This window comes from Microcaecilia unicolor, chromosome 3, assembly GCF_901765095.1.
Source record: "Microcaecilia unicolor chromosome 3, aMicUni1.1, whole genome shotgun sequence".
NCBI classification, from domain to species: Eukaryota; Metazoa; Chordata; class Amphibia; order Gymnophiona; family Siphonopidae; genus Microcaecilia; species Microcaecilia unicolor.
Genome location: NC_044033.1, coordinates 214,211,346 through 214,283,434, shown reverse-complemented (window position 1 = coordinate 214,283,434; position 72,089 = coordinate 214,211,346). Strand labels below are relative to the sequence as shown.

At 45.8% G+C, this 72,089-nt stretch overlaps 1 protein-coding gene across 1 annotated transcript; it reads left to right on the top strand.

The window, feature by feature from the left end:
* Window positions 1–38,845: 38,845 nt before the first annotated feature.
* Window positions 38,846–64,306, top strand: LOC115466287 (protein Bouncer-like). Its single transcript, XM_030197450.1, has 3 exons — window positions 38,846–39,138; window positions 56,217–56,351; window positions 63,993–64,306. The coding sequence occupies exons 1-3, from the start codon at window positions 39,087–39,089 to the stop codon at window positions 64,187–64,189; spliced, it is 384 nt and encodes a 127-aa protein (XP_030053310.1). The 5' UTR covers window positions 38,846–39,086; the 3' UTR covers window positions 64,190–64,306.
* The last annotated feature ends 7,783 nt before the right edge of the window (window positions 64,307–72,089 follow it).

Here is a 72,089-nt window from a genome sequence, read left to right as displayed (position 1 = left end):
GGTTTTATTTATATGACGGCCCACTGAAATATATTTCTTTTGATAGTAAGCGAGATGTCTGTTATTTTATATAGCCATCTCTTTGGGACGTTACCTTTATAAACTGCATTTTTGTGAGCCCTCACATTTGAAAATGTTTCTTGTTTGGTGAAGTATTTAAAGGGATAGATCTTTCTCTGTTTACACTGGAGTAGCCAAAATGTTGCTCTTCTGGATTGTTTTCCCTTATAATTCAAGCTCCTGGATGTTCTTTTCCTGGATCTTCTATGGTGAAACAAATGAGTGCTATACAAGAAATGATTGATTCTTTTTTATATTTTGTTTCAATTTATGTATATTCTATTCTTAATTTCTTATATTCAGTTTTTCTTACTGTTATTCATTATTAAATAAAAGAAAAGAAAAAAGTATTATAAAAAAGTGATTCAAACACAGCACAGTTCATGGAATTCTTTCAAAGTGTGTTCGTGTGTGTGTGTGTGTGTGTGTGTGTGTGTATCTGTCTCTAATAAAGTCTCTGTGTGTCTCTTTGACCTGGAAGGCAGATGATGGGATGGTTTGAATGAAATGGTTCCTAAACATTCCATTGGTTTGGAAAGAATAACATGAAACCAAGTGCAAAAATATAGCTAACCATTAGCTGTCACAGTCAAGGCTGGGGCTTTTCAGCTTGGAGAAGAGACGGCTGAGGGGAGACATGATAGAGGTATATAAAATAATGAGTGGAGTGGAACAGGTGGATGTGAAGCGTCTGTTCACGCTTTCCAAGAATACTAGGACTAGGGGGCATGCGATGAAACTACAGTGTAGTAAATTTAAAACAAATAGGAGAAAATATTTCTTCACCCAACGCATAATTAAACTCTGGAATTCGTTGCCGGAGAACGTAGTGAAGGCGGTTAGCTTGGCAGAGTTTAAAAAGGGGTTGGATGGTTTCCTAAAGGACAAGTCCATAGACCGCTACTAAATGGACTTGGGAAAAATCCACAATTTCAGGAATAACTTGTATAAAATGTTTGTATGTTTGGGTAGCTTGCCAGGTGCCCTTGACCTGGATTGGCCGCTGTCGGGGATGGGATGCTGGGCTCCATGGACCTTTGGTCTTTTCAAAGTATGTCATTACTTATGTAAACTTATGTAAACTGATTTCAAAGGATGCATTTTACATTTAAATCACAAGGTGCCTCTGTCACAAGGCAATAAGTAGAGGAATGTTTCTTCGCAACTAAGAGGCGGTACACATAGCAACCAGCAACTTCCTCCCCACCCCAAAATCTGACAAATGAAAGAGAATAATGAAACTGGGACTAACATGATTAGAAAATTAAAATGCTCATACTACAAAGTTAAAAAGAATAAATATTTCTCCCCACCCTATTCCCAGGACAAACAGTGGCTTTCCTATGCCTATCTCAATAGCAGTGTACTGCTGGTATTTGGTGCGGGCACCCTGATAACTATCTGGGAAAGTTAATTAAGCCATTTTGCTCCATCTTGGCTCTGCTCTTTGATCACTGTGGCACTACCAGGAGAGTCACTTTCTCAATTAGGGATCAAAGTTAAATATAACCTGGTGTCGGTTATTAATAGACTGATACTAATTACACCAGAATATCCTATATTCAATCAAACCATACACTGGTTCATTTTTTGTTTTTAAATTTGCAGTGCTCAGTCGTGCTGAAGTGCCTTTTAAACCATAAAATATGGGGTAAGACCACCTCAGCTGCCAAACATCACAGCACAAGTCCTTCCTTCCTATCCTTGTTTTTAAATATAACAGATCTTGTGCTGCCCCAGTAAGATACACTTTGTCTATTAACAGTCCATAACCAATGTTTAAGATGAAGAAATCTTCACTTATCTTTACTGAGTAGATGCCTGGGCCGAGTTTACTCCATGTCTCCCAGTGAACAGTGTTCTGTGTTTAAAATCTTCTTTTCTTCTCGCTATTCCCTCGCTATTTTAAACAGAGCCATCAACAGAAATAGAAAACGGGGGGAGTGGGGAGGTGGGTTTGGGGGGGAAAAATGCTTAAAAATGCTAAAAAATCATCCCGCACGTTCCTTAATCTTCACTTCCCCAACTGTAAAGGTCTAAGAGGCAGATGCAGCAACCAAACGTAAAAAAATCTAAATCGTTAAAGTCCCTAACGATTTTAAAATAACGAAAAATGCACCAAAAAAAAAAGTCACACATGCTGAGATCGGTATTGAAACGTACAATGTATCAAAGTATCACAATACACATCGTTAATCGGCCCCAAAATCATGCGCAGAGCAGCCAAGCGTTATGTTAGCTGCTCTGCGCATGCCACAAACAGTCAAAACACAGTCAAATCACAAGCACATGGCTCCCAAATCAAAACAAAAATAAAAAAAAAGGGTCGGGAGGGGGCAAAGGCGCTGGTCAGGAGCGTCCTGTATGGCCGTCCTTGCCCCCCCCCCCACCCGTGGTCACCGTTCCCCCCCGCCCCACTTCCCCCTGCATTCTAAATTAAGCAAGAAGAAAAGCAAACGTACCTTTAGCAGCCCCGGCCCCCCTCCCTTCCTCACTACTCTGTCTCCCCTCAGCTCCGCCTCCCGACATCCTCCGCCCTGTGCCCCGTCCCCTCTTGGGGTCGTCACCGCCATTCCCCTCCTCCATCAGGCCCCCCTCCCTCTTACCGGGCCCGTGCAGCGCCTCTCTCCTCTGTCTGAAGGCGCTGCACGGGCAAGAAGAAAGCTGATGCCTGCCTTCGCCCAGCTTCTGTCGCGCGTCTCTCTCCTCCTGGGCCCGCCCCTGTCTGACGTCGGTAACCTACGTAGGGAGCTGAGGGGAGACAGAGTAGTGAGGAAGGGAGGGGGGCCGGGGCTGCTAGAATTTTGCTTTTTCGGGGGGGGGGGAGCGGCGGAAAGTGGGGAGCAGCGGGGGGGGGGGGGGGGCAAGGCCGTCCATACAGGACGCTCCTGATGAGCGCCCTTGCCCCCTCCCGATCCTTTTTTAATTTTTTTTATTTGATGTGTTTTCTGACGTCCTTTGGACCAATCACAGCGCTTTTAGCTCTGCTAATGCGCTGGGATTGGCTCAAAGTTTGTTTATTTTTTCACTTAATGATTTTTCCTGGCACAGAGCTGTCCTAACGAGAGGTCCAGACCTCTCGTTAGATTTCCTGCCTTTTTCCTGCGTAAAGGCAATCGGAAAAGGTTAGTGCATGTCGTTTCAATGGGGTTTTCACACTAATTGCTCATCTCCATTCCGTTTTCGTTAGCTGCTGGCTTCCTCGGTAAAAGCCCTTTGATGCATGCAACGGATCAAATTTTCCTCGTTGGAGGGTCATTAAAGGCTCATTTAGCTTTAGTGCATCTGCCTCTAAAATACAAACTAATGCATGCGTCAACCTTTTCATACCTGAGCACACAATTCTGGAATGCGCTGCTGTGCAACTTAAAAACGATTTATGAACTAACTAACTTCCACAAACTACTGAAGACTCATCTCTTTAACAAGGTATACCACAAAGATCAACAAATGTGAACTAGTCCACATAAATCCAGAATTGTATTATAATATCTGCCTGTTATACTACTTGTTATCTTGTTGGGCAGACTGGATGGACCATGCAGGTCTTTTTCTGCCGTCATCTACTATGTTACTATGTATGTATGTATCATGCTTTATCATTATATTGTTACCCAAGATCCTTCTGTAAAACTAAAAGTTCATTTTCTTATATAATTCCACTATTCATGATGTATTGTAAGCCACATTGAGCCTGCAAAGAGGTGGGAAAATGTGGGATACAAATGCAATAAATAAATAAATAAAAAGTTCTGTGTTTATATAAATGAAAAATAGGAAGGAAAAGCCTCAGACTTCTGACGTGTGCCTTTTTACTTTTCTACCCGTTCATGTGTCCCTCACAGGCATAAAAACCTTCCAACCTCTCTACTTTCACTCAAACTTTATTTTTAATTAACATGTTCAAAAAACTTTAATTTAAATTGTACTTAGCTTCTCAGCTCAGTTTCATGGTATCCCCGACTGCTGCATCAGGGAGTTAAGATCATTTTCAAATTCAAATTGTGCTCTTGAAGTTCTTCTCTCCAAACTGAGCCATTCTGGTTGGTTAAAGAGTGCTAAATAACAGGGGGAGGGGTGTATTTTATTTATTTATTTATTTATTTAAAACATTTATTACCTGCACCATAAGACTTTTCTGCCATGCTAATTAGTTCTCTCACATAACTCCATTGCTTCAAAAACATCATCGGGTGCCAGTTGAGTTCAGGATTAAGTTCAAGATTTTGCTCCTCATATTTAAAGCTTACAGTATTGAAGTGCTTGTTTATCTCATAAGTACATAAGTGTTGCCTTACTGGGACAGACCGAAGGTCCATCAAGCCCAGTATCCTGTTTCCAACAGTGGCCAATCCAGGTCACAAATACCTGGCAAGATCCCAAAAAAGTACAATGCATTTTATGTTGCTTATCCTAGAAATAAGAAGTGGATTTTCCCAAGTCCATTTTAATAATGGCTTATGGACTTTTCTTTTAGGAAGTTATCCAAACCTTTTGTTTAAACCCTGCTAAGCTAACTGTTTTTACCACATTCTCTGACAATGAATTCCAGAGTTTAATTACACGTTGAGTAAAGAAATATTTTCTCCGATTCGTTTTAAATGTACTACTTTGTAGCTTCATTGCTTGCCCCCTAGTCCTATATTTTTTGGAAAGAGTATTGTATACTATATACACCATTTTGAACATTACCTTCTTTTAACAACCATAGACTGATTTTACCCAGTCCCATGGCCCATTATAAAACCATTCCTCACTGCACCTTCTTTTTCATCGCTTCAGCGCTTTGGAATTCGTTCCCTTTGATAATATGGAGCAATCTATCAAAAATTTCAAAACTGCCATCAAAGCCTGACTTTTTAACCAGGCCTATTCGACCTGATTGGGGTGAGGGGGAGTCCTAGGGGTTGCAGCCTACTAGGCCCTGTGTAGAATATTTATTCTCTGATTGCTATTTGTTTTTATTAATGAATCCTTTCCTTTCATGAATTGTAGTTAAGAACATAAGAGTAGCCATATTGGGTCAGACCAATGGTCCATCTAGCCCAGTATCCTGTTTTCCAAACAGTGGCCAAGCCAGGTCACAAGTACCTGGCAGAAACCCAAATCGTTGCAACATTCCATGTAGAACCCCAAAGAATAGCAAGATTCTGGAATCCTAAAGAGTGACAAGATTCCATGTAGAATCCCAAAGAATAGCAAGATTCTGGAATCCTGAAGAGTGACAAGATTCCATACAGAATCTCAAGGAGTAGCAAGATTCTGGAACCTCAAAGAGTATCAACATTCCATACTACAAATCCCAGGGCAAGCAGTTGCTTCCCCATGTCTGTCTCAATAGCAGACTACGGACTTTTCCTCCAGGAAGTTGTCCAAACCTTTTTTAAACCCAGATATGCTAACCGCTGTTACCACATCCTCTGGCATATTTCTTTGTGTGATTTAGATTGTAAACCGCTTTGTCCTGCTCTGTCGGTTAAAGGCGGTATAGCAAGCTGAAAATAAATAAATCTAGGTGGGGTACAATAACAATGCAGATAGAATTAAATAAAAACACACATTAGCATCAATTTAGTGCAAAATACAATACCAAGTTCCACCATCATGCAATCATATACTTACAGAAAAACAGTGATAAGTCCAGACCATTAGCCTAAGTTAACTGACTGCTCGCAAGTCTGGACCAGTCCACTGTCTTGTTTTGTTTTACCAGTATGAGGTGTCTTGCTAGTCTAGGTCTTGTTGTAATATTTGCAGTACTGTTTGAGTGTGTTATGATACGGCAACTTTGTTTGTTAGATTATGTGTGTATTTTTGGCAGAGTATTGTATTACTTCATACTGTTCTTGGTATAGAAAGGAAGTTGTGTTGCTGTTCCTGAAATGACACCATAATTGTATTTTGTTTATTTATTTTGGTATGTTGACTAGTTAAGGGGAAACTTCCTAGTTGTGCTTTGGGGGAATTGCTGTGGATGGAAGATGGCTTGCAGAGCTTGAAATAGGTGGTTTATATTCAGGTTTACCCCATTGCATGCAGTTTTCTTAACAAATGCAATGGGAAAATCAGAACTAGAAATCCCTGCATGCAATGCGGTAAACCCAGGGGCGTAGCCAGACTTCAGCGGGCGGGGGATCCAGAGCCTGAGGTGAGGGGGCACATTTTAGCCCCCCGGTGCCGCCGACCCCCACCACTTTTGACCCCCCCCCCCCCCCGGTGCTGCCATCCTTCCTCCGCCACCGCCAGGTACCTTTGCTGGCGGGGGTCCCCAACCCCCACCAGCCAAAGTCCCCTTCAGCACCGGTCTCCGAATCCAGCATGTTCGCTGATCTGGATTCTGTTTCTCTGAGCCCTGACGTCGTCAGGACTCACAGAAACAGAATCCAGATCAGCAATGCACCGGAGACCGGTGCTAAAGAGGAATTTGGCGGCAGCGGGAGTCGAATGTGGTGGGGGAGGGTCAGCGGAGGTGAAAGCAGGGGGCCAGCTCTAAATCTGCGGGGACCCATGCCCCCACGGCCCTACCTAGCTACGCCCCTGGGTAAACCTGATGGTATTAAGGATGTACTATGAAAATAATAGCCTTCCCCTCCCCCCCATCTTAGAAGGGAATATCAAGAGTTAAACATTAAAAATGTGAAACTGAGATTATTTTAAGATAGAGCAGGACAGATGCATTTAACCTAGTTACAGATTGCTGACACTTGTTGAATTAACAGTTTTGTTCAGATTCTGGGAAGTCACTATGTTTGAGCATGCAGATGTAATTTGTAAAAATGTATGACATTTCCGCATTTCTATAAATCTTAAACTTTACTGGAACCACTAGCAGTTTTGGAAAGTACCCTGAACTTGCAGATGTAAGCAGAATATAATCTAGCCAATGATTTTTGAAAGTTTGTGTCCCATGATTTGTGATGTAACCAGTTAATTTATGACTTAATGCATTCTTAATAAAAGAGCAGAGGACCTGAGGAATTGTGAGACAGTTCTGGGTGGCCTTAATGCTATTATGTGAGATCCTCAGTTCTCTCTTCCAAAGGCCTTTGATTTGTATATATTTATCTTGTGTGTGTGTGTGTGTGTGTGTGTGTTTGTCCTCTCCGGAGACAAGAATAAAGAACTGGTCGGTCCCCTACTTGGTGGGGGAGGGCATTGAAAGATCAGCTTAGGCCCTAAACGCTTTCAAACCCAGGACAGGATCCACTGACCAACCCTAACTGGCCACTTCGCTTTCTTCCAGCAGCTTAGCTAGAACCAAATTATGGGTCGGGGAGCAATGGTTAACTTGGGGGGCACTTGGCACCCTATTTTCTCTGCCTTTCTTTTCCTCTACCCTTAACCCACCCTCCTACAAAATTATAAATTAAAAGTACCTTAGCCGCGCCAGCTGAAGAAATCCAAAGCTGCCCCCATCCGTAAAGGGCCTGAGGCAAAAGTGTAGGGCCCCAGGCCGGGCAAGGCCCACTCATGGATACACCTCTGGTTCATATCCATATTCAAAAAGTAATTAAATGACTACTGAGAAGTGCTGGACATGCACATCAGTGGCTAACTGTCCAGAGATGCCATTGACAGAAACAGAGAAAAAATGAAGGCAGATGAAGACAATCCGGCCAATATTCAGCCCTCTGGAAGCAGGCCGGCTAAGTGCCGTGATCAGTGCTGAGCCCAGATATTCGGCATTTTTTGGCCTGATTAAACTTTACCAGTCAAGTTACTATTCAGTGCTGGCCAGTTAAGTTTATAGCGGTCAAATATAGGCGGTTCGATTTGGCTGCTAAGCTTAGCTGGTGAAACGCTGAATTTTCGCGGCTAGCTGGTTATATCACGCAGTATAGCTGGTTAGCCACTATGCGCTAAGCGTTAATATTCAGCAGAGATAACCGGCTATCCTGAGCTGAATATTATCGCTTACCCAGCTAACTGTTATGTCACTGGCCAGGAGCCATTCGTGGCCAGTTAAACAGTGCTAAATATTGGCTGGAATATGGCCTATCCATGTTGTCTACTATCCCTTCCTCTCCCTTAAAGATCCTAAGTACTTGTCTTGAGCTTTCTTGAATTCAGATAGTCTTCGTCTCCACCACTTCTACCGGGAAGCCATTCCGTTCATTCACCACCCTTTCCATGAAAAGGTATTTCTGTAGGTAACTCCTTAGTCTGTCCCCTTTCACCTTCATCTCATGCCCCCTCATTCCAGAGCTTCCTTTCAGTTGAAAGAGACTCGCCCCCTATTCATTTATGGCAGCTGGAATATGGCCTATGTCATTGACTATTTATTTGTTTGTTTGTTTGTTTGTTGCATTTGTATCCCACATTTTCCCACCTATTTGCAGGCTCAATGTGGCTTACAATATTACATCATGTCAAGCGTCATTCAAGAGTAGAAACACAATTAATTACATATCGAACAAGTGAAACATAGTGGATATAATCAATTCAGTAAACAAGAAAACAATCAGAATATCAAGTGACTAGCGGTATGTTAGAAATCCTATTATTGATTATTATGGTACGTCTTGTTGAAAAGGTAAGCCTTTAATGATTTTTGAAAGTTGATTAGGTCGTGAATAGTCTTCAGGTCAAGTGGCAATGCATTCCACATCTGTGTGCCAATGTAGGAAAAGCTAGACGCATGTACTAGTTTGTATTTTAGACCTTTACAACTTGGGAAGTGAAGTCCCAGGAATGTGCGTGCTGATCTTTTAGCGTTTCTGGGTGGGAGATCAATAAGGTCTGACATGTAGGTGTCACGGTTGTGTCCAGGTTCCTGGCTTGCAGTCACCTCGGGCCCCGGGAGTTAGACCCGGGGAATGCTGCGAATTGATGGTTTAGCGTTTCCCATGCTCCAGAAGATATGCTGGTCCGGTCCGGATCTTCCAGCCCTCCAGGTTGTTTTGGGAGTTTTTTGGAACTAAGCAGTATCCGTACCTGGTGAACACCCTTGTGGGCTGCCTTTATTAACCACCTGGAAAGGTTCCTAGTTGCCTTGCAACAGAGGTCCTCAGAGGAGTTTCCTTTGGTGGAAGTCGTTTGCAGTGCTACTGAGTTTTTCCTGTTTTAGGTTTTGACCCTGCTTGTTTGCTGACTTTTCTACTGACTGCTGCCTGCCAAGACCCAGCTTGTCTTCTGACTTACTCTTCTGTCTGCTGCCTGCCCTGCTCCAGCCGGGTTCCTGGTTCCTTTAGCCTGCTGGTCCCTGCAGCTCTGCCTTCCTGCCCTGTCCGGTAAGTCCTGCCGACCGCCCGCACTCTGGGGCTCAACCCTTGAGGAACAGTGGTTAAGTGCAGGTGAAGTTTGGGCTATTTCCGGTCCAGTTGGTGTCAGCCTGAGCTGCCTCGGCGGCAGCCTTTGTCTGAGAATTCCAGCCGAGGGTACCGGGAAGTCTGTTCTGCCTGTCCTGTGTTTGGGTGATTCTCCTGCCGCTGCCGCTCCTCGGCAGTGGTCCAAGGGCTCACTAACCTAGAAGTACCGCTAGAGGTGTGACAGTAGGCTGGAGCATTTCCATGAATAACCTTATGAATCAGAGCGCACACTTTGAACACAGTAAGTTCTTTAACTGGAAGCCAATGCAGCGTCTCTCTTAGGGGCTTAGCACTTTCGTATTTTGCCTTTCCAAATATTAGTCTAGCTGCGGTGTTCTGAGCTGTCTGAAGTTCTTGATGATATGCTCTTTACAACCAGCATAAAGCGCATTGCAGTAGTCTAGATGACTTATCACCATCGATTGGACCAAGTTGCGGAAAATACCTCTTGGTGACCATCAATTCATCCGTCAGTTCCGATATTGCAATTTATTCGTTCGGAGTAAACTTTTCCATCCCACCAAAATCTGGTTCATCATCCACATACTATGTTTCTCATTTCTCGACAGACTTAGGACTCCCGCTGTTTCGCAACTTCATCAGGAGAAAGAACAAAAAGAAAAATTGTCCTTCTTATCAATGTAAATTGCAATATCGGAACTGACGGATGAATTGATGGTCACGCTTGACTAAAGAAGACGTTAGAATTGTGGCATGATACCACCGGGTCAAGCTAAGTACCCTTTAATTCCACGGTCTGATTATTTGTAATATTTGACGTTTTGACTTCTTATCGTATTGAACCAGCTTTAGAGTTTCAGTGGTTCTTTTTAGACTTTGTTTATACACTTGATTAAAAAATTTAAAATTAATTAACCCTATTGACCTTTTACTGCAGACTTTTTTCTCAGTGAAACTATAATTTTGAGAGTCTTTCTCTGTAGTGTTTTGGCCGGTGGTGGAGCCAATGATGAAGCCATTACAGTTGGTGTCCTAATTTTAAAAAAAGGTACCCTGGGCTAATGAGACTAATTGATAAAAATTAGATGTCATTAATGCTTCAAGTGTATAACAATGATCTAATAATTGGAGCAAATATCCCAATTTCAGATTTCTGAATTTGATTTGCTCTTTGCAGTTAAAAGTTTTAGATACATCAAAAACGATTAACAAACATCCACTGATCCAACTGATCAAAAACAAGATTGGAGCTGAGTCACCACAACAGGGACAGACTCTTTCTGAGGCAGAATGTCGTCTGCATAAATCAGGCATTGCCAATCCTCGCAACTGTAACACAAGTTTATAGCATTGGGGGGGAGGGGATAATGTGTAATATTTTTAAAAAGTATGATTTATAAATATGCATTTTCACAGGATTGCTTTCAGGATGGGGGGGAAGGGCAGTAAACTGCTAAGTCTTATTAGTGAGTTATTTAAATAGCAAAATCCTAGGGGAAAGGGGCTCATGGGTCTCCCTGGATCTTTTCCATAGTTGGCAACACCTCTCTCAGTGGCCAGAGACCCAGTACGGTTACCCCATGGTCAGCCCTTCCCTGCCACCCTAGTCATCCCTGATGAGTTCCCAGAGAACTGAACTCTCCGTTCTCAGGGATGAACACCCCACCCTGCAGCCACAGGGAACACTGACTCATTCTTTGTTTTCTTGTCAAGCTTCCGGTTTCTGTGGGTTTGAGGTTTTTTTTACAAGGGAGGAGGAAAAAGGTGAGATGTACAGCGTGCTGGATCAGGAAACGAATTGTTGCGCTGGAACTGAGCCAAGGGGACAAATGGTCAAGATCAGAAATAGATAACATCTCTCTACCTGCCTATGTATCTGCTGTATTTAATTTTTTTATTAGGGTTTATTTACCGCCTTTTTGAAGGAATTCACTCAAGGCACGTATGACATTGCATGGATCCTATTTTACACTGCAAATATCATTAGAAATGCTCATTGGTGCCTGTGAGAATATAATCTGCTATCCTATTCAACAGCCCAGATGCCATATGAAATATGCTATAACTAGTAAAAAAGGCCCATTTCTGACACAAATGAAACGGGCGCTAGCAAGGTTTTCCTCGGAGTGTGTATGTTTGAGAGAGTGTGTGTGAGAGTGACTCTGTGAGAAAGAGAGAGTGAATGTGCAAGTCTGTGTGTGTGACAGAGAGAGAGTGAGACTGGGTGCGAGTGTGTCTGTGAGAGAGAGAGAGTGTGTGTGTGAGAATGAGAGTGTGTGCCAGGGTCCCCCCCTCCGTCCCAGTTCCAGGGTCGCCCCCTCTCTTCGAGTGCCAGGGTTGTCCCCTCCCTCCCTCCCTCCGAGTGTCAGGGTCGTCCCCTCCCTCCGAATTTCAGGGTCTCTCCCTCCCTCCGAGTTTCAGAGGCGGGCCTGTTGGGTACTCGGCTACCGGGCTGTAACCTAGGACGCCCCCAGGGGACAGGTTGAGTGTGGCCGGTCCTGTGCTATAGGTAGTGTGGCTCCACTGTTCCCGGGGAGCGTTGTAGGGAGAGAGCCAGGCTGGGGATGCCGAGGTGGGGGCAGCAGTGTCCATGCTCAGGCTGTGGTAGCCTCCGTAATCGGGATATTGGGCAGCGCTGGGATAGCTCTGCAGGGAGGGGTGGGGGCGCACAGAGCCCGGGTACATGCCAACGTCCTTCTCCAGCAGGTAACTCACGTACATGGTGCCAGCCAGGGTGGGCCAGCCAGCAGCATACTGCAGAGGCCCTTGGGGGTGTTGCCGGCACCGATCCTATCAGATCCCTTGGCAAGATTCTCTCTCTCTCTTTCGCTTTTGCAAGGCCACTTCCCTCACCAGTGATCCGAGTTTGATGCGCCGAGGGGGGGTGGGTTTGATGCACCGAGGGGGGGGGGCTCCTGCTCCTGTTCGCCGCGGCCTGGCTACTGCTGGCCGCTCTGCTCTTTCCCATCGCCATCCCTGGTGGCGCCGTGATCCGTGTCCACGTCATGTGCCCCGCCCCTCCCAGGTCAACCCCCACCCCAGGGGTGTGGCCACAATGGCAATGGTGATGTCAGCCTGGGCTTCGGAGCCTAGCAGACCAACTCTGAAGAAGTCACGGACACAGACAGCAAGGCGCATAGAACTTTGGAGGTGAGAATTATTATATAGGATTGTATCTGACAAAATAATCCGTTATTTTATTCTACAGCACAGGTGCGAGGAAAAATGTACCTCTGGGTGCCGGTGATAGAATAATCCACTATTCTATTCTACAGTACAGCGATTAGAACTGAGGTACAAGGAGATAACATGACTCACCCCGTGGTCACTTTCTGGGAACCAGTGACAGAGCCAAGGATTAGAACTGAAGTACAAGGAGATAACATGACTCACCCCAAGGTCACTTTCAAGGAATCAGTGACAGAGCCGGGAATTAGAACTGAGGTAAGAGAGATATCATGACTCACTCCAAATTCACTTTCAGGGAATCGGTGACAGAGCCGGGGATTAGAACTGAGGTACAAGGAGACAACATGACTCACCCCAAGATCACTTTCAAAGAATCAGTGCCAGAGCCAGAGATTAGAACTGAGGTACAGGAGATAACATGACTCACCCCATGGTCACTTTTTGGAAATCAGTGACAGAGCTGGGGATTAGAACTGAGGTACACAGAGATATGACTCACTCCAAATTCACTTTCAGGGAATCTGTGACAGAGCAGGGATTAGAACTGAGGTACAAGGAGATTGCATGACTCACCCCATGGTCACTTTTTGGAAATTAGTGACAGAGTCGGGGATTAGAACTGAGCTACAGAAGTTAACATGACTCACTGCAAGGTCACTTTCTGGGAATCAGTGACAGAGCTGGGGATTAGAACTGAGGTACAATGAGACAACGTGGCTCACCCCAAGATCACTTTCAATGAATCAGTGCCAGAGTAAGGGATTAGAACTGAGGTACACAGAGATATGACTCACTCCAAATTCACTTTCAGGGAATCAGTGACAGAGCCGGGGATTAGAACTGAGGTACAGGAGACAACATGACTCACCCCATGGTCACTTTTTGGAAATCACTGACAGAGCCAGGGATTAGAACTGAGGTACAAGGAGATAACGTGACTCACCCCAAGATCACTTTCAATGAATCAGTGCCAGAGCCAGGGATTAGAACTGAGGTACAGGAGATAGCATGACTCGCCCCAAGGTCACTTTTTGGAAATCAGTGACAGAGTCGGGGATTAGAACTGAGCTACAGAAGATAACATGACTCACTTCAAGGTCACTTTCTGGGAATCAGTGACAGAGCTGGGGATTAGAACTGAGGTACAAGGAGACAACGTGACTCACCCAAGATCACTTTCAATGAATCAGTGCCAAAGCCAGGGATTAGAACTGAGATACAGGAGATAACATGACTCTCCCCATGGTCACTTTTTGGAAATCAGTGACAGAGCCGGGGATTAGAACTGAGGTACACAGAGATATGACTCACTCCAAATTCACTTTCAGGGAATCAGTGCCAGTGCCAGAGCCAGGGATTAGAACTGAGGTACAGGAGATAGCATGACTCACCCCATGGCCACTTTTTGGAAATCAGTGACAGAGTTGGGGAGTAGAACTGAGCTACAGAAGATAACATGACTCACTGCAAGGTCACTTTCTGGGAATCAGTGACAGAACTGGGGATTAGAACTGAGGTACAAGGAGATAACATGACTCAACCCAAGATCACTTTCAAGGAATCAGTGACAGATCTGGGGATTAGAACTGAGCTGCAGGGAGATAGCATGACTCACAGCAAGGTCACTTTCAGGGAATCAATGACAGATTTGGGGATTAGAACTCAGCTACAGGGAGATAACATGACTCACACCATGGTCACCTTCTGGGAATCAGTGACAGATCTGGGGATTAGAACTGAGCTGCAGGGAGATAGCATGACTCACAGCAAGGTCACTTTCAGGGAATCAGTGACAGATTTGGAGATTAGAACTCAGCTACAGGGAGATAACATGACTCACCCATGGTTACTTTCTGGGAATCAGTGACAGAGCTGGGGATTAGAACTTAGGCACATACAATAAGCTCTCAGTGTGGAGTGTCTAAAAGCAGGAGCCTATTTATAGAATCAACCCCAAAGTGACTTGCCATAAGATCATACACAAAGCGCCTGGGACAGAGCCGGGGATTAGAACCGAGGCACATAGAATAAGCTCTCACCACGCAGGATTGGGGATCTCTATAAGCAGGCGCCCATGTACAGAACTGACCCCAGAGTGACTTGCCACAGGATCACACACAAAGCTCCTGGGACAGAGCTGGGGATTAGAACTGAGACACAGGGATAGATAGATTGGGGACAGGTAATATTTCCCAGAGCACTTTCTTCCACTCTTTGTATTTTTCTGTTTAATTTTATTGTGAACTGCTTTGAATGTTTATGAATTCTGGTATGTAAGTTGTTATAACCGAATGAATAAAAATGACCTTCTTGCATAAAGATGGGTGGGTATGTCTCAGGTGAAATAAAAAAATATTCAAAATTCAGTTACAGGTTGGTTATTTTTAGGTGTCCTGCTTTCCGTTTGCAACCACCAGATCAGGCAGTTTCACTGACATACAGATATACTGATGTACTCTTCCTCATTGTGAAACAGTCCTTGAATTTACCTGTCTATTCCTTTTTATTTGTTTCTCTAAAATGTTTCCTTGGGCGTTCCTGAAAACATGCTGTGTAACACTAGGTCATCCCCTGCACAGGGAAATGCAAAGAAAACAGTATAAATATTAGCAGCAGAGAAATGAGATCAGATCAGCACTTTTCAAGACCTGGTGGAAGTCTGCACGTCACCGATTCAGATACCCTCTGCTTTTCTGGACATTTGGAAGGACAGACAAACGGAAAATGCACAGAATCCTCTGCTTGGCTCTTCTCAGTTCACTGTGTCTCAGCCTGGGTGGGTGAATATTCAGAGGTTTTATTATTATTATTATTATTTTTAAAATAACTATTCAAAGTGCTCAGAGCTGTCTCTTTAACATAGGAAATGACCAGAGAGACCTGTTTGGTCCATCTCGTCTGCCCATTAAGAAGGTTAGAGTTGTATCTGCCCCTCTGTGCTATAGTTTAGGGTTGTACCTGTAAGACCCTGTCTAAAAAAAAAAACTTCAGCTCTCCTATCTCTTCAGCAGTTCATGTATTGCCTGTTTTCCCTTTCCTGCCCCCTCCCTCTGCAGTTCATATATCTCCAGTTATCACCTGTACTTTTTTCCTCTTACCCCCTCTTTCTGCCTTGAACAGTTCCTATATGCCTAGTTATTGCTCTACTTTCCCCTCTTGCTTCCTTCCTCTCCCTTCAGTATGTCCTTTATCATTGGTTCTCACTCTTCCAATTCCCCTCCTGCCCCCTATTCTCTACTTAGCAATTCATGCACTGTATCTCTGGTTATTGCCCCTGCTTTTCTCTCTTCCCCCCCCCCTTTCTCCCCTCAGTAGTTTATATATCTCTGATTTTGACCCCCTGCTTTTCCCCTCCTGCCCCCTTCTCTCCCCTCAGCAACTCATGTATCTCTGGTTACTGAGCCTGCTTAATTCTCTTGCCTCCTTCTCCTCTCAGCAGTTTATGTGTTTCTGTATTTTACCTAAATTAAATGGGCAATTATCACATTGGATAAAAAAAGAGGAAGTGTCCCAGAAGCACTGCAGAAGAAAACTAATGTGTTTTGGTTGCATTTTCTGTGCAAAGAATACCCACAGAAAAAAGAGGTGCAGACATCCACGGGGACTTAGTATTTGTCGTAGGTCTGAAAGAGAAAATGCTTCCCCTTTGAAACCTGGAACAAAACGCACAGTTAAAAGCAGAGGCATAGTCAGAAAGGGCTGGGGAGAAACTGGGGGAGGAGTGGTCCATGCGTTTCCTCTCCACTGCTGCATCTCTCCCTAATGTTAAAAATGCCATGGCTGGCAGGGACCCCCGTGCCTCCACCTAGGAACGTCCTCTGTGGAGTCCCCAAGGCCATCTGAGCAGCAGGAAAGTCAATAGGGACAACTCTGGCACCACTGTGCATGCTCAGTTCACGCACATGAACTGTGCATAATGGGAGAAACCAGCATCAGCAGCTGGAGGCTTCGCAGAGGACATCTTCAGCTCATGGGGCATGAAGATACCTGCCAGCAACGCCAATGATGTGCATTGCTATTGAGTGGGCCTACACCACTAAATAAAGCTTTCCCCAAAACAGTTTAAAAACTGTCCCAAAGGACATCATTTAAAGAAGGGCTCAGGGCGTCTTTTACTGAAGTGCGTTAAGCACTTAACGTATGAATTAGCGCATGCGAACTGCCATCACACGAGCACGCCAACCGTTACCATGGTGGCTTAGCAGTTAGCATACATTACGTTGCACATTCCATATAGGCATGGATCCCAGATCCACATGCACAAACTAATTAGTTAATGAGCTGTTGGCAATCACTAATTGGCACTCATTTGGGTTTACGCGAGGATCTGCCCTGCACCCTCTTCGATAAAATGTGTGCCAAAATTTTATAGCACGCAACTCAAAAGGGAGGGGGGCCATGGCAGGGGCATGGGCATTTCTAGAAATTAGGCGAGATATTATAGAATAAGGTCGTGTACGCGCCCAAGTGCCGCTAGTTGCACACCAGCAGTGCCCAAAGTTAGGTGTGAGAGTCGCACGAAGCTCGTATTTGATAAAGGGCACTGGGCAGAACACTCTTTGCAGAATACTAGTTTAGCCTGGAACATCCCTGTCCCTAATTTTGGCCGCCATTTATAGAATTCCCTTGTAAGTGTGGGAATGGGCATGAATGCCATACTGCAGTTAGCACGGGGTAACATACCTTGCACTGTCACTTGTGCAGGTAGAGTGGGTTCACTTAGTGCTTCCTCAACAGGAGGCCCTATGAGCATCCACACTTACTGCAATCATAGTTAACGCGCTGGTGTGGAGGAGTAGCCTAGTGGTTAGTGCAGTGGACATTGATCCTGGGGAGCTGAGTTCAATTCCCACTACAGCTCCTTATGACTCTGAGCAAGTCACCTAACCCTCCATTGCCCCAGGTACAAAATAAGTACCTGTATATATGTAAACCGCATTGAATGTAGTTGCAAAAACCTCAGAAAGGCGGCATATCAAGTTCCATTTCCCTTCCCCTATTTGAGATTCTACATGGAATGTTGCTACTATTGGAGATTCTAGATGGAATGTTGCTACTATTGAGATTCTGTTGCTACTATTTGAGATTCTACATGGAATGTTGCTATTCCACTAGCAACATTCCATGTAGAAGCCTGCCCTTGCAGATCAGCAACGCGGCCGCGCAGGCTTCTGTTTCTGTGACTCTGATGTCCTGCACGTACGTGAAGGACGTCAGACTCACAGAAACAGAAGCCTGCGCAGCCGCACTGCTGATCTGCAAAGGCAGGCTTCTAGATGGAATGTTGCTAGTGGAGGAGTAGCCTAGTGGTTAGTGCAGTGGACTTTGATCCTGGGGTGCTGAGTTCAGTTCCCACTGCAGCTCCTTATGACTCTGAGCAAGTCACCTAACCCTCCATTGCCCCAAGTACAAATAAGTCCCTGTATATAATATGCAAACCGCTTTGAATGTAGTTGCAAAAAAACACAGAAAGGCGGTATATCAAGTCCCTTTCCCTAATGAACATTTCTGTGCAAAAACTACAAAGGACATGCTGGGAGCCCCCCTCCCCCACCAACAGTTACCGCACTGCCTTTGCACTTACAGTACAAAAACTTAACTTAGAGAGCTGCCAGGGATCAGGGTTAGCAGGGATTCTGCGGTTTCCGTGGGGCTCCTGCAGGGATCCCTTCCAGGTCAACGGGACTCCAGTAGTAGGAATGCCTACTAGGTCCACGGGACTCCCGCGGGAATACCCTCCAGGTCCGCAGGGATCCCATAGGGATGGACACAGGTCCTGCGGGGTTCCCACGGAAGTTTAATGCCAGGCCAACCTACCTATCCTTTCCTTGTGCCATGGCAATTATAATTAATCCTTATCAATACCCAGATCCAATCAATCCTTACCAATGTCTTTTATATAGCACTTTAAGGGTTCTGAGTATTGAATCCATCAGATAATCATGTCTCCACCATAGCCTGAATGGTGGAGACATGATTATCTGATGGATCCAATACTCAGAACCCTTAAAGTGCTATATAAAAGACATTGGTAAGGATTGATTGGAGCTGGGTATTGATAAGGATTAATTAATGATAACCCTCTCCATTAAGGTTGAAACGATACTGTTTAATATGGCAATTATAATAGAACTAAAAAATGAATGGATATGGTTGATAGCATTGAAATCCCAGTTATCAACATGGGTTACTGTTAAGTTGGCTTATTTTACCAGAAGTCAGGTTATTTTAGCACAGGGGATGGGCGAGGATGGAGGAGATTTCAGCGGGGACGGGCAGGGATGTGTTAGATTCCAGCGGGGATGGGTGACATTTCTGTCCCCGTGCAATTCTCTAACTTAACGCATGTTAGTAAAAGACCCCTGAGTGTCCTTGTCACACATCTTGCCATAAGAGAGAAGGGATTGTGCTGAAGACCTGACTGTCTCTCTGTGTTTTCCTGTGTCCTCTCCTGCCAGGAGTGAACAAGGACTGTGCTGAAGGGCTGAAAATCCGTCACACATCTTGCCATGAGTCAGCAGGGACTGTGTACAAGAAGCAACTCTGTTATTAAAAGGGATAAAAGTAGATGTTCTTTGGTTGCTGTTTACATATCCTAATAAAATGTTTTTCTTTGTTCCTCTGCTTACTTTCGTCTTCAGCGAGTGCCCTTGAATGCAATGTCTGTGGCCTCCACATGAAGCCCTTGGCTGACTGCATCTTTAAATCAAAAACCGTAAATTGTACGGAAGCTTGTGGCACCATGACCTACCAGATCAGCTCAGATGACCTGAAGTGTAAGTTACGCCACCGAAAAAAAATCTATGTCCCCCTCTCTCTGCTTTGTGCTTCCTATGTGTCTCTATGTATATGTGGGTGCAGGGGGGTAGCCAGACCTTAGGGTGGAAGGAGGTGAGAGCCCAAAGTTGGGGGCACATTTTGAGTGCCGCCCTGCCGCCCCTGCCACGCTTTGCCTCCCCCTCCCCCCCCCCCCCCCCCCCCGCCCACCTGCCACCGCCTCGTGCCTTCTCGCACCTCCCTCGCCTCACAAATACCTTTGCAGGTCCCCAACCCCCGCCAGCTGAAGCCTTCTTCAGCGCCGGTCTGCATCGCAGCCGTGTTCCTGCCCTGTGCACACTGACGCTCCTTTACGTGAAACTGAGAAGGAGCGTCAGCATGCACAGGACAGGAGGAGCAAGAAGAAAGAAGAGGAGGGCAGGAATGCGGCTGCGCCGGAGATGGGCGTCGCTGAAGAAGGCTTTGGCTGGCGGGGGTTGGGGACCCCCGCCAGCCAAACTAGGGGCCCAGACATCATTTGTGGGGGCCCAGGCCCCCGTGGTCCCCCCATAGTTATGCCCCTGTGTGGGTGTAGCTCTTGTTTTGCGAACACCTTTTGGTCATATGTAGACTTGTATGTCCAGCTTTCTCTGCTCTGCAATGCCCTTTACGTGATGCCTGCGGGGGGGGGGGGGGGGGGGTTGTGTGTCTTTGCTCTGTGGTGGCTTAAGTTTAGGGTTACCGAGTGGCTCCAGAAAAAGTTGGACACATTGATCCAGTCCGGGTTTTGCTTCCATTGAAAGCAATGGAAGTAAAACCCAGACTGGCTAAATCTGTCCTCCTTTAAGGTGTGGGTGGCAGGTGAGCAGAGCAGGATTAAGGCAGAGATGCCATGTTACCCAGTTCCAGGCTGGAGATTTTGGGACAGTCCTGGATTTTCTCCTGATGCATTACGGGACTTGCAGCACTGATTTCAGTATGCAGGACCAGGCACTACAAATCATACAATGCTTTGGGATGTAAGTTCAAAACTAGGACTGTTCCAAAATCTTGTGAATGTATTCTGCCTCTTTCATTGTTTCCAGTGAAGAGTTTCGAAAGTGGCTGAAAAGTGCTCCTGTCTAAAGTGAGCGATTGTGAGGGTGCTACTGCACTGATCATCATCAAAGCCCCCATGTAGGCATCACGTTAACACATCCAAACTTTCCATGCCACTTGCAAGCTTAAATTTCCAGAATACTTCTAGTCACGTGGGTGAGTGTACATTTGTGCGTGTACATGGCACAGTTAACCAGGTAAGCGCTAAAATTCAGTGCGAGATAGCCAGTTATCTCTGCTGAATATTACCACCCGATATACCTGACTAGCCTTCGCCAGCTTTCAATTCTTTGAAGGAGTAAACAAACATGTGGACAAAGGGGAGCCAGTTGATATTGTGTATCTGGATTTTTGACAAGGTACCTCATGAAAACCTACAGAGGAAATTGGAGGGTCATGGGATAGGAGGAAATGTCCTGTTGTGGATTAAAAACTGGTTGAAGGATAGGAAACAGAGAGTGGGGTTAAATGGGCAGTGTTCACAATGGAGAAGGGTAGTTAGTGGGGTTCCTCAGGGGTCTGTGCTAGGATCGCTGCTTTTTAATATATTTATAAATGATTTAGAGATGGGAGTAACTAGCAAGGTAATTACATTTGCTGATGACACAAAGTTATTCAAAGTCGTTAACTCGCGACAGGATTGTGAAAAATTACAGAAGGACCTTACGAGACTGGGAGACTGGGTGGCTAAATGGCAGATGACGTTTTAATGTGAGCAAGTGCAAGGTGATGCATGTGGGAAAAAAGAACCCGAATTATAGCTACGTCATGCAAGGTTCCACGTTAGGAGTTACGGACCAAGAAAGGGATCTGGGTGTCGTCGTCAATAATACACTTAAACCTTCTGCTCAGTGTGCTGCTGTGGCTAGGAAAGCGAATAGAATGTTGGGTATTATTAGGAAAGGTATGGAAAACAGGTGTGAGGATGCTATAATGCCATTATATCGCTCCATGATGCGACCGCACCTTGAGTATTGTGTTCAATTCTGGTCGCCGCATCTCAAGAAAGATATAGTAGAATTGGAAAAGGTGCAGCGAAGGGCGATTAAAATGATAGCGGGGATGGGACGACTTCCCTATGAAGAAAGACTAAGGAGGCTAGGGCTTTTCAGCTTGAAGAAGAGATGGCTGAGGGGAGACATGATAGAGGTATATAAAATAATGAGTGGAGTTGAATAGGTGGATGTGAAGCGTCTGTTCACGCTTTCCAAAAATACTAGGACTAGGGGGCATGCGATGAAACTACAGTGTAGTAAATTTAAAACAAATCGGAGAAAATCTTTCTTCACCCAACGCATAATTAAACTCTGGAATTCGTTGCCGGAGAACGTGGTAAAGGCGGTTAGCTTAGCAGAGTTTAAAAAGGGGTTAGACAGTTTCCTAAAGGACAAGTCCATAAACCACTACCAAATGGACTTGGGAAAAATCCACAATTCCAGGAATAACATGTATAGAATGTTTGTACGTTTGGCAAGCTTGCCAGGTGCCCTTGGCCTGGATTGGCTGCTGTCATGGACAGGACAGGATGCTGGGCTCGATGGACCCTTGGTCTTTTCCCAGTGTGGCATTACTTACGTACAGCGGCCAAATAGGACCTCCTAAATAGCAGTCCTATCTTTATTTAGATTTTGCTCACACCTTTTTCAGTAGTAGCTCAAGGTGAATTACATTCAAGTACACTGGATATTTCTCTGTCCCAGGAGGGCTCACAATCTAAGTTTGTACCTGAGGCAATTGGGAACCAAATCAGCAATCGCAGCCAAACAATGGGGCGATTGCTGCTAAACCACGCAGTTGTTTGGCTGCGATTCATAGTGCAGTACGTTTAACCAGGTCCAGATTTGGTTCCCGTACTTTTAAAGCCCCTAGCGGACCTGTCTTTTTCAAGACAACTTTGATTTTCGTCTATGGACCATTTGGGTCAGACATCAAATAGAGACCCTCACTACTCAACCGGAAGAAAAAACATATAGACTACCCAAGTCCTCAAATATGAATATTCCACCAAAACATACTTGGGAAAAATTAAACTAAATAACCATTCATACATATAATCGTTAATATAATTATTTAAATTTTAGATTGTGCTCAGTCCATATCCATTACACCCATAGCGTTCCCAGGGAAAGCATGTGGTAGTGTTTAGATGGAACCATCATAGCACAGCCTGTGTTCCACCTCCTCAAAATGTATGCGCACACACCTACTGTTACTTATAATGCAACTTACAATTAATGATGTTTCAAATTTTCAAAAACAGATCTCATTAAGTCAACTATGCATTCAAACCATAAAACAGTTAGTTCTTATTATACCCCACAACAAGTAACTGCAGTTATAATATGAATCCTAATTTTGAGTAACACTCACTTGTAAATCTCATACAGCTTGTGGTTACCACTAAATTCTACACATACCACAAATACATACTCAAAAAACCTGATTATGTAAAAAAGAATAACAAAAAATAACTTCCCTTAGGAACCCAGTGTGCTCGTGCAGGTGATTTAAAATTTCATCAAAAGTTCATTCGTGCTCTTCAACACCATCTCACTTTTCCCTTTTAACTTTAACTGTTAGTTAAAGGGAAAAGTGAGATGGTGTTGAAGAGCACGAATGAACTTTTGATGAAATTTTAAATCACCTGCACGAGCACACTGGGTTCCTAAGGGAAGTTATTTTTTGTTATTCTTTTTTACATAATCAGGTTTTTTGAGTATGTATTTGTGGTATGTGTAGAATTTAGTGGTAACCACAAGCTGTATGAGATTTACAAGTGAGTGTTACTCAAAATTAGGATTCATATTATAACTGCAGTTACTTGTTGTGGGGTATAATAAGAACTAACTGTTTTATGGTTTGAATGCATAGTTGACTTAATGAGATCTGTTTTTGAAAATTTGAAACATCATTAATTGTAAGTTGCATTATAAGTAACAGTAGGTGTGTGCGCATACATTTTGAGGAGGTGGAACACAGGCTGTGCTATGATGGTTCCATCTAAACACTACCACATGCTTTCCCTGGGAACGCTATGGGTGTAATGGATATGGACTGAGCACAATCTAAAATTTAAATAATTATATTAACGATTATATGTATGAATGGTTATTTAGTTTAATTTTTCCCAAGTATGTTTTGGTGGAATAATCAAATAGAGACCCCCTGACGCAGGCATTGTTGCCGAAACGCAGACCATGTCAGGTCTGTTCTAATAAAGTGCAGCTGAGACGTTCTTCATTGTGAAGGCTCCTTGTGCTTTTTTGATTTTTCTTAGGTTTCCTTATAGGTCAAGCCAGTGGCATTCCTAGCCTGGCTGACACCGGGGCGGATCGCCGATGCACCCCCCCCTCCGGCGAAACTACCCCCCCCCCCCCGGGTGCAGCGCGACCCTTCCCCCCGGGTGCATTTTTACCTGCTGGGGGGTGCCACGCGCCTGTTAGCTTCGAGTCCACTCGTTCCCTCCCTGCTGCTCCCTCTGCCCTGGAACAGGAAGTAACCTGTTCCGCGCAGAGGGAACAGCAGGGAGGGAACGAGCGGACTCGGAGCCAACAGGCGTGCGGCACCCCCCCCCCCCCCAGCGGCATGCACCCGGGGCGGACCACCCCCACCGCCCCCCCCCCCCTTGGTATGCCACTGGGTCAAGCTCACTACCTGCGAAAATATGACACCTAAATGTCGGCACCCAGTTATAGAAATTTACCCCCATAAGGTAATAACATCGTCCACGGGCTGCTATAATAACAGCATCTTCAATGAGGAAATTGCATCTGCTTTTTCACATTTCTGGCACTTTCTGCTTATCAATCCCAATGGTGGCCATACATCTACCTTTGCAACGTTACACTGCAACAGTGGTGTAGCCATGGGTGGGCCTGGGTGGGCCAGGGCCCACCCTATTTGGACTCTGGCCCACCCAAAATTGTGCACTCAACCCCGTCAGCTGAAGATTTCCTTCTTCTCAGGCAGCCAGTGCTCTTTCAAACAACAGCTGGCAGCACTTGCCTGGAGCTGAAACCAACACCAGCCCCTCTTCACATGCTTAGTTTTCATGCATGCACAGCCTGCTGGCCCTGGCATCAGCTCAAGGAAAGTGCTGCTGGCTTGCTTGGAAGAGTGCTGACTGTCTGAGCAGGAGGAAATCTTCATCTGGCGGGGTTTGTAGATCCCGTCCTGCTCAGGTATTTAATATTGTGGGCTTGCAGGTGGAGGGAGGGATGAAGAGCAGAGGGGGGCTAGGGACGGGGGGAGGGCATGAATTCCATGCCCACCTACCTTGGACTCAGGCCCACCCAAAATTGGCTGTCTGGCTATGCCCCTGCACTGCAAAGCTCTTCAGAGATTCTGTTTGGATTTAAAGTCGTCATAAGAATCAAAATTATTGCTGTATTCTTATTTTTTTCACTGTTTATGTCTCTGCATGAGCTCACCATTCTTCCGCTGTCTCTTTTACATGACACGCAGGGGCTATCAAGGAGATCAAGAGACTGGACTGTGTCACCAACGACACCTGCGGCACCTCCACACATGACGACTCATTGGGTTACCAGTACAATACCACATGCTGTTACGAGGACGCCTGCAACACTGGAAGCAGCGTGCTAGCCAAGGCTTCGCTCATCGCTGGCACCGCAACCCTAAGCATCTGGCTATTCCAGCTGTTGTGAAACCCCTGGAAGGACATGTGCTTCCATTACAGTTACCAGCCCCCCCCCCCCCCCCCCCCCCCGGTCAACCAATCAGGCTGATGCAGTCCTGGTTCGCTGCCTGGCATGCAGGGACTGGTAGCGCTGATGCTCCTGTTGATTTGATTTTTTAAATAATGGCATTTACAAAATATAATCAAGCTATCCACTTGTACAGATAAACAGGAAAAACAGAATACAAAAAAAAAAAGAAAAAAAACAAAGGTAAATGAAGTATATTGTTACAGCTCAAGTCCTCAAATGATACCTCGGGGAAGAAAAAAAATATAAAAAGCATCAATCACCAGTTAACCTCCAAAACAGTCCATGATATATGGTACACTTTGAAGTGCCTTAAGATGAAGCATCATTGGGAGACTGCACACTAGCCATAGTGATACCCTTATTAGCCAAAAGACCCTTTTACTACAGGGCATTAAGCTTTTAACAGGGGGTTAGCGCACAGTAACAGGCTACCGCTCAAACGCATTAAGGGATTGTGTGGTAGTTTGCCTGTTATCCTTGTGTTGAAGTGTGCGTTACTGAACTTTCTAGAAGTTTTCAATCTGGGGGTGTGGCATGGGCGGAGAATGGGTGTGGAAGCATTAGCTAGCTAGCGCATTATAATTACAACCACTGTTCCCTCTAAGCTGAGAATGAATCCTCTACCTACAATCATGCCAGTGGGTGGCGCTGTTTCACTTTCACGTTGTCAACAGTGAGAGACAGGCAAGCTCTGCTGAACTCCAGAGAACCTGCTTGTCCCTAGCAATTAAAAACACAATATTGAAGCACCGCTCCCTACTGGCAGCAATGCAGTTGGAGGACTCCCGCTCAGCTTAGAGGGAACAGTGCTTACCGCATTGCTGCTAATGCAGAGTTAACATGGGAGTACTTAAAGGGCCTGATTCAGTAAATGGAGCTGAAATTTAGGTGCTGGGAGAAATCCGCGATAAGCGTTATTCCATAAAGGGTAATCTGGGCTCAGCGCCCTTGGTACAACTTTGGGTGTGAGAGTTTACGACCTGCTGAAACCTGGTGTAAATCCTAGCACGCAAGTTGGGTGCGTTACTCCGGTATAATGCTGCGTCTAAATTTTGGGTACATCCTCACCTGCCCGTGGCCCTCCCGTGGCCACGTCCCTTTTGGGTTGCACATAAGACTATTTAGATACGCAGAATTATAGAATAGCGCACAGGCAGATACCCGTGCAAATCCAAATTAGTGCTAATTAACATGAATAATGGTTGACACCTCATTAGCACATTAATTTGCATGCATCTGCTCTAGGTGCGTGACCTCTGTAGAATCCGGGGGTTAGCACCCTCTAAACAGGAGGGTCCCACTTTAACCTCTTGCAGGTACTGTGCACAGATTAAAATACTAGCTCACAACCTGAGGTTAAAAATAGTGGGATCACCCCGAAATTAAAAAAAAAAAACACCTTTTGATTAGGGTCTTGAATTCTGTCATACCTCTCCTTTATTTGTAGATGATGTTTTATGTTTTTTTTTAAATATTGCTGGGGACAGAATGGACAGAAGAAGGAAATGACTGCTGTTTTCTGTCTTTCAATGGAAAACCTCCTGCAGAGCTTACAATCACCTTTGCAGATTCATAAAATATAAATAATACCTTGCATTTTTTGCAAGTCCTATAATCTTAAACAAAATAGGCTTTATTCTTTTATAAATATTTATATTTGAAAAGATTATGTTCCAAGCTCTTTGTGCATCAATATTTCTGGCTTCTGAGTCCAGGAAGAAATCCCCCTCCCCCATCTCACCAGGGAAACCTGGTTCCACCTGGGACCATGCAGTGTGGAATCAGTGTGCTCATGCAAGGTTCTGAAAGGTCACATCAAATGTGTCAATTTCAGGTGTATCAAAGATGAAAACTCCGAGCTACACTTACTAAAGTGCATTACCAGGTCAACCTGTGTTATTAGCAATCGCATCCCATCACATAAAACAGGACAAACAACATGCGTTAATGTGTAACATAGTAACATAGTAGATGACGGCAGAAAAAGACCAGCACGGTCCATCTAGTCTGCCCACGATAAACTCATATGTGTATACCTTACCTTGATTTGTACCTGTCTTTTTCAGGGCACAGACCGTATAAGTCTGTCCAGCAGTATTTCCCGCCTCCCAACCACCAGTCCCGCCTCCCATCACCGGCTCCGGCACAGACCCCGTATAAGTCTGCCCTCCCCTATCCTAGCCTCTCAACCACCAACCCCTCTTCACCCCGCCACCCAATTTCAGCTAAGCTTCTGTGGATCCATTCCTTCTGCACAGGATTCCTTTATGCCTATCCCACGCATGTTTGAATTCCCACGCATGTTTGTATTAGTATGTGTTTGCACAGTAATTCACTTTAGGATATCTAGACTTCAAATGCAAATTATCGAGGACCCTTTTATTCCAGTAAATTAACCATACCTGGGTAAAAGGAGTTCACAAAATGACCTTAGCAACAGGAGGCGGAAGAACAAAGATTGAGTGTGAGTTGTGACATCACAGTAGAGCAGAAAGGGTGAAGAACGAATATTGAGTGTGAGTTCTGACATCACAGTAGGGTGGGAGGGGGAAGGACAAAGATTGAGTGTGAGTTCTTGTAACATCACAGTAGGGTGGGAGGGGGAAGAACGAACATCAAGTGTGAGTTGTGACATCAGAGTAGGGCGGGAGGGGGAAGAACAAAGATTGAGTGTGAGTTGTTTGTGACATCACAGTAGGGCGGGAGGGGGAAGAACGAACATCGAATGTGAGTTGTGACATCACAGTAGGGTGGGAAGAACAAAGATTGAGTGTGAGTTATGACATCACAGTAGGGCGGGAGGGGGAAGAACGAACATTGAGTGTGAATTGTTGTAACAGTAGGGTGAGAGGAGAAAGAACATCAAATGTGAGTTGTTATGACATCACAGTAGGGTGGGAGGGGGAAGAATGAACATCGAGTGTGAGTTGTTGTGACATTACATTAGGGCGGGAGGGGGAAGAACAAAGATTGAGTATGAGTTGTGACAACACAGTAGGAGCCCCGTAAACGTGGAGTGAACAGACCATGAGGTCCTTTTCCTGCAGTCATCATCTGCATTACTATGTTTCTGTAAAATACCAATGATCATTTTCCTGCTGGTACAGACAGACTTTATTTATATGTTTACAGTGTGTATTTTCTCAATTGTGATTTTAAGTTGTCTTGTAAAATTTTTTGTCATACATAAAAACAATGAGATTAAATCACAAGTCTGTGCGTGTCTTCCTGTGGTTGCATAAAATTAATTGAAAAACACATGAAAACTCCACCCCTGCTAGTTACTGTAATCCTCACTCAGGTCACACCCCAGTTTTTGTCCAAGTTTTCCACCTACTTCCAAATCTTAATAACTCACTTCATTTTTACAGTGAGGATGAGAAAAATGTATTTGGCCCAAGCAGGTGATCTAGATTTGAATTCAACCCTTTGGGACTCTCAGAAAAGAACATGGGAGGGATGAGAACTGGGTAGATATGGCATAGCAGGTTTGACCATGAAGGGTAGCAATTTTTCCTGTGGTTAATACCTAATTCCTAATATCATCAACTTTCACAGCAATTATCAAAGTCGAATATTAGTGTTGGCCTCATTAACCAATAAAGGGGGATTGCATACTGAGAGTAGTTTGCACTCACCACGTCTCGGCTGTATCCTGCAGCTAGCTATGTTCTTGCTTCTATGCTCTGTTAGATGTTTCTTGATGCTTTTGGTGTCCTTTTAGTAAGCTGTGGTAGAAAGTGGCATAAGCGGTTAGCTTAGTAGGGTTTAAAAAAGTTTGGAAAATTTCCTAAAAGAAAAATCCATAAGCCATAATTCAGATGGACTTGGGAATATCCACTGCTTATTTCTAGGATAAGGAACATAAAATCTGTTTTACTGTTCTGGGATCTTGCCAGGTACTTGTGACCTGGATTGGCCATTATTGGAAACAGGATACTGGGCTTCATGGACCTTTGGTCTGTCCCAGTATGGCAACGCTTATGTTCTTACTAGTGCTCCCTTACATGGGTTTTTCCTGCATGCTAACACTATCTCTACTGCAGCAGTAAAATGATTGAGTTTCTATTTTTTTCTATTAATGGTCATGCGCTAATGTTAAACCATACAAAAGAAAAGATCCTCTATACAGGTAAACTGTAAGCAATAGGAAAAAAATCTCAAAGACCAGTGAAAATAAAAAAGAGAGAGAAAAAGCCTCAAGAAGCTCCCAGCTAATAGCTGACAGCAGTGGCATAGCTACGGGGGCCACAGGGGTCTGGGCCCCCTCAAACTGGCTCCAGGGCCCCCAGTTTGGCTGATGGGGGACCCCAACCCCCTCCAGCTAAGGCGTCTGTCCCGTGCTGGTTTTACATTGCTGGCACCCTGTTCTGTTTTTTAGCGCCGTGTACGCTCGTTTTAATGAAACTGAGCATGTAGAGGGGAGAGATTAGTAAGCTTGACTCAGGAAAGAGACCTTGGGGTGTTGGTGTCTGAGGATCTAAAGGTGAAGAAACAATGTGACAAGGCGATGGCCGAGGCCAGAAGGATGCTAGGCTGCATAGAGAGGGGCATAACCAGCAGAAGAAAGGAGGTGTTGATGCCCCTCTACAAGTCGTTGGTGAGGCTCCACTTGGAGTACTGTGTTCAGTTTTGGAGGCCGTATCTTGCTAAAGATGTGAAAAGACTGGAAGCTGTGCAAAGAAAAGCTACAAAAATGGTATGGGATTTGCGTTGCAAACCGTACGAGGAGAGACTTACTGACCTGAACATGTATACCTTGAAGGAAAGGAGAAACAGAGGTGACATGATACAGATGTTCAAATATTTGAAAGGTATTAATCCACAAACAAACCTTTTCCGAAGACTGGAAGGCAGTAGAACTAGAGGACATGAATTGAGGTTGAAGAGGGGCAGATTCAGGAGTAATTTCAGGAAGTATTTTTTCACAGACAGGGTGGTGGATATGTGGAATGCCCTCCCGCGGGAGGTGGTAGAGATGAAAATGGTGATGGAATTCAAATATGTGTGGGATAAACACAAAGGAATCCTGTTTAGAAGGAATGGATCTACGGAATCGTAGCGGAGATTGGGTGGCAACGCCAGTAATTGGGAAGCAAAACCAGTGCTGGGCAGACTTCTACGGTCTACGCCCTGATCGTGACTGAATAGATATGGATGGGCTTGAGTGTAAATTTTAAGGGGCTTCGACATTAGCTTCAGAACTTTTTGTACAAGAAGATTGCTGGGCAGACTTTTACGGTGTGTGCCCTGAGAATGGCTAGGACAAATCAAACTCGGGTATAAAGTATCACATACCATGTAAAATGAGTTTATCTTGTTGGGCAGACTGGATGGATAGTATAGATCTTCATCTGCCATCATTTACTATGTTACTATGTTAGAAGAGGGAAGTAGCCTGAGAGCAAGGAAAACTGCCGGATTGTTTCAAGCCGGGAATACAGGTACGGAGAACCAGTCTACCACCACTGCCTGCAGTGGAGCAAAAAGAGGAAAGACAGAAGACACGCTACACAATCCAGCCCAAGAGGAAGGAACAAGAAGTTCAACCAAGGTAAAACCTCCAACACTAGAAATCCCTTTGCTATATCTGCCTAACTTATACAAGCGGTGTAAATAGCTGCTCTGAAGCACTGTTCCAGTTATCTGAACTCCAAGGCTGAGTCAACCCTTCATTGTTAGGAAGAGATTATTGGAATAAGAACAAGAGGACACATAATCCCCTGATGTAGTCTGGGGCGAAACATGAATTTATGTCTGTCAGTTTCTAGTCTCCCTGATTTATTGAAGACTAGTAAAAAAGCCCCATTTCTGATGCAAATGAAATGGGGGCTAGCAATGTTTTCTTCTGTGTGCATGTGGGAGTGTGTGTGTCCGTGCCCTCTGGCCTCTCTCCCCTCCCCCCTCTGAGTCCTTCACTGTTACAGAGCCAGCGATTTGATTTCGTGCTCTGCTGTTTTCCTTCACTGACTGTGTTACAGAGAGGGCGGGGCAGACACTCATAGGGAAACCGGATATCTCGCCCCCTTCACACTTCCGGCTGGAGGCTTCATAGAACGTTGGTGTTGCTTTTTATATAGAGAGATATTCAGATAAATTTTTGTTACTCTGAAGAAGTATTTTCAAAGTTCTGACGATATATTTATAAAGTTTGAATTATTTTCTACTGGGAATAAAGTTGTGAGAAGAAAATTATAAAAATTATAAATTAAAAATTAAATTTGAAATACTTTTCAATAAGAAGTATATCATGGGCCAATGACGATTTGATAGTGAAATTTTTCTATTGTAACCCTGAACCCCTTCGATGCATTTCAGGGTGCCAGCTAGACTCTTTGGGGTAGGTACCCAGACCAGGATTTACTACAAAAACAAGTCTTAGGTATGATGAGCTGGGCTTAGGCTGGGGCTGGGCTAAATCCCAGTAGGCCGTGGGTTTTACTCCCACCACTCAGTCTCTCAGCTAGCTCGCCTCCAGGAATTCCACTCACACACCAGGTTTTTATGAAAACAGTTCAATTTTGCTAATTTGTTATAGGCAGCCAAATCTGGAATGCCATACCAAGATCCATCCGAACAACCAATGAACATCTACCCTTCCGAAAGCTACTGAAAACTTACCTCTTCAAACAAGCCTATCCAAATGATCAAACTTAATTTACGAACCTAATCCACACCACTAATATTACCTATACCTCAATCCTCCCCTCCACATCTCTTCCTCTTGTCCTACTCTATACAACCATACCATAACTCTTCTATCCTACAACTGTCTTATTTCTGTGCAGTGGCGTAGCCAGACTGCCAATTTTGGATGGGCCTGAACCCAAAGTGGGTGGGCACAAAATTTTCTCTCTACCCCCCTCCCCCAGCAAAATTTCGTCACGCTAATCAGATGCATTTGTCACACAGGGTAAAGTGCTGCTATTCAGTGCATCAGATTTCAGAAAATTTATTTAATAGCCTAACACCCTTTTCAGTGAGCTTTCAGAGGCCAAAACCTCCTGCCTCAGGTCAGTATAATGCTGTTATGGTATCCTTGCCTGACCTAAGGAAGGAAGTATTGGTCTCTGAAACTTCATTAACATAGGTACCATATTACTTTATCCTAAATTAAAAATAAAATTATTTTCTTTACCTTTCTTGTATGGCCATTTACTTTTTCTCATTGTGTCGCTCCCAGTCTCTAGATTCTGCTTTCCTTCGTATTCGCTTAACTCTTCTGCCAGGTTTTCCTGGCCATTTGTCATTTTTCTCTCCTTTTTCTTTGCTTTCTTCAATATTTTTCTGCCTCTCTCTCTCTCTGTCCTGATTTAATTCATTCTTACTATCCATTCTTTCATTTCCTTCATCTACTTATGGCTTTTCATCTTTTTCTCACCCTTGTTCTCCCCATGCCCCTTCCTCTTATTCTCCAGTCTTTCACTACTCCCCTTTTCCATCCAGCAGCTCTCCTCTTTCTCTCCCCATCCTTCCAGTAGTCTCCCCTCTTTCTTTCTGCATCCTTCCGTCCAGTGTCACCTCTTTCTCCCTACCCTTCCATCCAGCGTCTTCCCTCTTTCTCTCCCCATCCTTCCATCCATCTACCCTCTCTCCTGATCCTTCCATCTAATGTCTCTCTCCCTCTTTCTAACCAGTGTCTCTGTATCTCTGTACCCTTTTCTGTTCAGTGTCCCTTCTCTCTCCACATCCTTTCAGTCTCTCCCCTTTCTCTCTGCATCCTTTCATCCATCTCCCCTCTTTCTCTCCCCATCCTTCCATTCAGAGTCTCTCTCCCCATCCATCCGTTTTCCCTCTTTCTCTCCCCATCCTTCCATCTGTTTTCCCTCTTTCTCTGCCATCCTTCCATCTGTTTTCCCTCTTTTCTCCCCATCCTTCCATGTTTTCCCTCTTTCTCCCCATCCTTCCATGTTTTCCCTCATTCTCTGCCATCCTTCCATCTGTTTTCCCTCTTTTCTCCCCATCCTTCCATCTGTTTCCCTCTTTCTCCCCATCCTTCCATGTTTTCCCTCATTCTCTGTCATCCTTCCATCTGTTTTCCCTTTCTCTGCCATCCTTCCATCTGTTTTCCCTCTTTTCTCCCCATCCTTCCATCTGTTTTCCCTCTTTCTCCCCATCCTTCCATGTTTTCCTTCTTTTGCCCCATCCTTCCATGTTTTCCCTCTTTCTCCCCATCCTTCCATGTTTTCCCTCTTTCTCTGCCACCCTTCCATCTGTTTTCCCTCTTTTCTCCCCATCCTTCCATCTGTTTTCCCTCTTTCTCCCCATCCTTCCATGTTTTCCCTCTTTTCTCTTTTCCTCGAGGCCCGCCCTGCATGCCAGCGCCAGCCCCAGCTCCCATTGCCGGCCACTGCTGCTTTTCCTGTTGAGCAGCAGGGCCGGTGCTACAAAAAGAAGAAGCGCTAACGCTAAGGACAAAAAATGTAAAAAAAAAAAGCGCGGCACCTGGAGCGACACGGGGCAGTGACGTAGGAGACAGGAGGAGCCTGCGAGCCAGCAGCCAATGCCTCAAGGCTGCCTAGACAGTGCCTGCCGGTGCCCGCTTTTTTTAAACATTTTTTGTCCTTAGCGTTAGCGCTTCTTCTTTTTGTAGCGCCAGCCCTGCTGCTCAACAGGAAAAGCAGCAGTGGCCGGCAATGGGAGCTGGCGCTGGGCGGGCCTGGGCTGAAATAGGGTGGGCCTGGGCCCAGCCAGGCCCACCCATAGCTTCGCCCCTGTTTCTGTGATACTTGTAACCCATACTATGTAAGCCGCACTGAATCGGCTATCGAGCGGGAAAGAGCGGGGTATAAATGCAACAAAGAAATAAATAAATAATAGCAGCAAATAACCATGTGAACAATTCTTGCCAGTTCTTGAGGCGGTTCAGAGGAAGGCCACAAAAATGATATTGGACTTGCGCCGAAAGACATATGAGAAGAGACTTGAAGACCTCAATATGTATACCCTAGAGGAAAGGGCGATATAATGCAGACATTTAAATATTTAAAAGGTATTAATAGGCAAACTAATCTGTTTCAGAGATGGGGACATGGTAGAACTAGAGGTTATGAGTTGAGTTTGCAGGATAGGAGACTTAGGAGCATTGTCAGGAAATACTTTTTCACGGAACGGGTGGTAGATGCCTGGAATGGCCTCCTGCAGGAGGTTGTGACAACAAAAATGGTGATGGAATTCAAGAATGCATAGGATAAACACAGAGAATCACTATATAGAAAAAGGGTAGAATCCAATTGACCTCATAACTGGGGTGAGCTTCGATATCAACTTCAGAGATTGGGAACTAAGACCAATGCCAGGCAGACTGCTATTCAGGGACGTAGCCAGCCCTCCAATTTTGGGGGTGCTCAGGGGTGGACTGGGGGGGGGGGCAATGCATTCCTCCCTCCTCCTCTTCCCACCCCCCACGTACCTTTGCTGGCGGAAATACTGAGATTCCGCCAGCCAAATAAATACAGATGCACGAGCTGCTCTCCTCCTCCTCATGCTGCTTCCTTAACACAGAAGTAGGCAGAGTACCTTCAGCCACTGACGCGGAATTTCTTGCACATGCTCAGAAGTCCTGGTGTTGGCGGCTGAAGGCACACCACCGACTTCTCCATTACGGAAGCAGAGCGAGGAGGAGGGGAGTGGCAGCACTGTATTTGTCTGGCTAGAGGGGCTTCAGCATCCCCACCAGCAAAAGTAAAGGTGGTGCTGCAGTTCTGCAGGGGGTCTGAGCTCAAAGTGGTGGGGGGCCCAGGTTCCCAAGGCCCTCCCATGGCTATGCCACTGCTTCTATGGTCTGGGTCCCATAAATGGCAAAAACAGATTAGGATCAAGGCTGGAGTGGACTTCGATGTCAGCTCTGGTAGTTGGAAAATAGGACCGGTACCAGGCAGTCTACAGTCTGTGCCCCCAAATTGGCAGGGGGACACAGAGATTAAGTATACCAGTGTTTAATCCAGGGGCGTAGCCAGACCTCGGCGGGAGGGGGGTCCAGAGCCCGAGCTGGGGGGTACAGTTTAGCCTACCTCCCCCATCTGCAACCCCTCACCCGCCACATTCCTACCCCCTCCCGTCGCCGCCGCCGCCAGGTACCTTTGCTGGCGGGGGTCCCCAACCTCCGCCAGCCGAAGTCTTCTTCAGCGCCGGTCTCCGGCGCCTTCGCCGATCTGTTTCTGACTCCTGATGTCTCACGGGGCTACACACAGGACATGCACACAGGATGCCAGGACTGACAGAAACGGATCAGCGAAGGCGCCGGAGACCGGCGCTGAAGAAGACTTCAGCTGGCAGGGGTTGGGGACCCCTGCCAGCAAAGGCAGCGGGAGGGGGGATCGAAAGTGGCGGGGAAGGGTCGGCGGTTTCAGGAGGGGGGATAAAAAGTGTCGGGGGAGGATCGGCGGCAGGGGAGGTCAAAAGTAGAGGAGGCCAGGGCTAAATCTGTGGGGGGCCCATGCCTCCGTGGCCCCACCTAGCTACGCCCCTGGTTTAATCATGAAGAAGTGGAATCTACGCAGAGTGCCAGATTCAACTCTGGTCACCTTGTTGGGCAGACTAGATGGACCGTGCAGGTCTTTATCTGCCGACATTTACGATGTTATATTGCCTGTTTAGTGCACAAAGGGGCCCTTTTAGTAAGGTAGGTAATAAGGGCCATTTCAGGGGAAGCACTTACCACCGCCCAGTGAGGTGGCAGTAAGGGCTCCTGCGCTAACTCAGCTGTAACTGGGCAGCGCACGATGCTGCCCCATTAACGCCAGGTAAACCCCTGCGCTAATACTGTTCTGGAATTTCCAGTAGCATTGGAAATGCCGTGCCCTGGGGGCAGAACTTCCACCGGAGGCCGCATTACACCTGCAGTGGTTCCAATTTGATACGCGGCAAGCCAGTTTCCGCACAGCAACCCTTTAGTAATGGCTCATCAAGCTTCAGAAGCTTTAGAGCAAAGAAATGCTTTCAAGTGCTTTCTAAATTGCACAACAGAGCTGAATTATCTGATTTCAGCTGGAAGCACTTTCCGTAGCATCGTGCCCCTAAGTACGTTTAATAAGTATTTGATATACCGACTTTCCAGTCAAAGTGATTAACAAATTAAAACTACACTCATGAAAGGAAAGAAAATACATCTTATTGACAGAAAACAGGAAAGAAAAGAGATTAGAAAAAATAACGAGAGGAGAGAATGACGCAGCTACTGGCAAAGGACACGCCTATTCCCCAGCCTCACTGGGGAATGCAAGGTGTAAAGGTGGGCCTTCGGGGCGGCCCTAAATTTTAAATATGACTGTTCAGTATGTAGAAAGGGGAGAGCGAATTCCATAGAGAGAGAGCCGTGCAAAAACATGCCAAACGTCTGGTCGACTCTCATCATGAGCGGTAAACTGGAGGGATTTTCCAATGTTACCTCCAAGTTGTGCGGAAACTCTCCATCTATATTCTTGCCAGTGGTTTACCACAGCAAGGGACAGGCAGGCTCTGCAGGACTGCAGGGATCCTGCTTGTCTCTAGCGATTGAAAACATGAATTGAAGCAGCACCAGGAATGTGGTTGGAGGACTCCCGCACTATTTAAAGGCAGTGGCATAGCTAGGTGGGGCCACGGGGGCCTAGGCCCCCCCTTAAATTTGCTCGAGGCCCCTGGTTGGCTGGCGGCGTTCCCTTAAAATGCGGGCAGATCTGCACTCGACTTGCGTGCCGGGATTTACACCTGGTTTCAGTTGGAGTAACTCCTTGCGTCCAAAGTCGAGGGCGAATCCCAGCGTTCTATAAAGGGCACCGATCCCGGAACGCCCGTTATGGAATGTCTTTTTTGAGCGTCCTCTCATAAGAAATTTAAGGCTAGGTTAAAGACCTGTTTTTTTTTTTTTAAACATATTTATGATGCTGAGTGTTGATTTAATTGGCTGCTTTTTATTTACAATGTATGTCAAACTGGATTGTGATTTTAGGCTGCCTGGAACAATTGTCAGTTGATTGTATAAGATAGAGTGCGCCATTGCATGGTAGTGAATAACACAGGACAGGCCACACCCTTTTGGATCTCAGTAATAACTCATGTTTTATAATGATGCTTATTGTTGTTCTGTGCATTCCCTGCGTTTGTTTTTATTTTGTCAATTGTTTTCTCTTGTTCTTGTCAATCTGTTTTGAATTTTAAAATATGTAAAATGCTCTGATGTCGTGCATGAAAGGTCCAGACCTCAGATTTTGGGAGGGGGACACAAAAGTTTGTCCCACCCCCTCCACACCCATACCCACAGTGATGTAGCCATGGGGGGCCTTGGCCTCCCCAATTTGGGCTTGGCTCCCCACTCAAGATTGAGGCGCTGTCTATTGATTTGGCTGGCAGGGGTCCCCAAGCCTTGCCAGCAGACCCCCTCCTCCTCATGAAGCCAAGCAGTTTGTGGCAGTATACCTGGGCCGTCGCTGCAACGACCGAACATCCCCTCCCCCCCTTTGCACATGTTTGGGTTTTTGTGAAACTGAACATGCGCGAGGGAGGTCCTCCCCCCCCCCCCCCCCACATGCACAGAAACCAAGCATGCGCAGGGACGGTGCGGTCAAGGCCCATGAAAAGAATCACCACCTACCTGGTCTTATGAGGAGGAGGGCTTCCGCTGGCAGGGCATGGGGACCCCCACCAGCCAAAGCAATAGACAGCACTTCAATCTTGTGAGGGCCCAAGACCCCCCCCCCCCCCCATGGCCACACCACTGGCGGTATGACAAATGTATTGAAATAAAATAAAAATAAAAGATTCTATAAGAGATCATATATGAGATATAGCGCATGGCTACAAGGGGACATAGTCCTGGACAGAGCATGAAGGGGGGGGGGGGGGCATGGGTTTGTCTCCAATTTAAGCACGGAACTTATAGAATATTATAAATTATGCCCGATGCAGGACGCATTTAGATGACCCCATCTGTGCCTGTCATTGACCTAAATTTAAGTGCGTCAAGTGGGTTTACGCCACTGGTCTACAACAGAATCCAGGCGCTCAGATGCCGCTCAGCATTGGGTTGCCTCAAAGAAGGTGCCCTGTTGTAGAATTGCCTCTTTCGTGTCTAATTACCCTGAGGTGCTCCAATTTCTGATGCCGGAGTCTTAGAAGGAAGGAATAAGGTTATCCATCATACATCCCATGCCCTTGAGGCCTTGTTGGGCTGGGGAGAAAATGTCTTCCAGGGTCCTCCTTTGTTGAAATTCACACCTCTCTCCAAAATGATTTGAGAATCACTCTAACGAAAACAACCTCCAGTCAGGCCTGTCTGATCATATCTAAGTGGATTGCACTACTGAACGGAAGGGTAGCCAAAGACCAACATGGCCGCATGACAGTGCACCAGGTATGAAATTAGGCAGACTAGTTGAGTCTAATGAACCTTGTCTGCTGTTGACAGATCCTGTGATGAAAGGTTATAGCTTTCTTCCTTATGCAAGGGCTGCAGGGGGTGAGTGGGGAGGAGGGGGCAAGAGTAGAGATTGGATTACAGCTCCTATCCAAGAATTTTCCATTTATCACAAGAGAAGACCACGCCTTGCCCGATCTTGGAACCCAGAACCATGCCGGTTCCTCAAAATTTCCCTGGCACATAAACAAACACAAAGTTCCTCCTTTGATAAGGCTCCATCCCCTTGGCAAGCCCCAGCCCCCAAGCCCCAAACCTGGCTCTCGTTCAAGTGCCGTGGCTCACCTTTGCTTACTTCTCTCTTAATGTGGTTTCTCTGGGAAGGAATGCCTACTCCACCTTGAAACTTTTGGTCAGGGAGACAAAAGCCCCTGCCGACCTGCCGGAGGGATATAAAAGTTCCCCTTGGTTCCCTGATTCGCCTAGTCCAGCGGCAGCAGTGGCACGGCAGTCTTGTGTCCATGTGGGAAGAGCCACACACCAGCTCCTGACCTTGATACAACTCAGGATTTCTGTCTTTCTGCTACAGAGACCTAAATTGACAAGGGTGGAAAGCCAAAGAAGAGAACTGAAGAACAGAAACATAAGATGAAGTTACTGCTGGTCCTCATGTTATCAGCTTGGCTCTGTGCCGATCTAGGTAAGAAGGAGGGGTCTTCAGCTTGGAGAAAAGACAACTGAGAGGGGGTATTATAGAAGTGTATACAATCATGAGTGGGGTGGAACTGTTCCTTAGAGAACAGCTGGTTAACCTTTCCAAAAGGAAAACAAGAGGACATGAAACTAACAGCCAGGAGATTGGAAACAAATTGTACAAAGTTGTTTTTTTTTACACAGCACATAATGAAGCTGTGGACCTGTTGCCAGGGGGTGTGGACAAAGTGACCAATATAGCAGGATTCAAAAGAGAATTGGACATGTTCCTGGAGGAACAGACTTGAGAAAGTCATTAGAAATGGGCTATGGGAAAGAGATCTGCTTTTTTGGTATCTGCCAATTCTTGTCAGAGACAGGATGCTGGGCTCCATGGACCTTAGCCCAGCTCAGCAGGGCTTTTCTTATATTATTTTTCTCTTAGCTGTGAATAGGTTATAACACTTTAAAATCTGCCTCACGGGGCAGGTACTCACATAGACACTGTACACACACACGCACACACACACACACACACACACACACACACACACAGTCTCACCAAAGGACAACAAACACACAGTGCACAGGCAGGAATAGTGCAAGATTCAGAAACACACACATGCAAACATATGGACACAGACACAGACACAGAAACACACACGCACATACAGACAGCAACAGTGCAAATTTCACACACACACACACACATACACATGAACAGAGACACAGATAAACACACACACACAGACCACAATAGTGCATGTTTCACACACACATAGATACACACACACATGAACACACACAGAAATGCATGTGCACACGCGCACACATACACACACACACAAATACACACACAGAAATACATGTGCACATACACACACACACAAACACACACACAAAAAATACACACACACACATGAACACATGCACACACACATGAACACACACAGAAATACATGTGCAGACGCGCACACACACACACAGAAATGCACAAACACACACATGAACACATACACACACACATGAACACACACAGAAATACATGTGCAGATGCACACACATACACACACACACACATGAACACACACAGAAATACATGTGCAGATGCACACACATACACACACATGAACACACTCAGAAATACATGTGCAGATGCACACACATACACACACACACACACACATGAACACACACAGAAATACATGTGCACACACACACGAACACAGACACACAAACACACAGATAGCAACAGTGCAAGTTTCACACACACACATGAAAACAGACACAGGCAAAGACAGACAGACAGACACACACACAAGCACAAACACACACACTCACTCTTTCACGCTCACATGCTGCCCCATTACAGTATAGGGTGTGTCCGGAATCAATCAGCTCAGCCTCCCTCACATTTCTCACACCCTAGTGTAGTGCTTCTCACCACTGTCCTGCAGGCACTCCTCACAAGCCAAGTTTTCAGTCTTGCCATTATGAATGTGCATGAGAAGGATTTCCATATATTGCAGGCCCATTGTAAGTAACTAAACCTCATGCATATTCCCTAGGGTCAATATTCAGTCACTGGCAGTGTTTTGCGGACCAGTGCCAGTGTTATTCCCAGATATTCAATGCCGGACACTCTCTGGACTTCAGCATTCAATATCTAGTTTTACAGAGCCCGCTAACACAGAGCAGAGAGTTGCACAGGGATAGAAATTTCACCCATCTCTGCCAGTGCCCAATGGAATCTAACCCATTCCCACCCATACCCGCTAAAATCCATTCCATCCCCACCCATTCCCACAATTAATCTCCTCCATCCCCACCCATACCCGCAGGAGTCCATGCTGTTATTTACTTCCTCACAGCCCCCTGTTTCCTCCCAACCCCAACAGCTTCTGGCGGTTTTTGGATGGTATTCACTATTCAACCAATGAGTGTTCCAAGCCTCATTTTGGAGCTCCAACTGCCTCTCTCCGTATATTCTCAGCCTCATTCTGGTTCTCCAATTGCTTCTTTCAGTGCATTCCAAGCCTCATTCTGAAGCAGTGTTGCCAGGTGGGCGGTTTTGCCGCCCAATTGGGCGGTTTTCCGCGACCCGCCGCGGGAAATTTTTGCCCGCGGCGGGTTGCGGTTTTTTGGGCTGTTTTTTGGGCTTCCGGGCGGTTTTTTGTGCGGCTTTTTCGGCCGCGGGGGGCGGGGTTAGTGACGTTTTTGGGCGTGGTTAGTGACGTAGGAGGCGGGGGCCGATGACGTGGGAGGCGGGGCCGATGACGTGAGAGGCGGGGCCGGTGACGGCGGGGGCGTGGTTAATGACGGCGGGGCGGGGTGATGACGCGGGGGTGGGGGTGTCAGGGGCGGGGTTTGAGTTTGGGCGGGTTTTGGGCGGGTTTTGTGCTGGATTGGGTGGGAAAAAAATTTTCCACCTGGCAACACTGTTCTGAAGTCACCAGAGATTTTTGACTACACTCTGGCAGTGGTGTACCAAGGGGGGGGGGCGGCGGGGGCGGTCCGCCCCGGGTGCACACCGCTGGGGGGGGGGGGTGCCGCGGCGCGCGCCTGTTGCCCTGTCTCCGAGTTCGCAATTCGCATGTGTTCACTGCTCCCTCTGAGTCTGCCCCGGAACAGGTTACTTCCTCTTCCGGGGCAGACTCAGAAGGAGCAGTGAACACATGCGAATTGCGAACTCGGAGACAGGACAACAGGCGCGCGCCGTGGCACCCCCCCAGCGGCGTGCACCCAGGGGGGTGTTATTTCAGCGGGGGGGGGGGGAAGAGGTGTCATTTTGCCGGGGGAGGGGGTGCGCTGCACCCGGGGGGGCGCATCGGCGGTCCGCCCCGGGTGTCAGCTAGGGTCGGAACACCACTGCACTCTGGCAGGAATCCCACAGCAACTTCTTCCATTCCTGTGGGAATCCATTGGTAACTCCTTCCATTCCTGCAGGAATCCCGTGGAACTCCTTCCATACCTGTGGGAATCGCACGGGTTCCACGGGATTCCTGCAATCCCCATTCCCTTGCAGCTCTCCAACGCAGAGCTGGTTAAGTCTGATACTGAGCACTTAACCGGCTATGGGTTAACACATAAAGATAGGACTGATTTTTATGCGGTCCCATTTATGCAGTAAACTTGACCTATTAAGTTCTGAATATCGGCACCTAACCAACCAAGTGCTGACTCCATCCCCGGAAAGCCCCCAAAATAGCCGGTTTTCACTTAGGTGCTAACTGCAGTTCGTTTTCAGCAGCAAAAACCGGTGAAGTTGCTGCTGAAAATGAGCAGATAGCTCTGAACAGGTGATGTAAGCAGCCAGGAGCCATTTCTAAAGTTCCACCCTCTTGTAGAAATCCTGAAAACCCCAGCAGTATAGATGTGCCTTCAGGAGAAGGCTGAGAAGTACCTGCCCTGCAGAATCAGCTTCCCACCTCACTCCAAGTCAACCGAAAAGGCATGAACCATGAAGTCACCTGGATTTTCCCGTGAAAACCAGAATTACAAATCTGCACTTGCCTGTTCCTTGAACCTAGGGTGAGGTGACACTCCTACTGCAGAACCTGCCAAGTTATCTAGTTCCAGGGACAGACTTTTTAAGCAGTCCTGGTTTTGAACTTGCATCTTCAGAGCGGTGTGGTAGCTGTGATCACTGATTCCAACCATTGAAATCAGTGCTGCGGCCTGCGGGTCCCATAATGCATCAGGATGAGGTTACCTGAAATCCAGAGCTGGCCCAAAAGTTCCCTCCTGGCAGAAGCGGAGCCAGTTTGACGGCGCGGGGAGGAAGCGAAAGCGTCGCGAGAGCTGACTTCCGCCGGTGCACATTTTCAATGCAACATGATTAGAAAAAAATAGGTGCCGGTGCTGGCAGAACTCTGTTTGGGGGAGCGGCCACTCCCCTGGCACCCCACCTAACTACGCCACTGCCTCCTGGAACTGGGTAACTTGGCAGCTATGAAGTGAGCACAAAAGAGAAGCCTGAGTGAAGATTTGAAATGGAGGGCTCTATACACGCCCGGTGGGTACAGATGTTATAGCAGCAAGAAGTGTCTTCAAGTGTCGATGTGTGCTTTCGGTTTTTCTCGGACTCGCGCGCATTTCTTTCTCACTACTGTCGCTTAGGGGCTTGCACGAACTTTGTTCTGCTTCAAAAGTAAAGAAAACACAGCAGATTTTTAAGAAAGAATCGAGAGATATCCCCTCTTCAAACACCCTAACGCCTGTTCTCAGCTGGCGCTATTTTTTCAGCGGTAAGGTGGCTTTATTTTATGCGCTGTTCTCTGAGCATTGGGAGGCAATAGGAAATGACCTCATTAACATCTGTTTGACTACATTAGCATGCTATTTGCATTCATCTTTGGCACACTCGTTTCCTGCGCTAGAGCCTCTGAGCATTCTGTGCTTATTAGTGCAGGCACTAGTCTGGCACCAGGGGGGCAAGATTCTCCAGGTCCAGCTTCCAAGGGGTGCCCGACACTGGCAAGGCTACCGGAGACAGGCAGAAGGTTCTACTCCCTCAGTCTGTCTCTCTCCTGAACCTGAATGTTGGGACCCAGGTGACTGCGTTAACTGCGTTAAGGAGGGGTGGTGGGGGCGGTCTGCCCTGGGTACACGCCGCTGGGGGGGTGCCGCGCACCTGTTGGCCGAGTCCGCTCATTCCCTCCCTGCTGCTCCCTCTGCACGGAACAGGTTATTTCCTGTTCCGGGGCAGAGGGAGCAGCAGGGAACGAGCGGACTCGGAGCCGACAGGCGCGCAGCACCCCCCCCCCCCCAGCAGGTAAAAATGCACCCGGGGCCCGGGGGGGGGGGGGTCGCACTGCACCCGGGGGGGGGTGTAATTTTGTCGGGAGGGTCGTGCTGCACCCAGGGGGGGTGTAATTTCACGGGAGGGCGCGCTGCACCCGGGGGGGGGGGGGCGCATCGGCGATCCGCCCTGGGTGTCAGCCAGCCTAGGAACGCCACTGCATTAACGCAATAACCCAGGTAACGGCACACAGGAGCAGAAGAGAGACAGATTGAGGGAGGAGCAGACATAGAAAGATAAGGGGGAGGCAGCCCAAGTGGAGGGGGGGAAGGCAGCGACAGCCCTGCCCCATGCCTGGCTCTGTCTCTCAGCGACCCTGTCTGGCACTAAAGGCCTTTACTGCCTGTGTTTGCCTCCAAGCATCGGGGCCTCAGGGAGACAGAGCTGCAAGTACTATGAGGCAGACTGAGCTCTGCATGAAGCCTTAGAGATTGCCAGTGAAACCAGTGAGTGTCCTGGGAAGGGACCATTTAAGTTCATTAGATTTATTTTTATTTATTTATTTTTTGTTACATTTGTACCCCGCGCTTTCCCACTCACGGCAGGCTCAATGCGGCTTACATGGGGCAATGGAGGGTTGAGTGACTTGCCCAGAGTCACAAGGAGCTGATACAGTCAACCCTCCATTTAACAGACTAATTGGGGGGGGGGGGGGGGGGGTGTCTGTTCAATCCAACTGAAGAGCACTTTTCCAAAATTCATAGTCCATTATTTGTCATGTTCAGTTATGCAATTAATTTCATTCATCAAGGCAAGGTTCGTTTACTGTAGCTTATTCCTGTGCCAAAACTCACCAAGTCCATGTTATTTTAATAACTGTGGGCCCTGTTTACTAAGGTGCGCTAGCGTTTTTAGTGAACGCTAAATGCTAGACTCTCCCATATGTTCCTATGGGTGACAGCGTTTAGCACGTGCTAATCATTAGCACGCACTAAAAACACTAGCGCAGCCTAGTAAACAGGGCCCTTTGTGTTGAATACTCTGTGCAAAACTCACTGAGTCCAAAAGCTGCCACCACGGATAGCTCAAAACTGACAAAAATGGACTCAGTGAGTTTTGGAAAAGCGCTCTTCAGCTTTCCGTTAAATCAAAATGTCCAAACATGATTACATTTTATATATTTTAAAGTTCAGTACAATCAGTTTTTATATTAAACCCCACAAATTTAGCTACATGCGAGAGCATTACATATCATGCATTAAGAAATACATACTTTTTATTTGTTTATTTATTTGTTGCATTTGTGCCCCACATTTTCCCACCTATTTGCAGGCTCAATGTGGCTTACATAGTACCGTCAAAGGCATTTGCTCAGTCGGTTGATAACAAATACAGGTTGAATAGTGATCATATGAGGTATAAGTGGAGGGTTGGAAGGGATGAAGATTGCGTGTTGTCCAGTACGATTATAATCATGCCGTGTTGCTGGGTGAAGAGTTTACGTGGGGTCGTTGGGGTAGGCCGTTTTGAAGCTTTAGGTGGTTAAGCTAATTAAGTTACGTGTGGTGTTATAGAATCCGCACGGATTTTGCCGCCTAAATACTGTACATACAGATAAATATATTTTAATTGTTTTGTTTTGGAATTCTGTTGCTTCTTGAATTCTGAAATCTTGGCTTGTGACCGTTGAATAATGAATGTTAGCACTGTCGTCGAAATAAACACATAGCCACCGCCAAGTTGTCCGTTAAATCCGAAATCCGTTAAATCAGGGTCTGTCGAATCAAGGGTTGACTGCAGTGGCGTAGCTACAGGTGGGCCAGGGCCCACCCACTTAGGACTCAGGCCCACCTAACAGTAGCACTCATTTAGTGGTAGCTGGTGGGGATCCCAAGCTCTGCCAGTTGAAGACCTCCCCCTGATGGTGCTGAAAACATTGCTCTCCACTTCAGCAGTCTGAGCTTCCTAAGCTGGCACCTGCGCATGCTCAGTTTTTGGCGCATGCCTGCTGCAGGCTGCCAAGGTGGTGAGCAGTGTTTTTCCGCCAGCTGAGATATATTTTTAAGTTGGTGGGGGAGGGGGTAGAACACTTGGTGCCCACCCACTTCTTGTCTAGGCCCACCCAAAACCTGCTGTCTAGCTACACCCCTGGTTGACTGTATTTGATACATAAGGAAGGGGCGGAGCCACACAGTAGCTCACATTCCCTGGATTGTTCAAGCACCTGCTTGTTCAAACATACATGAAGTGATATTGTTCAAATATCACTTCATGTATATTTGAGGAGCTGAGCAAATGTGTTATAGCAGGGGTGGATGTAGGGCCAGGCCAACCATTTTGCAAGGCTAGGCGGTTGCCTAGGGTAGCAGCTTCTGAGGGACAGCAAAAGGCAGCTACAGTCAAATAAAAATAAAAAAATAGATACTGACAGCCACACAAACTCAACCATCAGTGAATACTTTTGCCTGCAGGAAGGGTGGTTATTTGTCAGATAATCCATAAATCTAGGTAAATGACTTTTGCAAATTGCTCTCATTTTTTTATGAGTGTGTGTTATACAACAAAGTTTAGCATTTAAAAACATGATGTCTTGGAGGGGCAGATTAGAGGCCTGGAAGTTAACTGAGTGGGGGAGGGGGGAGGTGTATGACTGAAGGGTCACCTAGGATCTCATTACGCTTATACTGGCCCTTGGTGGAGGTCTCAGGGTGATGAAGAGGACAAGTCAACAGGTCCAGGGGAAGACTCCATGGTGGGGGAGGGGGAAGACAGAATAGTCAGCGGAGGTAGGCAGGGGGGGATGGGGCAGCCAGAATCCTTCATTGCCCCACTCCGCCTGCTCCTGATAACCTTCTGGTTATTTTCTTCATAAAAACAACAAACATCCAGCAACCAGCGTGGGAAGCAAAAAAAAAAAAAAAAAAAACTTGAACAGTAATTAAAGATGTTGTCAGGTCTATGGGTTTCTGTTTGAAGAGCACACCCTGATAATTAGCTGCCACTTAGTTTCTTGGTGGTGTCCTGAATGAGTATCGCACTTTGCTCCCAGAATAAAAATAAATGCCTAGGATTGCCCACTTTTTTTCCAAAAAGAAATATTGCCACCTGCCCTGCCTTGCTCCTCTTGCCTCATTTCTGCTTTTCTCCTTCTACAAAACTAACTCCCCACCCCCATCACATAATCCATCCCCCCCTAGAGCTCCCCCAAAATCAGGATCCATAATCCATCTCAATCTCCAGAGATCCCCCTTTCCATACACATCTTCCATATCCATCTCCCGCTATATATGTCCCCCCAAGTCCCTCTGCAACTACTCACATCCCATAAATGCCCTCATCTTCCCTAGACACATCTCCAAGGTCCCTAGAGTACAGAATGACACAGGGACAAAGCTTGTCCTGTCCCCACCGACTCTGTCCCCATCCCTGCCCCATCCCCACAAGCTCTGTCCCAATCTCCACTCTGTCCCCGCTGACTCTGTCTCCATCCCCGCCCTGTATCCACAGGCCCTGTCCCTGTCCCCACCGTGTCCCAGTGGACTCTATCCTCATCCCCACAAGCTCTGTCCCAGTCTCCACTCTGACCTAGTGGGCTCTGTCTCCATTCGCACCCCCACCTCCACAGGCCCTGTCCCCGTCATGTCCCAGCGGGCTCTTCCCTCATCTACAAAAGGGAAGGGGGAATGGGACTTATATACTGCTTTTCTGTGATTTTTCAAACTATATTCAAAGCGATTTACATATTATATACAGGTACTTATTTTGTACCAGGGGCAATGGAGGATTAATTGAGTTGCCCAGAGTCACAAGGAGCTGCAGTGGGAATCGAGCCCAGTTCCCCAGGATCAGAGTCTACTGCACTAACCTCTAGGCTACTCCTCCACACAAGCCTCAAACACTTGTGATTTTATGAAGCACTGTTCTGATTTTGTACTCTGTGGATGAATAATAAGCACTGTCCCGTCCCCATTCCTGTCCCTGCAGTTAAACGCGTTTTCCTGTCCCTGTGTCATTCTCTATCCTAGGGCATCATCTTCTGATCAATCAGGGTAGAAGGCACAGTGCAAATCCTCAGCTGGCCAGTTATGGGACTGGGAGAAAGAAGATATATGGAAAGGGGCTCTGATTTTTTGAGCATTAATGCTGGTGTCATTCGGAGCGATATGCTATGATAGAATAATAGTTCTCCTTGTCTTTTTTTTTTTTACTTAGAGGTGGTACACAGTGGCCTGCGGTAGTGTACGCGTGGGTTTTGGGTGCGCGCAGAATTATTTTTCAGCGCACCTACAAAAAAAATGACTTTTTAAAACATTTTTGCCGAAAATGGACATGCGGCAAAATCAAAATTGCCATGCGTCCATTTTGGGTCTGAGACCTTACCGCCAGCCATAGACCTAGTGGTAAAGAATTTGGGCGATAATGACCTACGCGCATCAGTTGCTACTTGGCGTGCATCCGCTACGCGCGTCCGAAAATAAAAATAAATTCTGACACGCGCCAAAAATGAAATTACCGCAAGAGGCACACGGTAGTCGGGCGGTAAGTCTATTTTGGCGTGCGTTAGGCGTGCGTACAACCTTACATGGCTTAGTAAAAGGGGCCCTTGGTACACTGCACTTGTACTTTGTATTTTTGCTATTGGGTTTGCATGATTTGTTTGCTTTTGTGTTTCTGTCCTGGTTAATTACAACGTTCTTTTCTGCTCCGCACTGCTTTCACTTGGTTTGGAAAAGTGGTATAAAAAGTCTTAATTAAACAATAAATAATCCTTTCCCTCCTCTTCCTATCCTCATGCCATCACCCTTTCCTAAGCCTTCTTTCTCCTCACCCTGTGTCAGTCTTTTCCCATCTCCTCTTCCTTCTTTCCCCAGCTCCGCTTAACATTAGAGAGTTGCACGGAGGCAGAAATTTTACCCATCCCCAACAGAATGTAACCCATACCCACCCGTAGCCATTAAGGTCCATTCCATCCCCACCGTCCTTCACAATTAATCTCCTCCATCCCAACCTGTACCTGCAGGACTCGACGCTATTATTTACTTGTTCACAGCTCTCTGTTTCCTCCCAACCCCAACAGACTCCCATGGTTTTTTTGGATGGTATTTACTATTCAACCAATGAGTGTTCCAAGCCTCAGTTTGGTGTTCCGGCTACCTCTCTGGGCATTCCAAACCTCATTCTGGTGCTCCAATTGCCTCTCTCAGTGCATTTCAAGCATCATTCTGGAGTCTGCAGAGATTTTTGACTACACTCCCGCGGGAATCTCACGGCAACTTTCTTCCATCCTCATGGAAATCCCGTGGCAACTTTTCTATACCCACAGGAATCCTGCGGGTTCTGCGGGATTCCAGCAATCCCCATTCCCGTGCAGCTCTCTACATTCTGTAACCCCCCCAGGGCGGTTAGCTTAGCGGGGTTTAAAAAGGGTCTGGATGGCTTCCTAAAGGAAAAGTCCTTAGACCATTATTAAATTGACTTGGGAAAATCCACTGCTTATTTCTGGGATAAGCAGCAGCATAAAATGTATTGAGCTTTTCTGGGATCTAGCCAGGTATTTGTGACCTGGATTGGCCACTGTTGGAAACAGGATGCTGGGCTTGAGGGACCTTTGGTCTGTCCCAGTATGGCAATACTTATGTACAGGAAGTATTTTTTCACGGAGAGAGTGGTGGATACTTGGAATGCCCTCCTGCGGGAGATGGTGGAGATGAAAACTGTAATGGAATTCAAACATGCGTGGGATAAACATAAAGGAATCCTGTTCAGAAGGAATGGATCCTCAGAAGCTTAGCCAAGATTGGGTGGCAGAGCTGGTGGTTGGGAGGCGGGGCTAGTGGGCAGACTTCTATGGTCTGTGCCCTGAAAATGGCAGATACAAATCAAGGTAAGGTATACACAAAAAGTAGCACATATGAGTTTATCTTGTTGGGCAGACTGTATGGACCTTGAAGGTCTTTTTCTGCCGTCATCTACTATGTTACTAGTTACTTATGTACTTATGCAAGCCATGCACTTGCACAGGGTAGCAGCTCTGAGTAGACAGTGTTGCACTGAGCTGCAGTGGACCGGGTATCTTGTTTTCTCTTGCACCACTCCTCTTCTTCCCCAGCCCTCCACAGCAGGATGTATAGAAACAGAGCCAAGCCAGCTTATCCACTTCTCTCCTGCCCTCTCCTTTCGCTGAAAACAGGAGCAGGCAGTTAAGAGAACAAATCTCAACCTGCTTCTTAAAGGCTAGTCTTGCAGTATGAGGTGTGGCAGTCTCTGCTCCTTCTGCTATGGGGGAGAGAAACAGCAGCAGGAATGAAGAGGAGAGAGGTTAGGTGCTTCCTGGGGCACTTCCTGCTGGGCAAGGAAGATGAGAAAAACAGGATGATGCATTAGAATGTAAGGCAGTGCTTCTGATCTCTCTCCTGGAGGAGGCATGCCTAGGACTATCACAATGAATAGGGTTACCATATTTGCGGAGACATAAAAAAGGACACAAAAAATAAAAATGATTGCTAAAGAAATATTTGATTGTAGCAAATGTGCAAACGGCTTTTAGTTAATGAACACACATTAAAAGTGACTGAGTTATAGTACAGAAATAGATAGTAATCTACTTTTCAAAAACTTGAATTGAGTGAGTCTGAGTGAATTTGAGTGAGTCTGAGCCCAAGCCTACTTATCAGAAGAGCGGATATCCCTCAACAACTGGCTGGCATCTGAGATACATGTGAAAGATTTTTGCAAGACTATGCTTTAAGTTGTGAGCAGTGTTGCCATATAAAAAAAAAATTCCCACCCAAAACAGCCCAAAAACCGCCCAAAAACCGCACACACCCCACCCCCGACGTCATCACTCCCGCCCCTTCCGTCATCACCCCCGCCCCCGCCATCATCAGCCCCACCCCTTCCGTCATCACCCCCGCCCCTGCCGTCATCAGCCCCGACCCGTCATCATCGCCCAATACGTCACCTCGCCCCACCCAATACGTCACCAAACCCCGCCTCTGTCGCCGTTAGCCCCACCCCCCGCCGGCCGAAAAACCGCCCAAAACCCGCATGAAAAAAAAAACCAAGCCCAAAAAACCGCAACCCGCCGCGGGCAAATGTTTCCCACGGCGGGTTGTGGAAAACCGCCCAATTGGGCGGGAAAACCGCCCATCTGGCAACCCTGTTTGTGAGGCACAACAAGCTAAATTCCTTAAACAGATTCAGCAGGAACAGAGAGGAGACCAGCAATGCCTTTCTCTCTCTAGCGCCCCCATGTGTCCAGACTGACTAATAGACCAGAGATGGTTTCTCTCATTTTGTGGGTAGGTGTGTTGGTCATAGGCACATAAAAGAAAGAGAGGACATTTTCCTAAAAATTTAAAAAACCTGGAGGACATATCTGAAGAAATCCAAAAGGAGGATATGTTCTCTTAAAAGAGGATGTATTTATTTATTGTATTTGTACCCCACATTTTCCCACCTTTTTGCAGGCTCAATGTGTATGTTAACCCTAACAATGAATATGTATGAGATAAATTTGCAGTTATTAGCATAGGCGCCCCGTATAAGAGGCTTGGGGAGGCTAAGCCTCCCCAGCCCAAATGCAACCTTCCTCTCCTCTTTTGGAGTGCTGCTTCATGCAGAAACACATGAGATATAAATGGAACTGCCCCCCGGCCGGCCGGCCGCCCGCTCGCTCGTCCACCCCTCTGTTCCCCGATTCAACAGCTGTCAACAAACAGAGTGTGTGTGGGGCCATAAACAACCTCCTTGGCCATAAAGCTCTGCACGTCGCTTCCTGGAATCCTGCCTGAATAGGATGCTGCATCATAGGGGGTGGGACCGGAACAACTGTCAGCAACGTGCGCTCCACGGCCCCGCAAACAGTGTCTGTCCACCGACGTCCACTGAATCGGAGAGGCAGCGCAGAAAGGCAGCTTCTTTTTCTTTTTGTGGCTGGGGGAAGGAAAAAAAGACAGAGACGGACGGTAATGCTGGAGATAGGAAAGAGAGAGGATGATGGGGAGGGAAGAGATAGAGGCTGGATATTTGGGGGGAGTCAGACAGAGGAGCAAGGCTGGATATTTTGGGGGAGAAGAGGCAGATGGGCAAAGCTGGATATTGAGGGGGGGAGTGTTCTTCTTTCTTCATTTTTGACTGCTGGCTTGGCTGTAGTGGTAAGGTAAGAGGGTCCAGGGACTCCATGGCGCATGCTGTGTCAAATTATTTAAAAAAAATGCGTGGGCCATCTGTAAAAAGTCTAAATCTGTTCTGGGAGGATAAGCATTAGGCAGTGCCATAAAAGGTGGAGGACACAAGATTTTGCTTTCTTTTTTACTTATTTGACAGTTTTTTAATTTATTTGAAAGCTTCCCATATCTAGATTTAAATATTATGAAATAAAAATTGAACATCACTAAAACTAAAACAGCTTAAAATTATTATAGATGGTAGAACTGGACATAGAGGGGAGGGCAGGGGAGAGGAGATTTGCTAGATATGGATGGAGGAGAGGGCAGAGGAGAGAGGAGAGTTGCTGGACATGGATGGATGGAGGAGGGCAGGGGAGAGAGGAGATTTGCTGGACATGGAGGGGAGGACAGGGGCAGAGGAGAAATCACTGGACATGGAGGGGAGGGCAGGGGAGGGAAGACTGGAAGGAGATGCACATGGATGGAGGGGAGGGAAGAGAGCAGAAATCTGGACATAGATGGAGTGGAGGGCAGGGAAGAGAGGAGAAATCGCTGGACATGGAGGGGGAGGACAGGGGCAGAGGAGAAATCATTGGGCATAGAGGGGAGGGCAGGGGAGAGGAAAATTGCTGGATTTGGATGGATGGAGGGGGCAGGGGAGAGGAGATTTGCTAGATATGAATGGAGGAGAGGGCAGGGGAGAGAGGAGAGTTGCTAGACATGGATAGATGGATGGATGGAGGGGAGGGCAGGGGCGAGAGGAGAGTTGCTGGACATGGATGAATGGAGGGGAGAGAAGACTGGAAGGAGATGCACATGGATGGAGGGGAGGGAAGAGAGCAGAAATCTGGACATAGATGGAGTGGAGGGCAAGGAAGAGACGAGAAATGTTGGGCAGGAATGGAGGGAAGGAAAGACAAAGGAAGGAGATGCACATGGATGGAGGGGAAGGGAGAGAGAAGAAATACTGGACATGGATGGAGGGGTGTGAGGAGAACTGCTGGATATGGATGGAGGGAAAATTGCTGAATTTAAGGGCTGGATCGGAACACTTTGAGGGCAGATGCTGAAACTGGAGAAAGGATAGGGACAGGGCTACAGATGGTAGACAGGACGCATAACGACACAGGAGGATGGTGGACATGGTGAGAGAAAAATATCAAATGGAATGAAGGCACTGCATAAAACAGAAGACACTGGGACCAAAGCGAACAGAAAAACTAAATGATCAGACAACAAAGGTAGAAAAAAGTATTTTATTCAGAATTTATTAATTGGAATATGTCAGCTTTTGCAAATGTGCATCTGTGATATTTTGCATGTAAGTTTCAATTTTTCTAGTATTGCTGCATGCTGCGTCTGATTTCTTGAGGTAACTTTCCAGTTCAGTATTTTGCCTTCATATCTGTTGTGTCATGTGTTTTTCATGTGTGATCAAGATGCAGTATTCTACTAGCTTGTAGTATTTGCAGCCTTTTTTTGTTTTGTTTTTTGTTTCACTAGGTTGTGTACTGATGTTTTAGAACCCGGTGTAATTACAGTGCTGCCTTTCCACGCATAAGGTTGTAGCTCGTCCTGTCCTTGGAATTAGTGCTGTTATGGTTTGGTAAGGTTATGAGTGTGTTTTTGCACAAGTTTGTGTATAGTGTTTTGCACTGGAGCGATTGTGTGTTGGCCTTACTGAGGTGGCACCAAAACATCAGAAAGGGTGTAGAGCCTAAATCATGACACACTACCTCTTGAAGGATCTACATATGGTCGTTAATAAAAGGAACTAATTGTGAACACTATCTACCCTAAAAGAGTGTTTTGTGGCTCTACATGATAATTGTGATATTATGATCCCTTGCTTCATATTGTTGACGGTCTGCATTTTCCGTATGGGTGGTATATTGGTCTATTAGGGTCTGCCCAGTGTAATATTTATGGTACATTAAGGTTATGAGTGTGTTTTGCACAAAGTTGTGCATAGTGTTTTGCAGTTGAGCGATTGTGGTTAGTATATGCTTTGAGCAACTACTTTATTCTTTGTCATATGATACATATCTTAATAAAAGGTATTAATTGTGACTATTGTATTTTTACTTTTTTTTTTTTCTGTGTGTTGTCAGACAATTATGGATGTAAGCTCCACCCCATATCCATGTCTATGTTGATATTCAGACCAGTGCCCAGTTAGCTTGGTGCATAAAGTTAGGACAGGCTTTTCGCTATCTTACATTTATGCACTTGCTTAGCTGGTTAGTGGATTGAATATCACTGCTATCTGGCTAAGTAATAGCTCCGCCCAAGCTCTGCCTCTGGACTGCCCCTAATCTAGCCAGTTAGGGTTAGGGGATGGCCAGTTAGCAGAGATATTCACTGCCTGGTTAAGTACCGCTGAATATTACCAGCCGGCTAGCTCAGCGGGGTTTAACCGGGCAGAAGCCTCTCTTGCCTGGTGTGGCGAAACAGGGGATTGTCCTGCTTGTAAATTATATGCACTACCCCAACTGCAAAGGATTAAAATATAAATCCACATACGCAACCAGTTTCTCCTACATTTGCACGCAACTATGGAACGCATTACCAAAGGCCATAAAAACAACGCAAGATTTAACTATCTTCCGAAGGCTACTGAAAACTGATCTATTCAAGAAGGCACGCCAATAATATTTATCCTCAATACTAAATAATGAGACTACACATGAACTAGAAAAATCGAACTCTTATCACTTGACTGACTAACCTCTTTCACTTTAACCCTTATGTTGAATATGATTTCTCTACAGTCAATGACCTAATATATGTTACAATCCTATCTATCACGCAGGAATCAATATGCACTATCACAATGTATTCTTCTTCACCATGTATGTATGCACCTTAATGCAATGACTTTTGTACTCTGCTACCCGGAAATGGCAACCACCATTACGGCAAATGTAAGCCACATTGAGCCTGCAAATCGGTGGGAAAATGTGGGATACAAATGCTACACATAATAATAATAATAATTTTTATGATGTGCGTTTCTCTTGTTTGGCCAGCAGGTGGTGTCTGTTTCCTGCTTTTAAAGCTGTTGCAGACATGACAGTTTCTTTCCAGTTTAAATCCTGAGGGAAAGTATCCTGCTGTGCCACTGGCCACAAACCTCTCACTGTTAATTATTGTCTGCAGTTTAAAAAACAGCCAAAAGTTGCTGAAAATGCTCAGTCTCAGATAGGGAGTAGAGAGAGAAAAGATCTCTTTACTGAGGCCCTGTTCAAACCTGTGAGCAGTTATATTTTTCCTGAACTCTCCAGGAACTACTCAGGTAGTAAATAAGTGTTTAGTTATTTTTAGGTTGATTCCTGTTTAATGTACCTGTTATTGTTCGCTATTTCCACCAATTTCTTCACCATACACTGTTCTATTTTTCTGATAATAAACCATAAATAGTTTATTAGCTCTGTTGTCCTGGACTGACTAAGAATCCTGGTGTTTGTGTACTTGGTCTGTGGGTGCTTTCTAGGAACTGTGGGACCCCTAGAAGTGTGGCCCTAGTGTCCTTAGAAACCAACGGGGAATTACTGTAAGTTGCGGGTAGGAGACTCGCCCAGAGGCAAGCATAACCTAGTGCGGTGGGGGGAAGGGTATGCCAGTGTAGAGCACATGCCCAGGTGCAGGCAGGCCTGAGCAGTGCTAGGACAGACCCTTTAAGAGGCCGTAGGGTTAACTCCCAGGTAGGTGTTAGACATTTCATGACACCTGGTTAAACCCTTTTTTAATATTAACCCCATTATTTACATATATATGTGTGTTCATATATGCAAATAAATGACTAGAATATTTGGCATTTATGTGCATATATACCTTCTAAATCTGCATGGCTCCTTATAAAATTTCCAGCTGAGTGACCATGTATTAAGAGACCCAGTGACTAATATGATTTAAGGACCTGTCATTTCACCCTCCTTACTGCCCTCTTTTCTGCCACTGAAACATGTGTGTTGTATCTTCTCCTTTTTATTGGTGTACTTGTTCTCTCAGATACTGCTGAGGGGAAATGGATTGTAAAGTTTAATCTGTGTTCTGACACTGTCACACTCATCAGAGCTGGTGGAGGAAGGCTGAAACTTTACATGCTTTTCTTTTTCTCCTATTCACTGATAGATTTGTGTGCCTCTTGACATGTTTTATTTTTCTTTGCAGGTCAAACACAATCTCAGAACCTTGACTGTTACCAATGCAAATTCAGATTCAACTCTTATTGCATGCATACCATCAGTCCTGTGATCAGTTGCCTCAGGAGTGATAATTTCTGTGGTACCACCAAAGTCTCTATAGGTATGTATATACAAGGCACACATATAACAAGGCTGTAGGAGGGGGACAGCTACACAGATCATCCTTCTTACTACTCATCTATTCAGTTATGTGAAACAAAAACTAGATGTAAATTGAGTCCACCCATCTTCCCATTAGATTGTGCTCTGAAAAAAGAACATCTTAAACAGAAATTATGTTCTGTGCTACCACAAACACTTAGCTGGAGAGATGAATACTAGAATTCCTTTGGCAGGAACTACCCAGTCATTTAAAAAGATTAGCTTCCCTAGTTAACACATCTGCAGCTTTCCACCCCATTGCCACTCTGCAGTATAATATATTTATTTATTCAAAACTATTTATATGCCAGTTTCCTGGTTAGAGAGATGTGGTAGCCGTGTTAGTCCACTTCTAAAGCCAGTCAACAGAAATAGAATAAAATAAAACATAGAAAAGAAAATAAGATGATACCTTTTTAATTGGACTAACTAAATACATTTTTTTATTAGCTTTTGAAGGTAGCCCTTCTTCGTCAGGTCAGAAATAAGCACATTTTGATAAGTAACAGCATATATAAGTGAAACATCAAAGTATTTCAGTGACAGTCTGAAAGAATGAGGGAGGGGTGGGCTAGGTGAGAAACAGAGAGGGCTGAGAGCATGGTACCGGAAGATTGGAGGGTGGCCAATGTAACACCGATTTTTAAAAAAGGTTCCAGAGGAGATCCAGGAAATTATAGACCGGTGAGTCTGACGTCGGTGCCGGGCAAAATGGTAGAGACTATTATTAAGAACAAAATTACAGAGCATATTCAAAAGCATGGATTAATGAGACAAAGTCAACATGGATTTATTGAAGGGAAATCTTGCCTCACCAATCTACTACATTTCTTTGAAAGGGTGTACAAACATGTGGATAAAGGGGAGCAAGTTGATATTGTATATCTGGATTTTCAGAAGGCGTTTGACAAAGTACCTCATGAAAGACTCCAGAGGAAATTGGAGAGTCATGGGATAGGAGGTAGTGTTCTATTGTGGATTAAAAACTGGTTAAAAGATAGAAAACAGAGAGTAGGGTTAAATGGTCATTATTCTCAATGGAGAAGGGTAGTTAGTGGGGTTCCCCAGGGGTCTGTGCTGGAACCGTTGCTTTTTAACATATTTATAAATGACCTAGAGATGGGAGTAACTAGTGAGGTAACTAAATTTGCTGATGACACAAAGTTATTCAAAGTCATTAAATCGCAGGAGGATTATGAAAAATTACGAGAGGACCTTAAGAGACTGGGAGACTGGGCATCTAAATGGCAGATGACGTTTAATGTGAGCAAGTGCAAACTGATGCATGTGGGAAAGAGGAACACAAATTATAGCTACGTCATGCAAGGTTCCACGTTAGGAGTCACCGACCAAGAAAGGGATCTAGGTGTGGTTGTAGATGATATGTTGAAACCTTCTGCTCAGTGTGCTGCTGCGGCTAAGAAAGCAAATAGAAAGGTATTATTAGGAAAGGAATGGAAAACAAAAATGAGGATGTTATAATGCCTTTGTATCGCTTCATGGTGAGACCTCACCTCGAATATTGTGTTCAATTCTGGTCGCCGCATCTCAAAAAAGATATAGTGGAATTAGAAAAGGTGCAGAGAAGGGCGATGAAAATTATTAAGGAGATGGGATGACTTCCCTATGAGGAAAGGCTAAAGTGGCTAGGGCTCTTCAGCTTGGAGAAAAGGCGGCTGAGGGGAGATATGATAGAGGTCTATAAAATAATGAGTGGAGTTGAACAGGTAGATGTGAAGCGTCTGTTTACACTTTCCAAAAAACTAGGACTAGGGGGTATGCAATGAAGCTACAGTGTAGTAAATTTAAAACGAATCAGAGAAAATGTTTCTTCACTCAACGTGTGATTAAACTCTGGAATTTGTTGCCAGAGAATGCAGTAAAGGCGGTTAGCGTAGCGGAGTTTAAAAAAGGTTTGGACGGCTTTCTAAAGGACCAGCCCATAGACCATTATTAAATGGATTTAGGGAAAATCCACTATTTCTGGGATAAGCAGTATAAAATGTTTTGTACTTTTTTGGGATCTTGCCAGGTATTTGTGAGCTGGATTGGCCACTGTTGGAAACAGGATTCTGGGCTTGATGGACCTTTGGTCTTTCCCAGTATGGCAATACTTGTGACTTATGACTGAGAGGGTGGGGGACAGGGAGATATGCATGGTGATCAGAGGGTGACAAAGCAGTGACATTTCATGGTTTATAATGGGCTAGAAAACCCAGATCTTTGTTAAGTCCTGTCTGGTGGGTGTCAAAATATTTAATCATTTTGATTTGAAAGGTCTTGCGTTCCTGTATTGTTTTAAAGTTTCCTTTAAGTATTCTCAATATAAAATCATTAGTACAGTGTTCTGGGTTTGTGAAGTGCTGTCCCACAGAGGTAACATCCTGATTGGCACTGGCATTTTTCATATGATGTCTATGTAAATTAAATCTCTTCTTTAGCATTTGGCTTGTTTCTCCAATATAGCACCTGTCATCACATTTTTTACCCAGGATGACATATACTACATTGAAAGATGAGCATGTGAAGGAGTCCTTTATGTTGAATATTTTTCCTTTGTCAATGATCTGGGGTCCTGTGAAATGTTTTGGCACAGTTTGCAGCTGGATATATTGCAAGGATGTGTGCCATTCTCTTCTTTTTGGGTCTCTGTTGAGAGCTTGCTTCTCAGTAGCTTGTGTTTTAAATTGGGTGGCTGTGGGAAGGCCACACTGGTGGGGATGGGAATATCTCTTTCAGTAATTCATCCTGCTGGAGTAGTGGCTGCAGATCTCTTATGATTTTCCTCAGTTTTTCCAGTTCTGGGTTGTATGTCATTATAAGCTTTCTTTTCTTTGTACTGTAGCAGATTTTCCCTGGGTGTTTTGAGGGAGGAAGCAACATTCTTGGAGATTATTTTGAGGTTGTATCCTTTCTGTTCGAAGGATGCAGTCAGGATTTTGAGGTGCCTGTCTCTGTCCCCTGGGTCAGAGCAGATACGGTGTTATCTTGTGGCTTGGCTGTGGATAATGGATTTTTTTCGCATGTGAAGGGTGGAAGCTGGAGTTGTGGAGGTAGCTGCATTTGTATGTGGGTTTCCTATATATGGATGTTTGTATGTAGCCATTGCCGATTTAAACTGTGGTGTCCAAAAAATTGACTTTTTCTGGGGAGTAGTCAATTTTGAATCTGATTGTAGGATGGTACAGTATGTATTAAAAGAACTGTAAAATTGTTTTACAGTTTCTTCCCCCTCAGTCCAAATCATAAAAATGTCATCAATATACCGGTAGTATTTTAGGGGTTTGGTCTGGTATGTATTCAGAAATGTCTCTTCCAGTTCAGCCATGAAGAGGTTGGCATACTGGGGTGATGCCCTGGTGGCCATCGCAGTGCCCATGATTTGTAGGTAGATATCATTGTTGAAGCGGAAATAATTGTGAGTTAGAATAAATTTGATTAATTTTGTAATAGTTTCTGGTGAGTATTGATGGTCCAGCGCGGATGTTTTTAGGAGTTTTTCACATGCAGCTATGCCATCCTACTACTACTACTTATCACTTCTATAGCGCTACAAGGCATACGCAGCGCTGTACACCATACACAAAAAGACAGTCCCTGCTCAAAGAGCTCACAATCTAAATAAGACAGGTAAACAGACAGAACAACTAAGAGGTAAGGGAATTAAAGAGGTGGGGTACAGGGCAAGTGAGTAGAGGCTAGGAGTCAAAAAGCAGTGTCAAAGAGGTAGGCTTTTAGCCTGGACTTGAAAACGGCCAAAGACGGGGCTAGACGTACAGGCTCGGGAAGTTTATCTGTATGGGGAATGTTGCTGTATAGTGATTCTACATCCATTGTGAGCAGAAGGGTACCCGGTGGTAATTGCTTGATATTTTTCAATTTATTCAGAAAGTCTGTGTTGTCTTGAATGAAGCTGTTTGTCTTGTGCACAAGAGGTTTCAGAACCCCTCTATAAGTCCAGATATTTCCTCCGTGAGTGTGCCAATACCCGATATGATTGGTCTGCCAGGGTTTCCAGGTTTGTGGATTTGGGGTAACACGTAGAATGTGCCCACAGAGGGCTGGTTTGGTATGAGTTAGAGGCAAAGTCAATTTTATTTATTATACAATTTCAAGAAACATATAATCACAATAAATCAGATCACAATAAATGATCATTAACAATCACATGAAACAAACAAAGAAATATCCAAAAATAAAGAAAATAACAAAAGAGAAACCACAAAATTAAGCCAAAGCCTGTACAAGCAGAAAGGCTTTAGTGTTCTGCCTTATATTCCACAAACAAGATTAGTAACCAACTCAGTAGACACTCTGAGACATGTAGAAATTGTTAAAAGATGTTTTAAAAAGTGTATTAAAGGAAGTAAGGAAGATTCAGTATAGGCTCTCCCCCTCCCCTCCCCCCCCCCCCCCCCCCCCCCCCCCCCCGCATGGCCACGCAGTAAGTGGAATCTTTCACATGGCCATTTATTTTTTTGGCCTTTTTACCCGCTGCGGTAAAAAGGGCATCAGCGCATGACAGAAATGGCTCCCACCACTAGCACAGGGCCCCATTTACCGCAGCTTAGTAAAAGTGCCCCAAAGGGAAATTCTATAAATTGTGGGGAGGGGGGGAGGGCAGTTATAAAGCAGGCCTTCTATTTCATCACTTCTTTAAGGTCGTATATTTCTTCAAGGTCATTGTGCTCTGAAAACACTACTTTGTGGTAAAAAGTGGCCTTAAGCATTTCCCACTCACTAAGGGCTTCTTTTACAAAGCCACGCTAGCGATTCCCTCGCGGCAAATGAGAGGAAACCCATAGGAATTGAATGGGCTTCCTGTCATTTGCAGCACAGGGAATCGGTAGCGAGGTTTTGTAAAAGAGGCCCTGGGGGTCATTGTTACTGCAGGCCTTAAAAACAGCCTTTTTGTATTTTCGTGTATTAATGGCCGTACACTAATGTTGACTGAGGGAATACAACCATCACAGGTCAAAAAAAACAAAACAAAACTCCACAAAAATGCAAAACCAGGCAGAAGTGCTGTAGTAGAGACCTTGGAACAGGAATATTTCCCCTGATGCAGGCAACTATGCGTGACAGGGAATCCCTGTCAGGTGCAGACTGATGGGCCACAGCGAAACGATTGTTGGAATTCTGGTGACACGAAGATAAGATACGATTTGATAAATTAACTGTAGGAATGAAGTATTTTTGCCTGCAGTCCTTTGTTTTTTTCCTGTTTAGATGACTACAGCATTTCACTCTGCCTGTTTTTGCATTTTTGTGGAGTGTTTTTTTGTTGTTGTTTTGTTTTGGTTTTTTTACCTGTGATGGTTGTATTCCCTAGCTCTATGCGTTTGTAAGGACTGGAGCATGGGTTTGACTACTGAGGTCTTTTTTTTTCTCACTTTTTGTGTAAACTTGCCGGACACTGGTTTGTGTGCAGTCAGAGTGGGTCGTAGTTAGTCTTTTTGGAAACACACTAACAAATTGTGATTTTTCTGTATTTGTGTTTCCGGCTCGTTTGATTGTTTGTCATGCGTGTAGCCATTAAAAAAAATTTGAAGGAAACTCAAGACCTAGAGGATAACACAAGAACTTCCAACGGGGGTTGTGGCCAAAAGTGTTCTTTACTAGGCACCAGAAGAGCCCTTACACAGCCTCAGGTGTCAGATACAATTGTACCGCTCTGAGGATGATCAGAGGTAAAAATAAGCAAAGCCGCAGCTTAATTCAAACAGCGTCTCTTTGAACTCAGTGCAGTGGCGTTCCTAGAGTGGCTGACACCCGGGGTGGATCGCCGATGCGCCCCCCCCCCCCCCCCCCCGGGTGCAGCGCGACCCCTCCACCCCCAGCGAAACGACCCCCCCCCCCCCCCCGGGTGCATTTTTACCTGCTGGAGAGGTGCCGCGTGCCTGTCGGCTTCACTCATTCCCTGCTCCCTCTGCCCCGGAACAGGAAGAAAGCTGTTCCGGGGCAGAGAGAGCAGGGAACGAGCGTTGCCGACAGACGCACGGCACCACCTCAGCGGCATGTACCCGGGGCGGACCGTACCCACCGCCCCCCTTGGTACGCCACTGACGGAGTGGCGTAGCTACAGGGGGGCCACGGGGGTCTGGGCCCCCCAAATTTGCTCTGGGCCCCTGGTTTGGCTGGTGGGGGTCCCCAACCCCCGCCAGCTGAAGCCTTCGTCCAGCACTGGTCTCCTGTGCCGCCGCATTACCTGCTCTGCTTTCTCTTCCCCTCACGGTCCGACACGCTTGTTTTAGTAAAACTGAGCATGTGCGCACGCTCAATTTCATTTAAACGAGCATGCCAGATGTGAGGGGGAGAGAGAGCAAAGAGCAGGGTAGGCAATGTGGTGGTGCCAGAGACCAGCGCTGGATGAAGGCTTCAGCTGGCGGGGGTTGGGGACCACCGCCAGCCAAGGTATGTACAGGGCGGCTTTTCAAGGCACTGTGAATGACACTCTTATTTGTTACATTTGTATCCCACATTTTCCTACCCAATGTGGCTTACATGGTACCGTAAAGGCGATCGCCAATTCCGGTATGAACAAATACAAAGTGATGTAGTGGTAGAATAAAGTTCATGTGTGACAGACGCATTAGGGAATCGTAAAGGGGAAGAGTTAATTTATGTCCAGTACTAGCTTTGGCTTCGTTGTGTTGCAGTTGTTCAAGCATTTAAGTTGGGTTGGTGGGGTATGCCTTTTGGAACAGGTTGGTTTTTAGTAATTTCCGGAAGTTTAGGTGGTCATACGTTGTTTTCACGGCGTTAGGTAATGCCTTCCATAGTTGTGTGCTTATGTAGGAGAAGCTGGATGCATAAGTTGATTTGTATTTGAGTCCTTTGCAGCTTGATACAGATATGATATAGACATTTAAATACTTGAAAGGTATTAATATAGGAACAAATCTCTTCTAGAGAAGGGGAAATGGTAAAACTAGAGGACATGAATTGAGGTTGCAGGCTGGTAGACGTAGGAGTAATATCAAGAAATTCTTTTTCATGGAGAGGGTGGTCAATGCCTGGAATGTCCTTCCGAGAGAGGTGGTAGAGATAAAAAGAGTGACAGAATTCAAAAAGGCGTGAGATGAACCCAGATTGAGTTTTAAGTACAATTGTATCTGACCTTCCAGTTTCTCTTTGGACTTTTTTTCATTAAAAAAAAAAAAAGTACCACATGACCATATAGCGCCACCCACTTTGCAGACGGTAAAGAATCATGAGGTAATCCTGCGCTAACTAGTTAGCGTGCGGAGATGTGATACGCTCATTTTTCCATCCCCTGACACACCCCCTGCAAAAAAAAAAAAAGACCAAAAATGCATTAGTGCCCGGATTAGCGTATGCTAATTTGGCAGTTACTGCAGGGCACCTGCGTGTATCCCGCGGTACATCATATTAAGCTGAGAGCTGTGGGTGATTGTGTTCAGGGTAGGTTCTTGAAGTTTCTAATTGTTTGCATTTTACTGAATTGTGTTTTTAAATTGTAAGCTGCCTAGCTCTCTTGTGGGTGTAGTGCGTAATGAAAACGTTTAAATGAAACACAAAACGACATTCTGATTCTCTTCTGGGTTTCTTTTTCACCACCTCTCTCTCTCTCTTTCAGGCACCAACATGGTTTATAGCATGACAGGCTGTATCCTAAACAGTGAATGCAACCGGACCCTGCAAGAACAGAGTCCAACAAAGTTTATAAACTACAACACGACATGCTGTTACGGCAACCTGTGCAACTCCAGCCCACACCTGACGCTTTCCCTGCTCTCCGGACTGGGGGTACTGGTCCGCTTGCTGTTAGTATAACAAGATATAGGCATGAGGAACATCCCACAGTGTAGTGTGAAGGTTAAGATGGTCACGTTCTAGATTTCTACAATAGGGTTCTGGGTCAGAGGATGGGGGTGGGGGGATGAAATATGATGCAAAAAAAAAAAAACTGAATTGAACCAGCTGGGGGGAGTAGCCTGGTGGTTAGGGCACCAGGCCGACATCCAGGGAAGTCCAGTTCCAATTCCACTGCTGCTCCTTGTGATGTTGGGCAAGTCTCTTAACCCCGGGCAGGATCCAGATATAGGCAATCCGGGCATGTGTCTACAGCTTGAAAGTTTAAGATGTGCCCTCTCAGAAGTGTAATTCAATGACTCATTCAGTGATGCTTTGATGATTCATCTGCTGGTACAGAGTGGAGGAAGGAGGAGGTACCAGAGCTGCCACTGCCTACAGAGATCTGGCTGTTTTCTCCATCTTCTGTGTGTGTCTGTTGTCCTCCGGTCAGCAGGGGGAGTCTGTCAGGCAGGGCAGGGCCCTGTTTGTACAAATTTTAAAATGTGATTATTGTTTATATTGCAATGGTGGTGATGGTGGTGGTGGAGTTATTCCTGCCCTGCTTAACCCTCTATTGCCTCAGGAGGAAACGGAGACATAGCAAGCTACAAATGTGTCCTGTGTGATTCATTCACTGCCCCCACACCCCAAAACCCCTTCCCCCAGAGCATCCGTCCCTCTCCCACAATCTCTCTCCATATAAGAATTCCCCCAAGCGCACCCACCCTCTTCCACAGGACCCCTCACCTCTTCATAGCACCCCAGGCCTACCTGATGGATGCCCAGATGGTCTAGGGTAGGGCGAGCAGCAGCAATCTCCAGTCACTTCTGCCCGTGCCCAGGCTAGCGGTAGTTTCACAAGACTATTTCTAGAGGGCAGTAATGGGCAACACCAACTGGGAAACACTGCTGCCTGCCTTACTCTAGATCACTAGGGCATCTGTCAGATAGGCCCGGGGGGAGTGGGGGCCTACAGATGAGGTGGGGTGCATCTGGAGGGGTGCTTAAGGAATTCAATGAAAGATGTTGGTCATACAGGGGAGGCAATGGGCAGGGTGCAAGTTTGGTGCCCTCATCTTCCTTGCATCCTGTGTGGCCATACTGGCCGCTCTACCTTGCTACAGCCCTGGGTACAAACTTATTGTAATCCCTCCAGGGATTGAGAAATATCTAGTCCACGTGAATGTATCTCACCTTAAGAGTGGAGGAGTAGCTTAATGGTTAGTGCAGCGGACTTGGAACTGGGTTCGATTCTCACTGCAGCTCCTTGTGACTCTGAGCAAGTCACTTAACCCTCCACTGCCCAAGGTACAAATAAGTACCTGTATATACTATGTAAACTGCTTTGAATGTAGTTGTAAAAACCACAAATAGGAAGTATATCAAATCCCATTCCCCTTTCCCTGTTTGAGATTCTTAACATAGTAAATGACGGCAGATAAAGACCTGTACAGTCCATCCAGTCTGCCCAACAAGATAAACTCATTTATATGGTATTATATGGCATGTGATACTTTATATGTATACCCAAGTTTGATTTGTCCTTGCCTTTTTCTGTTCATGGAATGTTGCTTCTGTTTGAGATTCTACATGTTGCTAATGGTTAGTGTATTTGGCTGAGAACCTGGGGAACTGGGTTCAGGTCCCACTGTAGTTCCTTGTGACTCTGGGCAAGTCACTTAACCCTTCATTGCCCCAGGTACAAATAAGTAACTGTATATACTATGTAAACCGCTTGCAATCCAGAGGTGGCTGGTTCAAATCCCACTGCTGCTCCTTGTGATCTTGGGCAAGTCACTTAACTCTCCATTGCCTCAGGTACAAACTTAGATTGTGAGCCCTCCTGGGACAGAGGAAATATCCAGTGTACCTGGCAACACAGCTGCACAGGCTTCTGTTTCTGTGAGTCTGACGTCCTGCACATATGTGCAGGACGTCAGACTCACAGAAACAGAAGCCTGCGCTTGCAGATCAGCAACAATTCTGGAATCCTAAAGAGTGACAAGATTCCATGCAGAATCTCAAAGAGTAGCAACATTCCATGTAGAACAAGTGGAGTGGTTAGAGCACCTGTCTTGAAATCCAGAGGTGGCCGGTTCAAATCCCACTGCTGCTCCTTGTGATCTTGGGCAAGTCACTTAACCCTCCATTGCTTCAGGTACAAACTTAGATTGTGAGTCCTCCTGGGACAGAGAAATAGCCAGCGTACGTGAATGTAACTCACCTTGAGCTACTACTGAAAAAGGTGTGAGCAAAATCTAAATCAATAAATAACAGTTTGAGATTCTGTTGCTACTGTTTGAGATTCTAAATGGAATGTTGCTATTCCACTAGCAACATTCCATGTAGAAGCCTGCCCTTGCAGATCAGCAACGCGGCCGCGCAGGCTTCTGTTTCTGTGAGTCTGACGTCCTGCACATACGTGCAGGACGTCAGACTCACAGAAACAGAAGCCTGTGCGGCCGCGTTGCTGATCTGCAAGGGCAGGATTCTACATGGAAAGTTGCTAGTGGAGGAGTAGCCTAGTGGTTAGTGCAGTGGAACATAGAATGTTGCTACTATTTGAGATTCTGGAATGTTGCTACTAGTGGTTAGAACCCCATGCTTGCAATCCAGAGGTGGCTGGTTCAAATCCCACTGCTGCTCCTTGTGATCTTGGGCAAGTCACTTAACCCTCCATTGCCTCAGGTACAAACTTAGAGTGTGAGCTCACAAGGGACAGAGAAAGTACCTGCATATAATATATGTAAACTAGAGATGTACCTACAGAAAAGCAGTATATCAAATCCATGACTACTGAAAAAGGTGTGAGTTACATCCAAATAAATAATACTTATGGATTTTCAATGTTGCTTTCAAATGCTACTGAAAATCTCTACCCGTCTTAAGCGGAAAACTTGTAGGGCAGCCAATCTCTGGTAATTCAGTCATGTCAAGACACACGTTGAAGCTTCCTCTTCCTGATCTCAGAGTTGCAAGCCTCTCCACTTCCCCATCCCTGAAAAACAATTTATGGTGGATATTTTCGAGAGCCCATCCCCCATAACCACTCTCACCCATTCTGCGCATCTTTCAATGCTATTTCTAACATTAAACACCCAAGAGCCTATGAACTGAGGGTTGTCTCTCGTCGCACAAATTTTCATACACAAGTCATAGAATAAGGATAGTTGTATGCACAACCTAATTTAATAATTGGAGTTAACAGCCAATTATTGGCTTTAATCCAAGTTGATTGGTAGCAATTAGGGGTTGTGCAAGCTAATGCCCCTAGTTGCTATTCTGGAAGCAGTGTACATAAACTGTATAACACACAACTCCTAGGGGAAGTGGATGTGCGAGGGGCATGGGCAGGTCAGGGGCGTGCCTAGGAGTTAGATGCACAACTGATAGAATGCTAGGAGTTACATGCCTGTGAGCACTCACACCTGTTGAGCACTTACTTGAAACTGCTGACCGGGCTAGTATTCAATAACGGCAGTTCCGCTCGGAAATGCCTTTATAGAATTCCCACTTAGAGCTAGATTCTATATATGGCGCCAAAACAATTTGCGTCAAAAAAGGGCTAGGCGCGGTTTACAGAATAGCGCTTATGCCTGGGAATCATGCCTTACTTTAGGCGAGGCCATTTACACCAACTGAAACGTGGAAATATACGTGCCTAAATAAGGTGCGTATCCCCGTTATTCTTTAACAACGTGTTAATTTTAGGAATGCCCCCGTTCCACCCATGACCCTCCCATTTCCACGCCCCCTTTGTGCATAAATTTCAGAAGAAGATCCCGTGCCTAAATGTAACCGCGTAAATTCTAATTAAATCTAATTAGTGCCAATAATTGCTTTTTTAAAATTCAATTATTGGCACTAATTAGCTCATTATTCAATTAAATTGTGCAGGCAAATTGCGCAGACGCTCAAATTTGCATTTGCAATTTTTGGCAACTTTTATAGAATTAGGGTGTTAGGGCGCATTATCCCGATATCTAACCTTCAGCATCATTTGCTGAATCTACCCTTAAGTGTAAAATTGGGCACGCAATGAAAATGAGGGGCAGAGACTGGAAGCCCTCCAGTGACAGGAAAATATCTAGTGTATTGTACCCAAGGAGGTTTGATGAACAGGAGACGGCAGAAGCGTGTTTGGCCCATTACCTGGCCTGAAGCCAGTAGGCTTAACTAGATTGTTAACTAGATTGTTTTGGGTGTACCAAGATGGCACTGGCTACATTAGGGATAATGAAAACCTCCTTGGGTGGACTGGCTTCAGCTGTGTGACATCACATCGTCTCCTGTTCCTTGATTGTACCTGAATGCAACTCACCTCGAGCTGCTACTGAAAAAGGTGTGAGCTACATCCAACAATTTCCCAAGTTATCTGGATACTTGTTTGATTATCAGGGACTGTATACAGTGGTGGTCCCACCATTAGGCCAACTGAGGCAGCACTCTCCCCTTCTCTTCTCAACCCTCTTCCCTACATTTACTTTATTTTTTTCTTTTCCAAAAGATGGCAGTTGCAGCAGCAGCAATTCCCATAGGCTGCCCTGCCACCGGCACTGGCCTCTTCTCCCTACTGCGGCCCACCTCTTGACATAACTTCCTGTTTCCTCAGAGGCGGGACGTAGTAGAGCGAAGAGGCCGGTGCCGGCAGCAGCATGGCAGGGCAGCCTATGAGAATTGTCGCTGGCTTTTGGAAAAGAAAAAATAAGGTAAATGCAGGGAAGAGGGTCGAAGAGGGAAGGGGGAGATACCAGGCCGGGCACAGGTGTGGGCAGGGACAGTATCTTATCCCTTCCTCGGGCGGCAGATTGCCTTGGGCCACCCCTGACTGTATACAAAACTAAAATAGGCAAAATAAAGAGGACAAAGAAGGCAAAAATGATTGTAATTCTACCAGATTTGCCTATGTCCTTCTCTTATGTTACTATGTTTGTTTTGTCTCTTGTAGTTTTCCTCCCGAGTTATTTTACTGTTATGATGTTATCTTTGAATATCATTTGGGTGATGTATTGGTTTTCATACTTTACTATGTAATCTGTTGAATATGTTGAATCAATGGAATATGTGTATAAAATTAAATTAAAGTTGGAGTCATTTTAGATCAACTAGTGTTCGTACATCGATAACTGTATCTGTCAATCACTAAAACAAATGATAAACACAGTTGTCCCCCCCTTCCCCCTCCGATATTCAAACCATTTAACCAGCCAGGAATGGCTACACTGAAATACTCTATGTCAAGTGATGTACATTTGAAACAAGCTTACCTTCTAGATAAAACATCCTTTTCCATACAAACACCTGTTTCTTGGTATTATTTTGTTACCTCGCTGCCTCAGGAAAGGGACCCAGGACCTCTCAATGGGACTAAGCCAGAATCAGAAGACTTATTACAGACCTTTCTTTGAATTATCACCTGATCCTTTCTGCAAATCTCTCTCTCCCTACACTGATGAGGAGAAATGGGAAGACAGAGTCCGTGACATCGTGTGGGTGACGTGAGCGGGTTCATGGCTTCTATTGTGACCACATTTATTTATTTATTTATTTATATTTATTTATTTATTAGGATTTATTTACCGCCTTTTTGAAGATAAAGATGGGGTCAATAATGAGCCACAGCAGCCCTTGAAGCAGTGGGCTGCAGCAGGAGGATGTGATAGACTGAAGGGCTTTGGACAACAGTGGAGATGTAAGCACCAGTTGATAGCAGGAACCAAGAGAAAAATTCCTACTGCAACATGAAATGCTGGGGTCTATAACATAAAAACGCAATGGAGAAGTTTAACACACAAGATAACTGGTGCCAGTAATCCTCTATTGCGCTTCTAGAAGACTTGACACGAGCCGTGTTTCGGCTATGACGCCTGCATCTGGAGTCCCTGGAGTCTTGAAAATCGAGAGTTCAGACTGGAATTCAATACTCAAACAGCAAGGATCAAGGCTCAAAATCTAAAAAAATACACCTGCAATTCTTTGCTGCCCACCATCATAGCGTTCTTCTTCTAGTTTGTAGATTTTGAGCATTGATTCTTGCTGTTTGAGTATTGAATACCAGCCTGATCTCTCAATTTTCAAGACTCCAGAGACTCCAGATGCAGGTGTCATAGCCCAAACAGAGCCCTTGTCAAGTCTTCTAGAAGTGCAATAGAGGATTACTGGCAACAATGATCTTGTGTATTTGTCTTCTCTGCTGTGTTTTTATGCTATGGAGCTCAGCATTTCTTATGGCACCGCCCCCTACTGGTAGCAATGCAGTTGGAGGACTCATGCTAAGCTTAAAGGGAACAGTGGTGGTGGCAGCCCATGGAAAGTGCCACTGACTGCAAACGTAGGGGACTTTCTGGCCACGGGAGAAAGATGCCTCTTCTGCTAGTGGGGATGCCCGCCAGCTTAGGGGGGAGACATAGAGAGCAAGGAGGGGGCAGAGAGCGGGGGCAGGGCCAAATTTTGTGCCCACCCGTTTTGGACTTAAGCCCTCCCCAAAACTACACCACTGTTTAGACAATCCTGCTTTACATGTACAAAACTCTGGCTAGATTATTTCAAAGACATGCATCCTGCCTTCTGTTGCCCTTACTTAGGGTTACCATATTTGGACCCCCAAAAAGAGGACACATGCCCTGTCCCCACCACACTCCCGTCACACCCCACCTTGCCCCCTGTCACAAATCACCCCACCCCCTTACACCCCCCCCCCCCCCGTCACACCCCCCTAGGGGTGTCCTAGCCTCCCCTTACCTTATTCTACTGCCCTGGTAGTCTAGTGACCTCTTCAGAGCAGGAAAGAGCTGAGTGCTGATGGTCCCAGAGCCGATTCAAAATGACTGCCGAGAGTTGAAGTGGCCTCGCGAGACTTCTGCCATTTTGAATCGGTGCCAGGACCGTCAGCACTCAGCAGCATTGCAAGGGGAATAGAATGCAGGGCAGCGCTCCGGGCAGGAAAGAAGAGGGGGCTCTTTCCTGCCCCAAAGAGGTCACCAGGGCAGTATAGTAAGGGGAGGGGAGGATAGGACACCGCTAGGGCCCACCCATCCAGCAGCCAGCCCACCCGTTTGTCCAGAAATCCGGACAAACAGGCAGGCTGGCAAAATCCACCCGGTTGCCCGGCCATGTCCTCAAAAAGAGGACGTGTCCGGGTAAAACCAGACATATGGTAACCCCACCTTTACTCCCTATTCTTCTCCTCAATGTCCAGAAATACAAATACTAGAGCTGTCAGTGGTGTGCTGGAGCAGGCTCTCGAGAGCCGTTTGTTAAGTTTTTAAGAATTTTGGGAGCCGGTTCTCCATGGCTACTTTAACAAATGGATCCCAAAATGTGGGCTTGGGCCCCTCCTGAATTCTCTTTTGCTGGCGAGAGAGAGCCCCCTGTTAACAATTTACCAGCACACCCCTGGCTGTACTGAATAGTATATTTTACTATTTGGCTGAATACAAATAATGAAAAATATTATTCGGCCGAATACGAATACGAAGCATTGAGCTTTAACATAACAAATAATAAAAGAAGCGACGTGAAATCAGAGATCAAGTGTTTATTTCAGTGAAGCAGCAGACCAAAATGTCCCCCCCCCCCCCCCACACACACACTTTGGGCTCTGGCCCCCTCTCTCCTCAAGGTCTGGCTAAGCCCCTGGACTGCACACAGAGTCAGTGACTGAAGTGGGGATGAGAACTGAAACACAGGGAAACGTCATCCCGTCAGATGGATTTTGTCTCCAGTGGTACTGGATGGACAACACCTTTAGAGATTAGAAAGTCAGTAGTCAGTTAAGTTGGCAGGCGAGGCCCCTGTCCAGTTAAACCACACTGAGCAGGCTTGGAGCTGGTACGGAGCAGCATTTTACTCAAGGTGCAGTTGCACCATGGAGCGATAC

Coding starts and splice junctions, on each gene's coding strand:
- LOC115466287 (XM_030197450.1), top strand. CDS start 39,087: ATGAAGTTACTGCTGGTCCTCATGTTATCAGCTTGGCTCTGTGCCGAT. Junction 39,139..56,216: donor TTGGCTCTGTGCCGATCTAG/GTAAGAAGGAGG, acceptor TTTTCTTTGCAG/GTCAAACACAATCTCAGAAC. Junction 56,352..63,992: donor TACCACCAAAGTCTCTATAG/GTATGTATATAC, acceptor TCTCTCTTTCAG/GCACCAACATGGTTTATAGC.